Genomic DNA, 60948 nt, shown 5'->3' with positions numbered 1-60948 from the left:
AAAAAAAAATAAACAAAAATATTAATCTAAAAGCAGAAAATAAACAAGAAAAAGTTTTTTTTTTTTTTTTGGCAAAAAGATTTAGCACAACTGGAGATCAATCCTGATAAACAAGACCATCCAAACCCCAACAACACCATGGAGATAAATAATGCATATTATGAATGGACTAGTCCAATGATATTGTAACTTACCTAAGTCAAAAACATGTTAAGAATCTTTTGCAGTGTCTTCCAAGTGAATTCTTTGCATAACCACAGAAATACGAATACCCTTAATATCAGCAATTTTCCAACCTATAGCTTCCTTATGCACTTGAAGTATACTTATCAATTGGTGTTTCCAAAAGTCATCCAACTTTGGTGGTTCTACAATAGATGGGAGTGGGGGTGAAGAAAGTGGAAAAGGAACAACTTTTGGTTGCCAGCTATCAATACTTAAGAGAGGAATAGAATCCAACAATGCATTGACCTCCTCAATTGATTTTTCAGTATCCAAATTGCAATAAAAAAAGGGTTAAGCAAGCCTTTAGAGGATCCTCACAACTTAATTATATGAAAGTATCAAGGACTAAGCTCCCAATCATGTTAACCTCACAAATATCCTCATTGTGTAGTACTTGCTTACTTATGTCAAAGATATTAAGCTCAACAGTCATATTCCCAAAAGAGATCTTCATCACACCACTTCGACAATTAATCAAAGCATTGGATGTGGCTAAGAAAGGGCGACCCAAAATAACATGAATTTGTGTACTAGCATTTAGAGCAGGCTCAGTGTCTAACACAACAAAATCAACAGGAAAGTAGAATGCATCCACCTTAATTAGCACATCCTCAATAATACCTCTAGGGATTTTTACAGACCTATCAGCTAATTGAAGTGTCATGGTTGTGGGTTTCAACTCCCCCAAACCTAGCTGTAAATAACTTGAATATGGCATTAGGTTCACACTTGCCCCAAAATCTCGCAAAGCTCGCTCAATGAGACGGATCCCCAATCTTGCATGAAATTGTAAGGGATCCTGGGTCCTTACATTTCACTGGATGTTTATTCTGAATGATTGAACTGACTTGCTCAGTCAAAAATGCTTTTTTAGGGACATTTGTCTTTCTCTTCATTGTCACAAGATCTTTTAAAAACTTAGCATAAGCAGGAACTTGCTGAATTGCATCAAGAAATGGAATATTAATTTGCACTTGCTTAAAATCCTCTAAAATATCTCCAAATTGTGCACTTTTCTGAGGATTGATTAAACTTTGAGGGAATAGAGTTTTAGGAACAAACCTTTTATCAAGGGGAGAACTAAGATCCTGAATTAGAATTGAGGTTAAGTTGCCCTTCTTTTCTTTAAGATTATCCTGTGAATTGTGAACTCCTTTTTCCCATAACACAGTATTTTCATTATCCTCCACTTCTGGCATTTTCACTTGATTATCAACTTGCTTATCAAACCTAAGGGTAGTAATAGACTGAACAGATTCATATGCATGAGTAGAACTAGAAGAACCATTAATTGCATATTGCCCTTTTGGGTTAGGTATAGGTTAACTAGGAAACTTTCCTTTTTCCCTCTCTCCAACTTGGGTTGCTAACTGGCCAACTTGATTTTCCAACTTTTAAAAATAGCTTGAGTATTCAAATGGGTGGAATTTTTCATCTTGAATGGCTTGGCTAGTTGATTGCATGAAAGTTTTGAGAGACTCCTCAAAAGATGATTGTTGTCTTGGTAGTGCCATAAATTGAGGAGTTGATTGAGAAATGGGAGGAAATGCTTAGTAGGTGGATGAAATTGACTTTGTCGATGCACTTGTTGTCCACCTATATTTGTGGGGGAATGGTTCTGCCTCCAAGAGAAATTAGGATGATTTTGCCAATTTGGATTGTATGTCTCTGAAAATGGACTAGCAAGTGGCCTTCCATAATTATTCAGTGCATTTGCTTGCTCAGTATAGTATTCAAGGTAACCAACTATAGAAGGACACATTTGTGTTGTATGCATAGGACTTGCACAAATAGAGCATGTTTCACATTGAACTTGATTGACAGAATTCATCCCTCTACCTAAAGCTTCAACCTTACGAGTGAGATTGTCCAACCTAGCTTTTATGTCTAAATCTTCACTGACTTCATACAATCCTCTTTTCTTAATTGCAGGGGCAGATCTCTCTCTACGATTAGAAAAATCACATTGTTGTGAGCTTTCTGATAAATTCTCAAGAAATTTGTATGCCTCATCATCCATAAGACTCAAAAATCCATCACCATTCATGGACTCAATCATGTTACGATTTGTCTGAGTCAAACTATTATAAAAATATTGTACTAGTCTCCATGTTTCAAAACCATGATGAGGACACTTTAAGATCAAGTCCTTAAATCTCTCCCAACTCTCATAAAATTTCTCTTGTTCATCTTGATAAAAATCTGCAATTTCTCTCCTCAAAGCATTGGTCTTGGCCATTGGGAAAAAATTAGAGAGGAATTTTATGACCAACAGTTCCCATGAAGTGATAGATCCAGGTGACAAAGAATTAAGCCATGCTTTTGCCTTATCCTTCAAGGAAAAAGGGAATAAACGCAAGCGAACAGAGTCATCAGAGAAATTTTGGAACTTACAAGTAGCACAAATCTCAAGAAAATCTTTCACATGCATATAAGGATCTTCTCTATCCAATCCATGAAAAGTAGGAAGAAGATGGATTATCTGTGGTTTCAACTCAAAATATGCAGTAGTGGTTACAGGCAATACTATGCAAGATGGAGGGTTGGTGGTTATGGGTGAGAACAACTCCCTAAAAGTTTTTGAATCATCTCCTATTTCTCCCATTGCCGATGAATAATCAAAACTAACAAGGTGATTTTCTTTATCAAGTATCCAAGTTCTCATACACCAAGCACAAAGAAATTTTTTTTTTTGTTTTATTTAAAAAAAATAAATTTTAACTACAACTAGTAGAAGGAAAAATTCAATTAAGACCTAATTTATTTTCCTAACCAAGTCCTCGGCAACGACGCCAAAAACTTCTTGTGAAATTTTAAAATACTCGCAAGTGTACGAACCGTACTGAAGTATAGTTTGACAAGAACGAGGTCGAACTCACAAGGACTTGAATGAACATAGGAAATTAATTAAACCTTAACCAAATTAATCCTAATCTAGTTTAATAAAAATTGGTTTTTCTAAGATTAAATAAACTAAGCAAATAATAAAATTAAGCAAATAGTTAAACTAAGTAAAATATATAAAGCAATAAAAAGATGTAAACAATCAAGAGAAAAGAATTAAGGTTTTGGAATCCACCTTATAAGTCATATCAGTATATATTTATGATCATTAATTTTTCCCAACCACTGCATGATAATCTAGAAATCAATCTTGCTATCATGGAAAATATCATCATTAAAACTTATGTTTAAAAATCTAAAGCATGTTGTTCTTCACTTCTTAAGTATAAAACCAAATCATCAATTGTATCCGTAGCCAAAAAAATCACAAGATATATCCAATTCTAAAAATCAAATCATAAATTGTATCCATTGACAGACAAATCACAAATGATATCCAATTTTATAATCAAAAATTAATAAACCAAACATTCAATTAATTAAGACAAATCCTAAATCATGAGAAAAATATGATTGAACTCATATCTAGAATCCCATCTTAGTCAATTGATATGAAGCAAAAACAATTCAAATCATTAAAGAACAACTATTGTGGGAAAAATCAAATCACATAAATATTACTAATAATCCTTAACAAGGTTTCATCCTTAACCCTAATTATAAATTTAGCTACTCATAGTAATTGAAAGAAAAAACAAAAATAAAATACCAAACATTAAACTAGAAAAATAATTAAAACTAACTGTCATGAAAGAAAACCAAAGAAGTAGTCGTAGCTCTCTATACATTTAGCCCTCAGCTCTAACACTAGCCTCCCCTCCTGAATTTTGCCCTAAAGAGCCTTTAAATAGGTCAAGGAATCCAATTACAAATTGAATTCCCGTTTAGAGAAAATTCCATATTTTTAGGCTTCACTTAACCGACTATTTTGGCCCATTTAACGTCAGAATTCGGGCTTTTGGTAACTACAAAGTTGTAGTCCTTTAAGTTAAATTTCCAGCCCAACTTGAATCATCTCGATTGGACATCTAAGCCAAAAGTTATGCCAAAAATACTAAATGATGAGCAAGCTGGAATCCTAATCCGAATTGGACTTGGATTTGGTGCAAATTTCTTTTGATTCCTTGCTCCAATTGGACTTAAATTTAATTGGGCTAGACTTCTCTTGAATTCATGCCTAGTTGGATGAAATTTGGCTTGATTTAATTGGCCTGGCCCCACTTTCCATGCAAAGCCTTTGTTAACTGCAACACAAAGATATCATATAATCAGTCACAAAATAACATAAAAGTAAGGCTAAATATATAGATATGTGAGTACTTTATTGTATATATTTCATGCACATCAGAGTTAATAACTAGAGCTATGATTCTCAGTTTGTGTGGTGGACAACATGTTGATTGGTCATATTTAGGCTCTTGTGGAGCTTCTGGAGGAGTGTTGTTGATGTGGGATACTTGGGTTATGGATAAAGTGAAGGAAGCAGTGGGATGATTTTCGATGTCTTATAAATTTAAAAGTGTGGTAGATCTTTTCGAATGGGCATTTACAGGAGTTCATGGTCCTAATTCAGTGAGGGGGTGGAGGTTATTATGGGATTTCATTTGGTTTGAGCAGTTGGTGGAGTGTTCCATGGTGTGTGGGAGGTGACTTTAATGTGGTAAGATTTCCTTCCAAACATGCTGGTTCTACTGTTTATACTGCTGCTATGCATGAGTTTTTTTATTTTATTTTAGAGAAAGGTCTGATTGATCTCCCTTTGGAAGGTGAAACTTTTACTTGGTCTAATTCTCGAGAAGTTAAGTCGAAGGCAAGGCTAGACAAATTCTTGTTTTTTGCAAATTGGGAGGATAAGTTTCCTACTGTTTGCCAACGTAGAATGTCTAGGCTTCTCTCAGATCATTTTGCGATTGTCATAGAAGGTGGATCCTTTCAACCTAGGGGCAGAAGACCTTTTAGTTTTGAAAACATGTGGCTTAAGGATGAAGGTTTTGTGGATACAGTGCGATGTTGGTGGGAATCTTATCATTTTCAAGGTACTTTGAGTTTTATTTTGGCAAAAAAATTAAAGATGTTGAAAACTGATTTGAAAAAATGGAATGTGGAGGTTTTTGGAAATGTTGAAGAACATGGTAAACAATTGTGGAAGGACCTTGGTGATTTAGAGAATATTGAAGAAAGTCGTGGTCTAATGGCGAAGGAAAGGTTGGAGTTGGATCGAATCCAAGGGAAGTTAGAAAAAAAACATCTTTACTGGAAGAAATTTGTTGGAGACAAGAATCTAGAGTTCTTTGTATTAGAGAAAGAGATAGGAATACTAAATTCTTCCACCGTTTAGCCAATTCTTACAGGAGATTTAACTCCATTGATATTCTTATGGTGGATGGAGTGTTGTCTTTAGATCCGGAGGATATAGCTGAGTGTATTTCTCATTTCTACAGGCAACTCTATTTTGAAAATGTGGCTTATAGACCCATCCTAGATGATGTGGAATTCTCTAGAATTTTAGAGGAAGATGATATTTGTATAGAGAGGCCATTTAATGAGGAGGAGGTGTTTAGGGTGATTAATGGTTTTAATGGTGATAAGGCTCCTGGCACAGATGGTTATTCCATGGCTTTCTTACAGTCTTGTTGGAGTATTTTGAAGAAAGAAGTTATGGAAGTGTTTAAAACTTTCATACTCAAGCTGTGTTTGAGAAGAGCCTTAATGCTTCTTTTCTTGCCTTTATTCCTAAAAAGGTAGATGTTATGGAGATTAAGGATTTTCGACTAATCAGCTTAGTTGGTGGGATATACAAGATTATTTCAAAGGTGTTAGCTAATCAGTTTCGAAGGGTAGCACATGGGCTTATTTCAGACTCACAAAGTGCATTTGTGAAAGGTAGACAAATCTTGGATTCAGTGTTAATTGCTTCTAAATGTATTGATAGTAGATTGAAGACTGGGATTCTAGGAGTTTTGTGTAAGTTAGATGTGGAGAAGGTGTATGATCATCTGAATTGGGGTTTTCTTATGTACATGTTGTAGCGTTGTGGACTTTTCGATAAGTGGAGAAAATGGATTTGGTATTGCATTTTTACTGTTAAATTTTCCATACTGATTAATGGGAGTCCTTCTAATTTTTATGGAAGCTCTAGGGGGATTAGGCAAGGGATCCTCTATTTCTATTGCTCTCAGATTTTGTTATGGAGGCTTTGAGTTGTATGTTGGATGTGGTTGCAGTTGTTGGACAATTTACGAGCTTCTCTGTAGGTTCTACTACTAGTGCTTCAATGATGGTGTCTCATCTCCTTTTTGCGGATGACACTCTTATTTTTTGTGATGCTGATCCTAATCAATTAGTTACTTTAAGGGAGATTCTGAATAGATTTGGGGAGGTTTTAGGGTTAAAAATTAATTTGGGAAAATCAGAGTTGGTTCCAGTTGGAGAGATACATAATCTGGATGTGCTGATGGGGTTGTTGGGTTGTAGGCACTCTTCTCTTCCTTTGAAATATTTGGGATTTCCTTTAGGCGCCAAATTCAAGGAGGTATCATTATGGAATCCTATTTTAAAGAAGATGGAATGAAGACTAGCAGGTTGGAAAATGCTTTATTTCTCTAAGGGCGGTAGGGTCACTCATATCTAAAGTACCATATCCTCCTTACCTACTTATTTCCTTACCATTCTTCCTATACCTAGGAAGGTTGCTAATCGTATGGAGAAACTACAAAGAGATTTTCTTTGGAGTGGTATTAATGGTGATTCTAAATTTCACTTGGTGAAATGGGCTAAGGTTTGCAAGCCAATGCAGGTTGAGGGGCTAGGTATTAAACGATTGAGAAGTTTTAACACTGCTTTGTTGGGCAAGTGGTTATTGAGGTATGGTTTAGAGGTAGATGTGCTACGGAGGAGGGTCATAGAGGTGAAATATGGGAATGTTTGGGGTGGGTGGTGCACAAAAAAGGTGACTAGTTCCTTATGGTGTTAATCTATGGAGGTTTATTAAAAGTGGCTAGTTGAATTTCTCTAAATTGTTAAGGTATGATGTGGGTGATGGTACTAGAGTGAAGTTTTGGAAACACGTGTGGTGTGGGGATTGTTCCTTCAAAGAAGCTTTTCCAAAACTTTATGGTTTTAGCAGGGCAAGGGATTTTTCAGTGGTGGAGGTTATGGGTTGGTCTGGTGGGTAGCTACATTGGAATTTTCATTTCATCGATCTCCACAAGATTGGGAGGAAGAATCTTTTGATCGGTTCATGAAAATTATTTATTCTTCAAAAGTGCAGGGGGTTGGCCTTGATAAGGTTTATTGGAAGTTAGCTAAGACTGAAGGGTTTGAGGTTAGTAGTTTTTATCTTTCTTTCTACCCTCCCCTCTCTTTCCCTAGGAGGTTGGTGTGGCAATCGAAGGTTCCTCCAAGGGTGGCTTTCTCTTCATGGTCAGCTTCTTTCAGTAAGATTCTTACAACTGATAACCTTCGTAAACGGTGTATTGTTGTCATTGATTGGTGTTACATGTGTAAGAGGTTTGGAGAGTCGGTGGATCATCTTTTGCTTCATTGTCCTTTAGCTTGTGAGTTGCGGTCATTGGTGTTTTGTTTGTTTGGGCTGCATTAGGTTATGCCACTTAAGGTTATTGAGGTGTTTAAAGCTTGGCAAGGTAAATTTGGGCGGCATCACAATATAGATCTTTGGAGACTTGTGCCGCACTATTTGATGTGGTGTATATGAAGGGAAAGAAATGCTCGCTCTTTTGAGGGATGTGAATGGTCCTTGCTAGAGAGTAAGTCCTTTTTCTTACACACTCCTTATTTGGTGTATGGCCCTGTCACATTTTTCTTGTTTTTCTCTTCCTCTGTTACTTGATCATTGTAATTTTGGTTCTTGATTTTTGCTCCCATAGTACATCTCCAATGTACTTGGGTTGGCTATTTTTTTCTTAATAAAATTTTTCATTATCTATAAAAATAAAAATAAAAATAAAAAACAAAAAACAAAAAAGTGTAAGCTCTCTTTGCCCCATTACATAAAAAGAGTATATACTAAATATGCTGATACGGTCCAAAAGGAATGTACTTGTTTTGATGAGGATTCCTGTTGTAGGAGATGTTTGCCAGTGCCAAATGGATCTCAAATGCGCACAAATGTTTCAAATAGATCTTTTTGCCAGTGTATATATTCATCCAATTGATAGCTTGCCTAACATACCAAAAAGATATTTGCTGACATTATCGGTTTGGGAAAATTCCTTTAAAGGTACATACTATAAGTTCTTTTGCTAAGAAAAAAACTTAAAAGTTATAACAAGAAACATTGCCGAATATATAGTAATTGATAATTCAAGTCAACTTCTTGAAAGATAAGAAAAATTTGTTGTTTCTTTCAAGAAATAACATACTTGGAATGAGACTCATAGAATAATAATTCTCAGCCTTGTTATAGTTTTTAATGAGATTTTTTCAGAGGTTTGGTCCATGGAGTGGCCTAAGCCTTAGTCCATTGTGAATCCTGTGCGCAAAATAGAAAAAATTGTTGTTTGGAAATTAGGTTTTGGTGTGTTGTTTTAAGAGAGAACTGTACTGCTGCATCTTGTATTTTTTCCCTATGAATAGAAATTACTGGAACTACGCGGATGTAGGCAAATTACAAAACTACGTAAATATTGTCTTGTGTAATTATTTTATTTGGCACATATTTTTTTCTTTCTATTTCGTGATTATTCCCTACAATGTGGTATACATGCAATCCTTGTGATATACGCAGATGTAGGCAAATTACAAAACTACGTAAATATTGTCTTGTGTAATTATTTTATTTGGCACATATTTTTTTCTATCTATTTCGTGAATATTCCCTACAATGTGGTATACATGCAATCCTTGTGATATATGTTGTTGGGATGTACAAAGTTAACTGGTTGTTACGTGCTAACATGAATTTTGTCTTGCATATATTGTTGAAGGCATTTGCGGCTAGTAAGTACTTGTAAATGTAAAATCCCTTTTTGGTTTGCTATCCACCCTCAGCCTCAGTATCACGAGGCAACATATCCAATTCCAACTGACTTTAACTACCACACCATAATCATAATGGCATAAAGATCTTTTAGTTCACTTCCAAATCCCCCTTATCCACGGCTTAATCTCTGAATAACCTCTTTCCAAGGTAAGTATAACAGTCACACACAAAATCGTTTTATTTATTTATTTATTTTTACTACCTACAATCTAAAACTCTGTATGGGAGTGGTTTAAGTTTTTTCACTTTTTAAAAACCTTTCAATTCAAACCATGCACTCATTTAGTGATACTGTGTGATTGTTTCAACTATGTATCTATTATCTATGGCCATTATTTCATTCCAAAATATGCGGTGTATCTTTTTTTTTTTTTTATTATTACAATCATTTTCCATTTACGAATACCTCTAATGGGTTTTATGATTTGAATTGAAATGTTTTTTAAAGTACAAAATTTCATTTAAATTTTCCTAACGTGTATGATTTAATTTGAAAACACCCATAAATTCTTAACGAGATTGATTCCTTTTTTAAATATATATATATATATATATTTTAACTCCAATTTTAATTCTTTACTCAAGGATTAGGATTTCATTCTCAAATCAAAAGTTAGTATCTTACTTCCTTTCGTGAGTATGGACTAAGAGTTTTTTTTTTTTTTTTGCCTTCAATATCCATAAGAGACATTATCCCTAAATAAAGATGTTTCAAAATAATTGCTCTTTACCATAACAAGAGTTATCTTGATAACTTTTGAGGTTGAAGGTGATAACGAATAACTTAGAGTGGAGATTTTTTATAATTAAATATCAATTAAATAATATTTATTTAATTTTATATATTATTATTTAAAATACTTTCTTATTGCTTTTTAAGATGTAAAATTTTTTTATGTTTAGGTCTTATTAGCACTTCATTTTCAATAATATAGCTGATCTACTTAATCTTCTTGTGACATAATTGATTTTAAATAGGGTTTTAGCAATTTTAATGTTAAAAAAAAAAAAAAAAAAACTTTATACAAAAACAAGTGTAATAAGTATTGTTCCAAGTCAAGGACTCCACCTAGTGAGTCTTTCTTGTATGATGAGGACTACCACCATAAGCGTAGAAATAGGAACTCATCTTCCAAAGGCTTGGGAAATGATATGATGAGCAGAGTGCTCAACCAAATCTCCAAATAACCTTTCACACGCAGAATTGAGGGAGGGAGACTTCCTAAGCGATTCACTCTGTCCACTTTCACCATGTACAATGAACGAATAGACCATGTGGAGCATGTGAGCCACTTCAACTAGAGAATGGTTGTGCACTCCAAGAATGAAGTCTTGATGTGCAAGGTGTTCTCCTCCAGTTTCGGGCCCGTGGCCATGAGATGGTTTAATGGCTTAGGAGCAAGTTCCATTGATTCCTTTAAGGAATTCACTCGGGTGTTTGGATCTCGCTTTATTACGTGCAGTAGGGTTCCTTGACCCTTAGATTCCTTGTTGTCTATGTCCATGAGAGAGGGGGAGATCTTGAAAATGCACTCAAACAAATACGAGGAGATGTTCAATGAGATCGATGGGGACTTTGATGATGTGGCTATGAGAACTTTTAAGGTCGGCTTGCTTGTCGAGCAAGATTTGAGAAAGTCCTTGACCAAGAAGTCGGTAAAGAGTGTATTAACAAATACAAGCGGGTTAAAGAAGACCAGCAACAAGGGAAAGGAAAGGCTAAGGTTATCCCTTAGGACATGAGGGATTTTAGGTCAGACAAATACAATAATAACAGACCATAAAGGGATTTTGTTAGGAAATCTGGGTTTACGGCTTCTCAGGTGGTTAACACGGTGTTCCGAGAATTTGTACATCAAGTTTTGGAGAAGATCAAGAATGAGTCTTACTTCAAATGGCCAAACAAGATGGGAGGAGACCTTATGAGATGTAACCAAAGTCTTCATTGCTAGTACCATCAGAAACGAGGACATACCACCGAGGACTGTAGAACTTTGTTGAATCATCTAGAGCAACTAGTCAGAGATGAAAGGTTAAAATAGTTTCTGTACCGACCCAATGGGCAAGGGGACCAAGCAGGGTCAGGGGCTCAAGGGAATGCTTCCTCAAGGCCCCCTTTTGGCACAATTAATGTCATCTTTGCTACTCTTGGGAGGACTGGTTCTCATCCTTCGAGGGTGATGTTTGTGAATCGGCCACCTACTGAGGATTCTAATTCTAAGCCAAAGAGGGCTAGAGTGGAGATCCGACTGGTGCTGAGTTTTTCAAATGAGGACAAAGTTGGAACCATATAACCTCATGATGATACTTTAGTAGTCACCCTCAGGATAGGAGGGTATGATGTGAATAAGGTGTTGGTGGAGCAGGGCAGTGGTGCAGAGATTATGTATCCTGGCTTGTACAAATGGCTAAACTTGAAACCTGAAGATTTGATAACCTATGATTCACCTTTGGTAAGCTTTGATAGGAAAGTTGTCATTCCAAGGGGTTAGATTAGATTGCCCATGCAAGCAAGTTCAGAGGTAGTGGAGGTAGATTTCATTATGGTGGATGTTTATTCCCTCCACACTGCTATTGTGGCAAGGCCCTGAGTCCATGCCCTAGGGGCCGTTTCTTCAACTCTGCATTTAAAGGTGAAATATCCTTCAAGGGACCAGATTGAAGAGCTAGTTGAGAGTCAATTCATGGCTCGGCAGTGCCCAGTGGTTGCGATTGTGCATCAGCCTGAAGCTGAGTCATCGGCCTCTGTTGAGGGGGGCTCATAGCAATCAAGGATTTCGGTCCTATCTACAGACACAGTGTCGGAAGAGGCAAAATGTGAGAGGTTGGAGGAAATTATTATAGATGGTGATTCAGAGAAGTTTTTTTTCAGGTCAGAGCTCAGTTGCCCCCTCAGGAGAAGGAAGAGCTATTAGCATTTCTAAGGAAGAATATTGATGTGTTCATATGGAATACTTATGAAGCTCTTGGGGTGGATTCAGACTTCATTTGCCATTATTTGAATGTCAACCAAGCTGTCCTCCCTAAAAAGCAACCACCTCGGTGCTCATCTAAAGAGCATTCTAATACTGTTAAAGAGGAAATGAATAAGCTTAAGCAAGCTGGGGCTATTAAGGAAGTGTTCTACCCTAAGTGGTTAGTCAATACAGTGGTAGTGAAGAAGAAGAATGGGAAGTGGTGGATATGTGTAGACTTCACAGATCTGAATAAAGCTTGCCCCAAAGACCCTTTTTCCATGCCTCGAATAGACCAGCTGATGGATGCCACTATGAGTCATCTTCGGATGAGTTTCTTGGATGCCTTTCAAGGATACCATCAAATACCTTTAACTTTGGACGATCAGGAGAAGATAACTTTTGTTACCCTTATTGGGAATTACCACTACAAGATAATGCCTTTTGGTCTAAAGAATGTAGGGTCTACTTATCAGAGGATGATGACTAGGATATTTGAACCACAGCTAGGGAAAAAAATTAAGATTTATATAGATGACATGGTGGTTAAGAGTAAGTGGGAATCCGAGCATGTTAACGCTCTCAGGAATATCTTTGAGATCTTGAGGAGACACAAGCTACGACTTAATGCTTCTAAGTGCTTTTTTGGTGTCGAATTTGGGAAGTTCTTGGGGTACATGGTTACACACTACAGAATTGAATTCAACCCTAACCAAATTAAAGTAATTAATAATTTACAGCCACCTCGGAATCCCAAAGAGGTCCAAAAGTTAACAGGGATGATTGTTGCTTTAAACCGATTCATTTCTCGGTCAGCAGACAGGTGTAGACCTTTCTTCTAATTGTTGAACAAGTAGAAGGGATTTGAATGAACCGAGGACTATTTCTTAGCCTTCCAACAATTGAAGGAATACCTATCTTGGCCACCCATTATATCCAAACCTGAGGTGGATGAGGTTTTGTTTACTTACAGTGCTGTGGCTTCCCATGTGGTGAGCCTGGTACTTGTACAGGTTAATAGTAGTGTGCAGAGGCCAGTTTATTATGTGAGCAAGTCACTACATGAGGCCAAGGTGCGATACCTGCCGTTGGAAAAAGCCATTTTAGTAGTAGTGCATGCTACACGTAAGCTCTCCTACTATTTCCAATCCTATACAATTGTTGTCTTAACCCAACTTTTGCTTAAATCACTTATTTGGAGTGCTAATTACACTGGAAGGATTGCCAAGTGGGGTACGATCTTAGGGGCTTTCGATATCAAGTACATGCCTCGCACCTCTATCAAGGGTCAAGTTCTCACGGATTTGGTGGCTGAGTTCGCTGAATCCCAAACATGGATGGAAAATCAATTGGTGTGGTCTCCTTGCAAGAACCTTTATCCTGGAAGGTATACNTTTGGTGGCCGAATATGCAAAGGGAGTACAAGAGTATGTGAAAAAGTGTGACCAATGCTAGAGATTTGCTCCAAACATTCATCAACTAGGGGGTGTCCTTAATTCGCTATCCAGCCCTTGGCCTTTTACTTAATGGGGTTTAGATATTGTAAGGCCTTTTCCTAAGGTAGTAAGGAATAAGAGATGGTTGCTGGTCGGCACAGATTACTTCATTAAGTGGGTTGAAGCTGAACAACTGGTGAATATCAGGGACACGGATGCAAAGAGATTTGTTTGAAAAAATATTTTCATGCGGTTTAGAATCCCTTATACACTTATCTCGGATAATGGTCTTCAGTTTAATAGCAAGGCCTTCAGAAGGTATTGCTGTGACTTGGGCATTACGAATAGATATTCCACCTCAGCTTATCCACAGGAAAATGGACAGGCCGAGACTGTTAATAAGGTCATAGTGAGTAGACTCAAGAAGAGGCTGGATGATGCGAAGGAAAAATGGGTGGAAGACTTGCCACACATCCTTTGGACATATTGGACTACACCTCATAGGTCTACTGAGGAGACACCTTTTTTAATGACTTATAGGGCTGAGGTCGTAATTCCTTTGGAGACTAGATTCCCAACACTGTGAACGAGTTCTTTCACTCCGAGCAACAATGATGGGTTGTTAGAGAAGAGCTTAGACTTAATTGAAGAACGAAGAGAGAATGTCATGGTCCAATTGACATATTATCAACATAAGCTCAAGCAAGGGTATGATGCCAATATGAAGTTAAGGCTGCCAGCGTCTGGAGACTTGGTGTTAAGAAAGGTTTTAGGAACTGCGAAGAACCCAGCACGGGGAAATTTAAGCCCAACTAAGAAGGGTCATATTGCATCACTTCGGTGGCTGGAATAGGTGCATATTATCTTGAAGATTTAGATGAAAATGGTGTACCGTGCCCCTAGAATGTAAATAACCTACGAGTGTATTATTATTAATGAAAGTCTTTTCTGCCACATTTTCGTTTATTATAATATGCGTTATTCTTCTCATTTTTCTAAGTATCAAATAGAACCTTGGTGATACCTGGGTCCTTGGACCACATACCTTAGGTAAGTTGATATTGTAAGGCATTTTTCTAAGTATCAAACAGAACCTTGGTCATGCCTGGATCCTCGGACCACATACCTTAGGTAAGTTGATATTGTAAGGCATTTTTCTAAGTATCAAACAGAACCTTGGTCATGCCTGGTTCCTCGGACCACATACCTTGGGTAAATTGATATTTAAAATCATTTTTCTAAGTGTTAAATAAACCTTAGTTATGCTAGGTCCCTCGGACCATATACTTTGGGTAAATTAATAATTCATGTCATTTTCCTAAGTGTTATATAGAACCTTAGTTATGCTGAGTTCCTTGAACCACATACTTTGGGTAAATTAATACTTCATATCAATTTTTTAAGTATCAAACAGAACCTAGGTCATGCCTGGCTCCTTGGACCACATACCTTGGGAAAATTGATATTTGTAATCATTTTTCTAAGTATCAAATAGAACCTAGGTCATGCCTGGCTCCTCGGACCACATACCTTGGTAAATTGATATTTGTAATCATTTTTCTAAGTATCAAACAGAACTTAGGTCATGCCTAATTCCTCAGACCACATACCTTGGGTAAATTGATATTTGTAATCATTTTTCTAAGTATCAAACAGAACCTAGGTCATGCCTAGCTCCTCGGACCATATACCTTGGGTAAATTGATATTTGTAATCTTTTTTCTAAGTATCAAATAGAACCTAGTTCATGCCTGGTTCTTTGAACCATATTCCTTGGGTAAATTGATATTTGTAATCATTTTTCTAAGTATCAAACAGAACCTAGGTCATGCCTGGCTCCTTGGACCACATACCTTGGGTAAATTGATATTTTAAATCATTTTTCTAAGTATTTAACAGAACCTTAGTTATGCTTGGTTCATCGGGCCATCTACTTTGGATAAATTGACATTTTAAATGGTTTCTCCAAGTGTTAAATGGAACCATGGTCATATCTGGTCCTCGAACCACATGCCATGGGCAAATTCGTACTTCTTGTTATTTATCTAAGAATCAAGTAGAACCAGTCATGCTAAGTAGCAAAGATCTTCATGGTAGTAACTTGAACAAATGTACATTCATGAGCACCACTTAAAGCATTTAAAAGTATATCTATGATTTGTTTAAGAACTGATTATCATCTCTAATGTCTTAGACTTAGTGATAGACTGAGAATTAGATGGAGCTAGACATGAATAGATGCTCTATCATTGCATATGTTCTTGAGATTAAGGTTATGCTTTGTTGAGATTGTGGGCTTGGTAGGTTTAACCCATACTGTTGTTAATCATGTCGGATGTGGTGACTGTGCCACCACTTATGCAGGTAACCAAGTGGAGTTATATATCATTATCATAATTAGTTAATTGTTAAATAGAACAGAAACTATGTTAGAATCAGTATAGATATCACAACTATGAAAGAAAAACTAATAATTATCATTAATTTGAGCCTTAGAAAAAGGCAGATTAGTTACAAAAGAGTAGCATAATTACAAATTTTGAAAATAGAAACAACAATTAAAAACAAAGAAAAACAACTCTAAACTATTTCTTTTTTATTACAATTTTTCCTTTGGTGGGGCCTTGGTAGATTGGGAGAGGGCTGCCTCTGAAGATCTTGAGTCTTTACTTTTGAGATCACCCTCGGTAGGCATTGGGAGAGTTACTAGAACTATCTCCATTGTAGAGGGCACCTTTTTCTCTTTAAGTGGATCTTGAGGAACAATTGGGGCTTGGTGGCATCATTGGCCACTCCCTTGTTAGCATAAGCTTCCTTTTCGGCAACCCCACGCTGTTGAGCCACCTAAGAATGGCTTTCAAAGAAAGGAGGGACCTTGGTTGGGCTGCCCTTCCCAAGTTCTACCACCTCGGAGGAGGTGTCAGCCTTGGAACTGGCCAAGCATGATGCGTGGATAGCAGGAGGGTAGTATACACTCTCTACTCTCCTAAGTGCAGAAAAGGCCTCAACCCCAGCCTAGTTAAGAGCCTCATTCCACACCTAGAGGCAGTAGTTTCTACATACCCCCGAGATCTCAGCCTTGAGGGCCTCCTCCAGCTTCTTCTTTAGGGCGGTGATTTATCTTTTGGAGGCGGCCAGCTGGTCCTCAGCTTGACAAAGTAGCACTTGCTGACCTTCAGCTTACCTCTCAGCGCTGTGGCAGCTTCAGCACTCTTTTTATCCCTTTCTACCAAAGTCGGTTTATTCTTTAGCTCATTTATTCTTTTTTCGGCCACATTGAAGGCCTCCATAGCCACATTATGCCTTCCTTCTTCTTTCATCTACCGATGGCAAAAATTTGTTATCTCCTCTGCCCGAAATGTGGCTTGAACGGCCTGCCGAGGAAAGAAACATGGTAAAAAAGTGGGAAGTAGTAAAGGGAAGAAAGTTGCAGCAAAAAAAAAAAAAAAAAAAAAAAAAAAAAAGAGAGAGAGAGAGAGAGAGAGAGAGAGAGAGAGAAAGGGCCAATTGAAGGATTTACCATCGCAAGGTCCCTCTTCAGGCTAAGGAAGACCTCATACCTCCTCATAGACCTTAGATCGGCCATGTCCTCAGGGAGCAAGAATGTCTGCTCCATTGCGTTGGCCACATAGCTGCCCTTCCCTTATTGGCAGGCCTTGATAGAGGCATTGGCAGGTAAGGGAGCTCCATCTAGCATTGGAGTGGGGGTCGAGGTTAGAAGTCCGACTTGAGAATCACTTCTCTTATCAACCCCCGTCTACCCCACTTTGGCTTGTTTGGCCCATCTCTGAGGCTCGACTTCCTGAGAGGGGTGGCTTTTTCCTATCTCCACCACCTTTTTGCCTTTCTGCTATCCTTTTATGGTTGGCGGGATCAGATCGAAATGGCTGGGTGGGTAGGGGTGGGAAGCCTGGTTTGGGCTACCTTCTTTAGTGCGTTCCCCTAAGGTTGGGACTTTAGCAGCTCTTGGAGAGTTGATCTCGACTTGCATTGTATCCCCATGTCTTCTAGTAGAGGTGAGTCTCCTTGGGCCTAGCTTGCTTGTGTGGGAAAAGGGTGGCTGAAGTCACGAAATGGAGTTTCAGGAGATGAAGGTTAGTTGAAGACTTCAAACTCATCCTCAAAGTCAGACACTTCAACTACTTTTTCCTCTTTTTCTTCTTTTTCTTTTCTCTCTTCTTCTTTCTCTTCCTTGATAGCAGGATGGGAAGAGGTGGCCCTTCTGGTTATATACTGAAGTGGCGAGGTTAGTACACCTTCTGGAAACAAGGTCGATGGTAAGGAAACTGAGGACAGCAACACTTATTTGGTGAGGGCGAGGGTCATTTGCTTTAATTACGCACTTCGATGCCTGGAAGGTTTTGGAGATGAGGGTGTAGCCGAGGATTAAGTGTGCCACTCTTAGCTGGCAGTCATTATGAACGAACACCTTAGCCTTCAATATCTTGTCTAAGCTCGACTGGTTGACAAGATTGAAATGTGGAACAGTAACATTTTTATCTGCAAAACCATTAGGAAAAACAAGAAACATCGTCCAAAAAAAAAGGGTGCAAGTTAAAGAAAAACTCATATACAAACACAAACAAAAGGAAAGGAGAAGGGGTGACTTTGAAATAGTCAACCTAGACCTAAAGCCCCACTTGGTGTCCCTTCTCTCGTCGGGTAGGAGAGGCCATCATGCCACTCCCCTGAAACGATCAAGAAATCCTTGTTTAGGTCTTTGTTGGAATTAGGGAGGCATTGGATGAGCCTAACCTCGGGGTACTTAGATTTTAGGTAATACCCCTGCCCCTTTAGGTGGTGAAGGTTATAAATCCAATTGACATCGTGATGGCTAAGCCCTAAACCCATTTTCTCATTTAGGGCGTTTACACTCCCTAGAATCCTAAACATGTTTAGGGCACACTGGGTGGGAGCTAATTTATGAGCCCGAAGATAGTCTTTAGTTACGGTGCCCATGGGAATTCTCATCCCACCCTCTATAAAGGCAATCATTGGGATTACCACTTCTCCCTGTTGCCTTTTCTCGTGCCATTCCCCTTCCTTGCAATACCTAATGAACTCTCCTGGTAGAATCCTATACTGAGCTCTAAAGCTTTCTATTACTTCCTCAGAGTCTACCAGATAGGCAAATCTACTCATACTTGAAGGAGGGTTGAAGGTACTAAGAAGATAAGGAGAAAATAGGGAGGCCGAGGAGAAAAGAACATGTAGAAAAGAAAAACTTAAAGAAAAGTAAATGGAAAGGTTTATAAAGACTTACACGGAGAAGAAAACTATCCTTGGACTAGCTCTTAGTATGTGTGAGGGCACGAGTAAAGTGAATAGGTGTGCAAGTTCAGTGCATGAGTGCAAAAGTTAGGTGAATGAAGTGTTTGGGGTAGTATTTATATCAAAGAGAGAGTGACAAGCGGGAAAATTCCCACCCGAGTTCCAATAAAATCCTCAGCTGTTGGATCCGCATCGCGCTGTAGAACATGGGGAACATAGAGTCGCAAGAATTTAATGAAGGTGTGTCTCGGATGCTGAAACATCAGGAGCATGTGTTGGGCAATTAAAAAGATACCTGTGTAGACAAGGATGAGGTGTGACAAGGTACGGGGTCACTATAGTGACATAAAAATCCTCCTTTCTTCCCGAGGAGCCAGAGAGGAGAATTTTAAGAGGCTATTGTAGGGGCGTTAGGCCCAACAATATGCATCTGTATATATATTGAGCCGGGGCCTAATCCAAGGACATGAAGTAATCCGAGAAGGGGTGAACATTATTAGGGGAGTCCGTGTTAGTAAGTGAAGAGGTTAGTTTTGGTTATAAGGGTTCATGAGGATGGTCCGAGGACGAATGCCTCCTCGGCTGATCAAAGTCGAGGTCCTAAGGGGTGGTCTACCACTTGGGGCAACGTTCCAAGAGAGCCTATTGATACATATATGCATCATAGAAGCATAGGATAGAGGGAAATCCTAAAATATCTAAATAGAAAGCTTCTACCACCGCATTGAATGCTCTGCACCTAACCAACTAGCCACATTTATGTGGAGGTGATACCTGAACAATAATTTTTAGCCTTATTGCTACTACCAGGGACTTCAAGAAGGTGCTAATGGGACAAGGATAAACACTAGCAATTTACCTTACATGTGGAGCGTAGGGATGAAAGAAGGAAGGTAGTATAAAACAGAAAGAAAACCCTGAAGGAAGGGGATCGGAGAATTGAAAAAAAAAACACTGTAGCAATAAGAACTGCATTTGTAACCAACTTCAAGTAATATACACAATAACTAAACTCCTCAGACTATGCCGAGGACGATTTTTTTAGATAAAACCAGTCTTCTTTTTACTTTATTGTGATTTTGATCTATTATAACTGCAACACAACTCGTTAGAGCCTAGTTTTCGAACCCACTCTTTACAAATTCATTGTATTGAGCTCTATGGGCCTAAATCCTTTTATCATTTGGGCTTAGGACTCAAATTGCGTCCTTACACTAATCATATTATAATATTTATATTATTGATAGTATTTTTTTTGTAAAAATATTTCAAATTATAAATGTATGCTAGAAATATCAATTTTGGATATCAAAAGCATAAAGAAAAAAAAGATAAAAATAGAAAAATAAACCTCAAATAGGATCTTTTGATAAATTGTTTGTTACTATATATAATAATATATATATATATATATATTCAATTTTAATTGTAATAATATTCAAACATGAAGTAAAAAAAATTGTTAATCATATAAAAAGACTATTTTTTTTTTCTTTCTAAATGCATGTATCACTTATATAATCCATTGTTTATAACTACCATCCTCCTCATCGTCAGAAGAGAAGTTAGAATTGGAGGGAGTTCGCCTTCGCCGTTCGTGGCGCAACTTCCTCTTCAAATTATCAATCTCCAGTTGCATGGCTCTAGTATTCTCCTCATGACGCAATTTGAGTCTTAAGCCTAAATAATTGAAGGATTTAGTCCCAAAGAGCCCAATACAATGAATTTGTAGAGAGTAGGTTCGAAAACTAGGCTTTAATGAGTTAGGTTGCAGTTATAATAGATCCAGATCACAATAAAGTAAAAAGAATACTGGTTTTATCTAAAGAAAATCGTCCTCGGCACAGTCTGAGGAGTTCAGTTATTGTGTATATTACTTGAAATTGGTTACAAATACAGTTCTTATTGCTACAGTGTTTATTTTTCAATTCTCTGGTCCCCTTCCTTCAAGGTTTTCTTTTTGTTTTATACTACCTTCCTTCTTTCATCCTTACCCTCCACGTGTAGGATAAATTGCTAGTATTGATCCTTGTTCCATTAGTACCTTCTTGAAGTCCCTGGTAATAGCTGTAAGGCTGAAAATTACTGTCCAGGTATCACCTTCACATAAATGTGGCCAGTTGGTTAGGTGCAGAGCATTTAATGCATTGGTAACAGCTTTCTCTTTAGATATTTTAGGACTTCCCTCTATCTTATGCTTCTGTGATGCTTATCTGTTTCAATAGGCTCTCTTGGAACATTGCCCCGGGTGGTAGACCACCCCTTAGGACCTTGGCTTTGATCAGCCGAGGAGGCATTCGTCCTCGGACCATCCTCATGAACCCTTATAATCAAAACTAACCTCTTCACTTACTAACACGGACTCTCTTGATAATATTCACCTCTTCTCGGATTACTTCATGTCCTCGGATTGGGCCCCTGGCCTAATATATACACAGATGCATATTGCTGTGCCTAACGCCCCTACAATTAGAATAAAATAAAATTTTAAAATGCAAAATAATGTAATCAAATTTATTAAAGTATTATTGTAACTTCACTTAACAATACCAACAACCTTTAAGCCCAAAAAAAAAAAAAACAACCAATAACTTTTACCTATACAAGCAAAAATAGATTCAATACATATCCGAAAGAATTAATATCAACTAAATCAAGATTATTTTTATATATTTAATCAAAATATCATAGTTCTAGAAAGAAAAAAAAAATTATCATTAATAATGATTTAGGCTAAACACGCACTATATTTTATTTTATTTTTAAAAAATTTTTATGGAACAGTTTAGGTTTCAATCGGTGGAAGTAATTGAGACACATTTTTTAGAACTTTGTTGGAATGAGAGAGTGAGCTTGGAGTTGACTTTGTTCATAAGGTCAAGATACCTATGAATTTTGTTTGGTGTAGATGAGATTACAAGAAATTTTTTCTAACCATTTATTTTTTTATAAAAAAACTATAAGAAATTTTATAGTTAAATTGGTACCTATTATGGTTGTTAATTAATTAGAATAAAGATTTGAGCAAGTGTATATTGACAAGAAGACAAGAAAAATCTTATTGGAAGTGTTAGGCGATAGCTATATATATATATATGCATATTAAGATATGATTCAGGTTAAGTGTTGCTTTTTTTTTTTTTATATATATATCTTAAAATTCTGTAATTTATTTATTATTTCTTCATACGATAAAAATGTATTTTTTTAGTTAAACAGGTAATTTTATCCGATATATTATCTCATTCTTGAGGGCACCCACCCTTTCTCCACACGAACAGTGTAACATATCATAGACAGCTAACCACCGTGTTTATTATTGAGCAATCATTAGTCATTTCATGAAAACGGCCCCCGATCTCTCTGGGAAACTCTCAGCCTAACAATAGCCTCTCACTTTTCTCCTCTCATCTCGTCTCATATGTAATAAACTAATGGGAAGTGTACGAGTTAGTAATATTTTTATAATAAATTATAAGTAATTAGTTATTATTAGTTTAAATTTAAATTTATTATTGAGATTATTTTTTTACTCCAACAATAATAACAAATAATAACCTGTCATTTATAATTTATTATAAAAATACTGTGAAAATATTATGTATATATAAACTAATTGTCTTTCTTCCTTTTTTTTTTATTTTTTTTTATTTTTTATCTGTGAAAATATTATGTATATATAAACTAATTGTCTTTCTTCCTTTTTTTTTTATTTTTTTTTATTTTTTATTTTTTGCAGCTTAAAAAATTTAAATAAAAATTTCCCGTTCTTATATCGGAAAAGTACAACAGTATTTAACTTTTCACTAATTTTATAAATTTTTTTTAATTTAATAATAAAAAAAAAAGACAAGGATGTTTATTATAAGTAGAAAGAAAGAGAAGGTAGAAGAGAGAAAAGACAATTAAGAGAGAGAGAGAGGAGTTTGACTTGGCGTCTCATTCAAGCTTCTTTCTCTTTCCTTTTGCTGCTGCGGCAGCTGCTGCTGCTGCTATACAAAAATACAAAATACAAATACTATTATATTATTATTATTATACAGACTTTGTTTTCTTCTCTCTTTCTCTCTCTCTCTCTCTCTCTCTCAAACTCAAACAATGGGCTGTGCTGGATCCTCACAGGCCAAACCCGACGGTCAGCTCTCTCTCTCTCTCTCTTTGCCAACAGATTTGATTTCTTTCTTTCCTTTCCAACACTTTGCCTTTTTACGTTCTATTTGCTTACCGACAAACTCACTTCAAGGCAAACCCAAAACCAAATTTGTTTTTGGTTGTTGTAGCCTCTAAGTAAAATCTTCGATTTTGTATACAACTATTTATTTTTAATTTTCCCGATTCATATATTTCTTTAACTTGTGAATTGCTTGGCTCTGTACATTTTTGCGTTTATTTGTTTTTAAATTCAGTGGCTGATTGTGATTGTGAATTGAAATTATATGTTACATGTATATGCTTCAAGATTTTAGAAACCCAAAAAAAAAAAAAAAAAAAAAAAATTTAGATTGTTGGCATTGAAGGCTTTAAGAAGATGCTTCCATTCTATGACGTGAGAAGAGATACAAGTGGAATGCACGGTGCCACAAATTTTTAAACCTGATTATTTATTTTCGGGAGAGGTTTTTAATGAAATTGAATTTGAGTAGCATTACTCTTTAATTAGTTGGTGATGGGGTTTAGTTTTTCTGGATGTTATATTTGGTCGATGTTATTTGTTTTTATGTTTTTATTTATTTTTTGGGTATACTCCCCAAAGGTAGTTTTGTCAATGGTGCTAGATCAAAGCACAAGCTTCCCATGGAGGCATGTTGTATATATATATATATATATATATACTTTAGCTAATTGAAGTGCTCCATGCTTATACTTTAATGAGAATCAATAGCTGTTGTAACTGGTATCAATCATTGTGTGCTAATGACTCAGCAATATGATTTAATTTAACTATTTCAACATTATGATTCCAAGCTATCAATCCATTAACTCCAGTCATTAGAGCCCACAGTGATTTAAACCAGTTACTACAATTGGAATCCTTTTTTATTTATTTATGTTTTTTTGTACTTTGTTTGACTGGTCTTGCGCTTGGAGCTCTACTCATTGTAATTCTATTTTTGAGTTCCAGGACTCCCTTCATTGTCCTATATAATTTCCTTGTAATTCATTAGATACTTTGTGCTCGTCATTGTGAACATGAAGTATTCCTCTTTTTTGAATACTGAGAGATATTCTATTATAATATATTGGATTTCTTAATTAAAACAGGGACTGCAAAAAAGATCCGGAAGCCAAAACCTTGGAAGCATCCTCAACCAATAACCAAGACTCAGCTTATGCAGTTGCGAGATGAGTTTTGGGACACTGCTCCTCACTATGGTGGTAGAAAAGGTAGTGTTGCCTCAGAATTATATGATTACGAAGATTGTTTTTGAAAGCTTTTGGAACTATCTAAGGTTAGTGCCTAGTATAATATAAGTTCGAGAAAAAGAACAAAAGAAGACTAAAGTGATAATCTCTTGTCCAATATGCAAGCAACTTTTTGATGTTTTGTCATCTGTTGAAACCAATAGGGATCATAACCAAACAAAGAAATAATGGAACCCAACATAAAAGATCAATCTATATATATATATATATATATAAGACAGAATCACAAGATACTTTCCCATGTTAGGAAGTAGTGTTGTTTATTATGTAAAACATGTTATGACACTCTTACTACATGAAAATTTTTATAACCAGGTATTTCACTCTAGTTATCTCAAGAATTACTTGAGGGTCTTTGTTCATATTTGGCTTGATTCGTTGCTTTGCATTCCATTGATTGCCAAAAACTAAATTTGAAATACTGGGGTTCTGAGGGTCCTGTTTCCTAATAGGTGGTTTAAGATATTTTCATTGCTTGTCCTCAAAGTTTCTGGCCTTCTAGGACGTATTTCAAGAATAGTAACTAGTACTTTTATAAGGTTTCAATATCTAATATCTCTTGCACTAAGAATAGACATATCTTAAGGACTTGAAGCATTGGTTTGACATCTCATAGAAGGACCTGGTTGTCTTTAGGCAAAAGGGGAGTCAATAGTGTTTATAATCTATATAGAGGATGAAACAAAGAAAATGAAAAATTGATGGCCGAATGTACCACTAACAACCATATAATTTACGTTAGTCTCGTCATTCTTCATGATAAATACTGTAGTCTTATCATTGACTAGGAGGATATAAGAATGGAGATGAATTGACTAGTTTGATCAGCATGTTTCTATCAAATTAAAGAAGTCTGGGGAAGAAGCTTTGATCATGTGCAGTGTAGATCAATATATATGAAATTGAGGAGTGATATAGACATCTAGCAAAGAAAGAGGTATGATGTGATTCAGTCTGAAGGGGTTCCCTTGATGGCCACTGAGTTGGAAAACTTTAGGTCTTTTACTTTTGTTTTGGGAAAACAAGAGTTTCACATAAATAGTTGAGATAAGGCTCTGTTGAGTTATCAACATCATGCCATTATAATCACTTGCAATCTAATTTTTCCAGTAGTGATTATTATTGTCAAGAAATAAGAAATCAGATTGATCAGCTTTTGAAATGGTCTTTCTAACACCCTGCAGGCATGTTCACCTCTGAGTATTTTTATTTTTATTTTTTATTTTAGGGGGTGGCGGGGTGGGATTGATAATAGTAACTTATTGGCACTCTGTTTTCTAAAGAATGGAGCCTGTCATTTTGCAGTGATTGTTATAACAGAAATGAAATAATATCTGTTACAATGCCATGGGAAAAAACCTAAAGTTTTTCATGGAAATTCCCAGAATCAGGTTCTGAATTGATATATTTTCTCCTGGGTTTTGCAATAAATACATATATTAATTTAGATTGATTATGAAGGAGGAAGTACAAGGATATGGAGAAGGTCAAATTTGAGTGTGGGTTGTTAAAAGAAGGGCATGCTGGCTTATGATTTACAGAGGTACCACCTTGCATAGAGTAGAATGGTCTGAGAGTCTAGCTGACTCCAATATTTGATGGTAGGCTTTGTTATGATGAGTTAATTTATTCATTTTCCTTGATTGATTTAATGTGTACAATCCTTTGAAACAGGAAGGTGCACTCATAAACTTCAGTACTTGAAATAAGCCTCGTGCAGAAGTTATGGCACATTTTGCCAATTTTTATGTGCCAGCAATTGGAACTTTACATCAACAGTAGTCAATTTTGTTATTCAATGCAACACTGTAACATGGTTGTTTATATTGATAAGAAAAATATTTTTATCTTTTTTTTTTTTGATGATAAGAAAAGTCCATACCTTTTGGCTATTAACTACAAGTATCTTTTAGAGAAGATTATGAACTTTTGAAGAATTAAAAGTATGGCCATTTTGCTTTGATGTTATTACCATAGAAGTTAAAGAGAGGGAACTGGGAAGTAATGATTGTCAAGTTCTTGTGATTTTCTGTCAACCTTGCATGGTACCAAAAATACTTATTGTCTATATCCATCAATTTTTCGCATGTACATCTGTAATGTAATTATCATTTTGCTGGGCACTAGAGATTTGGGACGCACTGCGAGCTGCTGCTGAAGCTGACTTAAGCCTTGCACAAGCTATTGTGGACAGTGCGGGGGTCATAGTTCAAAGTGCTGATTTGACAATCTGCTATGATGAAAGAGGTACTTAATCTATGTTGTTTTCTTTTCTGATAATGACTCTTCACACCCCACCACCCCCCTCCTCCCCCCCTCTCTCTGAATGATTAAGTATCATTAACCAGTAGCAATGGTACAACAAAAGCTCATTTCAGTGGTCCAGACCAACTTCATCCTCTAAGAATCATAGGGGCAATGAACCAGGGAGGGTGTAGTTTTTATAGCATTGTATACAACTTTACAATCGCCTTCAAAAACTGCAGCATTTAAATTGAGAGAGGATGCAATCTCTTTTTCTGTGCTTGTTGAGATTGCAAGGTGGCAAGCTTTGGCTTTGGCCCAGGAAGGGTCAGCTGCAATTTCTTTTGTTGTGCTAATTTAATGATAGTGCCAGAAGAGTCCCTGCTGCACGCATCAGCTAGAGAGGAGTGGTCATTTCTTAAAGCAGCACCAAAGTTAAACTGATACCAATTTGAGGGAAGGGGCACCATGAGTTGGGTTTTGTGGGTTTCGGGTGATGGAGTTCCAAGCCCTTAGGTGGGTGGAATGGGTCATGGTGATTTTTTTGGCTAGCTGGATAGAAGTTGTAATATGTTCTTGTGGATTAAGTTATTCCTGGATCACTAGATTTGATCACAAAGCACTGAAGCAAATAAGGTAAACTTATACACCTCATTTTTGTCCAAACCAAGGTGGGAAATCTGGGAAAAGTATGTGGCTATCCAACAATGGGAGGATGTGAAGTTTAGGTTCCAAGGTGATAGGGACCAAATTTGGGGGGCAAGGAAGGCCACCACACCTGGGGCAAAGGAAATATTTAAGTTTCTCGTTTATCTTTATATTCTGTAGGATCTTCCAATTTGTCGAGGGGAAGATTTGGTGTTGAAGAGCCCATTCGAGTTGGGGTCACAATCCCTCTTATCCATCAAAGAGTTTGGTGAGAGTAGGATTATTTGAATGAGGGCCACTATGATTAGTTCAAATTATTCTTGTAGCTCTGTTAGATCCCACTGGAAGGAGACTGGATTTATTTGTACAGATTGGTTGTGCATTTACCTTTGATTAGGGCTTGAAGGAGTGAGAAAGTGGGACCCATGGTTCTTTCCAAATATTTATAGTGGAACCATTACTAACCATGAAGCAAGAGTCCTCAGAAAGGTGTTCTTGCTCTAAAATATCCCTTTCTAAGTGGTGGAGGAGTTCCTTTTTGGATTGGCCTAGAGGAGGGGTGAGTTCTTGAGATATTTCGTTTTGAACAAGTCTACCCAGATTTTGTCTGAAATTGAGAGGGTTGCCATTCTAATTTGGCCACGAAGGAAATATCAACATCTTTTGTTTTCCTCAATCCTAGGTCCCCTAGGGCTTTAGGCTTACAAAGATTTCCCCAATATATTAGATAGCAATGGTTCCTATTATTATTATTATACCCCTAGAAGAAATCCCTAAGGTTTTGTCAATATGGTCATGGTGGCTTTTTGAAAAAGGGTCTGTTATTGAGTATTCTGTCATAGAAAAAAGGACTGACTTGATGAGGGTAGCTCTGGCTGTTTGTAAGTGGACTTTTGCTAGCCTCCCTTCTATCCTGGATTTAATTTTTTAGACTATTCCTTCAAAAATGGAAGGGGAGTTCCTTTTAAGACAAAGTGACAGCCCTAAGTGAATGACATCAGGTTTGCCTTGTGTCAGGCCTAACAAATGGCAAAAGGAGGCTCTAACAAAAGGATCTGGCTCTCTTTGTTTTGGTTTAGCTACAAAATCTGCGCATTGATAAAATCTGAGGAAAATGTTGACACTCTTGGTCATATGATTGGAACCTTTATGGATTAGACATCTCTAGCAACCAACCTCTCAGTTGGAGCAAAGCCCTTAGGATCAAAGTAGACCTCGACCTCACACTCGCAGAATAGTTACATTGGGGCTTTTAGCTTGACAAAAATTGCCTCCCTTCTGGATCCAGTTTCAATATGAACAACTAAAAATCGTGTGCTTCAAATGTGGTCTTCTAGGTCCTCAAAAATGAATTGCACCTCAAACCACCCTTTGGATCACAAACTACCTCCATGGTGGCACTTTGGTTGAATTTCTAGACTTAAAAACTGAAAATCCATGTAGCTCCACCCAACTTCCTTTCCCTCACCCAAGAACTTGTTGGCGGTCTTCATCTGAGCCAAATCAGAGCAAGGTGTGGGTCCAATGTTGATGGTGGTGAGCCCATGAGACGGGTTACAAGCTATGGACAGAATTGCTCTCAACTTGTTTTTTTTTTTCAGGATTCTATCTGAAATGAGTCTTCTGACAAGGCTATATAAGGTGAGGTTTTGAGCTTGGGGATTGTTTGATGATAGATATACGGGTTTCATTGAGATTTGTGGTTGAATGGGGCTGATGGTTTGATTCGAAGATTTGATCTGATTGAAATGAGACGAGGATGAGGAATTTGGGTTTTGATCTAGTGATGAGTGGGTGTACACTGTCATTGGGGGGTTTAGGGGAAAGGCCACAAAAGTAGATGAGCTAGAGCTTTGAGGTTGGAGTCAAAGATAGGTGAGTGAAATCGAGTAAGTGGGCTGAGGGCAAGGGTTTATAGGAGGCCAGGTAGCTGAACTACAGGAAAACCACAGGAGGTGGGAGTACAATTACTTTCATTTTGAAATGCTATAATTTTCCCTTCTGATAATGACTTATTTCTAACAAAAATCCTCTTGGGCCATCTGGGGGAATATACTTTTCTACTAAATGGCAATTTGAGCCAAATAGTACCCCTGGGCAGAAGGATCAGTTCCTTCTTCTTTTTTGAGGAAAAGAAGGATCAGTTCCTTGTTCTAACATGGTGCGTCATTGATGATTCTCGTGTTGAGAGATAATTTCTGATTTTATTTAGAGAAGATTTTATGTTATTATATTTATTTCTCTTCTTATTAAGTCTAGCTATCCTGGCGTTGCAAAACTTATTATTGCAGGTGCAAAATATGAACTACCCAAATATGTTTTGAGTGAGCCGACCAACTTGATTCGAGAAAGTTAATACCAGTGAGGATACATAGCACCATTTGTGCACAAAGATTGAATGTAAATCATGTATATTATTCTCTTATTCTCTTTTAATCTTTCACAATCTTACTTTTAATTATGCCTTCCATTTGCATTCACTCTGGACTTCTCTTATCTTCTTGTAAGTTTCTTGGTTAATTGAATGGAAATGCAACTTGTTGGCTTTTGTTGGTGGGCGTTTTTGTGTTTGTGGTGGTCACATGTTAGCCGTTGAAGGTTTCGCCATGCTAACCTTGGATTTATTTATGGCAGTTAAGTTTGAAACTTGACACTAATACAGTCTCTCATTCAAAACTGTGCATGAGACTTTCATCTCGCACAGCTCCAAAGTTCTAAAAGAAAGAAGAACTCATCTTCTTTCCTTTTTTGATTACTTCCTCACATATGTATTTATTCTATTTCTAAAAGGATTACTAATTCTTAACTTTTCGAGGAATCCTTTGTTAGTGATTGTGAATGATTGATTTTTCTCAATCTTTTCAACTTTGGTTCCGGTGAGCAAGTTAGAAGATTGAGAAATAGGATCATTTGATTTGATTTGTTATCAATTGCCATGAGATGATCATCTTAGGGTGATCATTTTGTCAACAGTTGCACTTAAACCACAAGAGCAGGGGTGAAACTAGAACTTTAAGAATGAGAAGGCCATAATAACCATTATAAAATTTATCCAATTTAGGAATGTTGCATGAGATATATGAATAATTTTGGGGGATCCATATATTTTTCGAAGATCTTAGCTAAATTTAAGGGTAAATTTTCATTATTGGAAAGTTATGGACAAGAGAAATAAAGTCCAAATTCAAGAAATAAATGCGGACAATGAACCTCTATTGATATCCAACGGTAAAATGAAAAGTGGAATAGTACAGGTCTCTAGTAGGAAAATGCAAATGAAAACAGAATAAACAATGTCAATTTGTAAGAGATCAATATATCATGCATTTAGCAATGAAGGTATTTGGTCATTCTAAGGTTACACGAGTTTGACCTTTTTTTTTTTTTTTTTTTTTCATTGGATATTTTTGGGGGACTTAACAACCGTACTTGTGTTGCATTTTGCTCTTTTCTTTATTTCATTCTTCTCCCAAGTTCTTTCTTCACAAGGTTAGGGCTTGATAGTTTCAATTAGTGAACCTCAGACTTTGTAAATTTAAGAAAATTTTGTATTATTTAGCTTTTATTTTTAATTTTTTTTTGTTTATTTTTTTTTCTTATTTGTATTTAAAAGAAAATGAAATTAGTAATATTGTTCTAGTAACGTTGTTTGTATTTTTTGAAAATACATGTGGATGAAAAATATGTGAAAATACATATAATATTGTTTAAACACTGAAAACTGTTGTTTAAATAACAGTAAAAACGGCCCTATATTTTCAAGTTTCTTCTATACTTATGAGTTATGATCCTTAATTATACTTTTGAGGATCAAATTATCCGGTATAATCCATTTTGTTACATATAATAAATGAAAAGTAAAGAAAAACATACTCTTTATCTGGTATATATATATATATATAAAAAAAAAAAAAAAAAAAAACGTAAATGCACTTTTGGTCTTTACATTTTCGGTCAATTTTTATTTGAATTCATACTTTTTTATTTTACTGCTTTTAGTTCTTAAGTTGAAAAATGAGTTTCATTTTGGTCTTTACTATCATCTCACTAACGAAAATTGCTGATGTGGCAAACGGAGTGCTGGCATAATTAATGCTGACTTGGCCATTCAAATAATATTAAAAAAAATTATTTGGTATTTAAAATATGCCACTTTAGCATTTTAATTTAAAACTTTATAAACAAAGAATTTCTAATTTATCAATTTTAATTTGAATTGAAAAAAAAAATTACTTTTGAATTTTAAAGATTGAGATTTTTTTGAGTAACTTCCTCAAACAAAATCTCCAAGCTCTCTCTCTCTCTCTCTCTCTCTCTCTCTCTCTCTCTCTGAAAATCTCAAGCACTCTCTCCAAGCTATTTCTCTCTGCAAAAGTCTCCAAACTCAAGGTGAAGGTCGAGGTGATTAAAGGTGGGTTTCGGGTGGAGGAGGAAGTCGCGGTTCTCGCAGGTGATGTGCTTTTAGCCTTTGCTTTTGAGCACATAGCGGTGTCTACGGTGGGTGTGCCGCCGACGAGGGATATCAGAGCCGTCAAAGAGCTTGCGAGGTCAATTAGGACAGAAGGACTTGTTGCAGGCCAAGTGGTTGATATATGTTCTGAGGGACTTTCTGATGTGGGTTTGGAACCCCTTGAGTTTATCCATTTACACAAAACGGCAGCGTTGCTTGAAGCTACTGTGGTTTTAGGAGCAATTCTAGGAGGTGGGTCTCACAAAGAGGTTGAAAAAGATCAGCTAGATGGGTTTGATCCAAAGAAGGTTGTGTCGTTGATTGCTTTAGCTAATTACATTGCTAATCGGCAAACTAGTCTCATTATATATATAACAATTGTTGTTTAGGTGAAATGGATAGTTCTGTTTGACAAAAGGTTGGAAGATTTTGCTGTAGCAGATGAGCTTGTATCAAATCTTGGAATATTCTTCTACATGGATGAATCAATTATATTAAAAAAGCGGTGGAGATGAAGAGTGGCTTGGTGGGTTTGGGTTTGGTTTGAATTTGGGATTTGGCTTATTTGGTTGAGTAAGAGAAAACAAAAGATTAACCACTAGAGATGAAGAAAACAAAAAAGACTAAAGATTCAGACTTTTTTTTTGTGTGTTTGTTGTTGGTATGCCTGAGAGATTGAGCTGGGTTTGTTAGCATTTGTGGGTATTTTGTTCATGATGTATTGTGTTTTGTGTTCGATTTTCTGGGTTTGTACTCTTGTTCTTGATGAAGAGGACATTAGATCTAAATTCATGTGTTGATGATTTTTAATTCTGTTTTTTCTTTTTTGTTAAAATTGATAAATTAATTTGTAAAATTCTAACTTGACATGGCATTTATAAATTGGCAAATAATTTTTTTATTATTATTTTAGTGGCCGAGTTAGCATTTATTGTGTCAATACTGTATTTCGTTTGACACATCAGCAATGTCTGTTAAGTAAGTAACAGTAAGGATGAACGCGTTTTTCATTTTAGGGACTAAAAGTGATAAAATAGGAAAGTAAAGACCAAAATAGAAATTGACCCAAAATGTAGAGACAAGTGCATTTTCGCCCCCCCAACCCCCCCCCCCAAAAAAAAAAAAAAAAAAAAAAAAAAAAAAAAACAGATGTAACAATAAGAAACATACTCTTTGTAAAACCATCATTACATTGACATTTCCCAAAGAATTAGAGTAGGTACCTTATGGATAAACGTAAGAGGAACGCAAATACATTGATTCCCTCCTTAGCAAAGCACAGGGTGCTCTAGCAACAAACCTTTTGTCCAAAATCCCTTAAATCCTCCAACCAAAAGAAACCCAGACTAAATTGCTCAAGAGAACCTAATAATTACATGAAGACTAGCATTTAAAGACCCATCAATTTATATAGTTCTCTATTCACATTGGCACTTCGCTTAAGTATCCAATACGTCTCCTTAAACCCTCTTGAAGAATGAAAGAATGTTGCCTTGCTTAGGATCTTTCAAGCTCCCTGCTTTCTTATTTCCTGCTTTACCTGTTGGATTGGATGGAGCCGTGGTTCCTGTTGTTGGTGACTTCTTAGCTGCAGGAGGCCTGGATTCATAAACCCAAACATTTAGAGCCTAATCAATCAGAGCTATATTTCAGCTAAAAAGATAGTATTTACAGGGAGAATCTAGCATACACAAAGCAAAAAATCAGTCTTTCAATTTTTTGCTCTGATTTTCCTGTAGTATTTCAAGATGTCATCATAGATAGTATTTCAAGATGTCAATTTTTTACTTTAATTTTCCTATAGTATTTAAAGGCATTACACACTAAGCACACTAATGCCTCAACTAGTGCTTACAAATTGACCATAGGTTGGAAGAAATAACTACATATACTCGCAAGCATCTGACTTATGCTCCTTGCACCTCCCCCACAATTTTTATGCGACAGCAAGAAGTTTGATTTTCCTATATTATTTGTAAGGCCCATACTGCCTAAATTGCAATAATGACTACAGGTAACCTCCATTAGAAATGACCCAAGCAATTTGGCACCATTTGCACATTCCACAAAATTCTCAGCACAAGGTAGATTTGGCCCCAAAGATACAGGTGTGCATCTTTAAGGCAGTGATTTGTAGTCCCAGTAATCAAACTATGTACATTATTTAAAATGAATGAAAAGTGGACCAAGAGATGGACAATTTTCTTTTGCTATATTTATCATAGAACAAGTTTATCATCAAACCAACATGACATTTATCAATGAAACCTGTACAAACATGCAAGATATGTGGAAGTGTATTTTTTATTAAACATAGATGGAAAAGATGAAGCACATAAGTAACCTGCTAGCTGTATTGCTCAATGCAAAGTTGTCAGTTTTCTTTGTCATACTACTGTCGGCTTTCTTTGCTTCTGTCTCTTCACCCTCCCAGATTACCTCAGTTACTGGAGCAAGATATAAACATATAATTATAAATAAAGGAATAGTATAACTTTTTTTTTTTTAACTAACAAAATTGGCTATACATATGGTTTGTTTAACATAGAGCATTTATAGAAATTATATGCAGAAACATAGTTATGTGACCAATATTTTAGTAATCCTATAGAATATAACCTTCCACCTTATTGAGTGGTTTTAAGAATATTGAACTTAAAAGAGCCAAAACAAAATAATATCAAACAGTTATAATAAGAACAATTCTCCACTGCTAAACAAATTGGGTGCGATTATTGTACCAAGATGGATTACCTAGGAAGAGCAGATACAAGTATTTGTTTTACATATCCATTAAAATGTGAAAGCTGTCTTGACTTCATTAAATGGATTAGGTAGTGAATTCCCAAAAAAGAAACTATGACTACCACAGCAGATAATATATACAAACAGGTCTCCTTTGAACCTGAAGCATCTAAGAATGTGTTTACCTTCTCTTCCCCGCTCATCGATCCGTGTCTTCAACACCTTTTTTCTTTTAGGGGAATTTGGAGCAGCAATTTTCAGATTATCCTTCTTAGTTACATCACTTTCAGGAATACAGTTTTGAACTTTCTCTTTTGAGGAAGTTCCAGTGTTTGTGCCTTACTGATAACCGAAGAATCCTCTCTCAGAGGTTGGTTAGATTCTTTGTCAGTAACTATCTCTTCCTTAACCTCAAGTTCATCTTCTATTTGCTTGTCCAAGTTCAAATTGGATTTCTCTGAAACCAAAACTTTTGTACTTTGTTTCTGATCTTGAGATGATTGAACTTTTGGAATATCTGGTGATGCTAAACTGACTGCATCTTCATATTCATCTTCGTCTGAGAAATCAAAAACAACCCTCCTTTTTCTACCACTCTCACCATTGGAGGCTCTCTTAAAATTGACATCTTGACCATCATCATCACTGCTGCCACCCTCTACAGCTTCACGAGCACATATTTGAGCCTCCGCACTGGCTATTAAAATGCAGAAGGAAGAAAATAGTTAGTAGGTAAAAGAAAAATGTGAGCTAAGAAAATAATATTAAATGTAGAACAGTAGTTTGCATTATGCAATTCATCTCAGGAAAAATCTGTCAATACTAACTTCTTTATTGTCAAACAGACTTCAAATTTTAACAGCATAGTATAATCTGAATGGAAACCAACCAGTTGGATTTGGAAGGACATTATTATTTTCCACAGGGACTACTGGCTTTGACTTTGCAGATGCACGACCCCAAATATTGGCCAATGAACCCCCAGTGCCAGAAGAGCTTTTACCATTCTGGACTTTCTTTTTTCCAGCAGTCATGGGAGGAACTTTTTCTTTATCTGAAGGAGGCTTGGTACTCTGACTGTGAACCCCTGTGCCATCAGATTCACTTTTGACATCTTGTACCACATTGAGAGTCTGCAGAACAACTTTTGGGCTAGATTCCTGCACTTTATTTTGCTGAGGTGGTGGAACCACATTATTCTGATGCATAGTATTGCTTTTGGATTGCCCTTGGCCTCCAGCAGTTTTGGGCATTGGATTTGCAATGCTAACAGGTGTTCCCTCCATATTGCGCTTGACAAAGGAATTGGAAATCCCACAAAACCTGAAGAAGGATAGCAGTGAGCATCAAGGAAGAACAAGCACATGTAAACTCATGCATGTGGCCCATGACTGGAAAGACTAAAATTACTACTCACCAAAGAGACATCGACCACTATTACTTTTATCAACCTTTTCTTTTAATTCTTTCTAACATAAATAATTCAGAAACAATGTCCAAAAAGACTACATGAAGTGTGAAGTAATATTAGTGAAAGGGCTTATTGATTTTAACTCTTACAGGATTTTCTATGTTTTAGGTGGTTAGGGGCTAGTGATATAGCTCAAAATTCAAGAAAAATTGGGGAAAACAAGTGGAACAAAAAAGACAGGATATAACCCAAGAATCAACACTTAGGGTGGCTTGAAATCAACACCAAACAGGAAAACCTATGAATCAACACTTAGCCATCAAAAAGTTTCCAACTTAAAATTCTATTCATCAAATCAACGTCTCCAGAATGTTTTCTCAGGGGGGTAGGGCCTTTATATAGGCTCCCAAATTGTATCAAATAAGGAAAGAATTAAATGACACTCAAATCCCATAAAATCCTCAAATTCAAATGGTATCATGTACTAATATAGCTTAACATCAAATTAATAACAAATTTGGTCCAATGAAAGCAATCACTAGGGATAACATCAACTCTCCCAGAGGGGGAAACTTAACCCCATCCAGTGTAGCTCCCCATGGCACAGGTAGTGCTCAAGCAAATTAGGGTAAAACTGTTACAACTCAATTTTGGATCCAAGTGCAATCTGAGTCTGGTTGTCCCTTTCAAAGAATTAGAAAGGTTGAACTCCTATGTTCCTAGTGGAAACAATCTGCTTATCCACAATAGCATCAATTGTTCTTTATGTGCTAAGATAAATGTTTTGTGATGTTGGATTAGTCATAGGGTTTTAATGGGATCATGGGAAAGCTCATCAAAAACTTTTCTGGGATGGCTGTTAGACAGTGATAGATCCTCAATATTAAAGGCAAAGCAAACTCCATAATTAGATGAAAAGTCAATAATATCCGAACTTGGTCCAACCCATTTCAAACACTTTGAACGGTCCAACATTATAGACTTGCAGATGCCTAATGGATTCGTAAGGAAGCAATTCAGGCCTAATTGGACCATGACATAATCCACTAAAAATTCCTTATAACATGACTAAACCTGAATTTTATGCTGACTATCAATTGCTTGAAATTTCTTACTAACCTCATGATGCAATTCATGAATATGATTTAGGGATGTCCATGGTTCGGGTTGGATTGGGTTTGGGGTGGACCCACACCCAACCCAATTGGATGGGGTGAACGGAAAATGGACTTGCAGCTGAACAAATATTTGGGTCAGAGCCAGTGGCTCAGGCCATTGGTTGAGTGGGTCAGATTCATTAGGTGATTTCGGGTTTGAAGGAAAAGCAAAACATAGAAAGAGAGATGAATCAAACAAAAATCAAACCTTACAACCACGAAAATCCACAAATTTTAATCTCCAGCAACCCAACACAGTTCTACAAGTATCATGCCACATGAAAAAAGCCAAAAAACAGAAAATCTAAACAAATCTGCTTAAATTTTTTGTATTGCTCACCAGATCTACCCAAAACTTAAATCACACAACCTAAAAATCTACCTAGAGCTCGAAATCTTCTAGATATTGGCATCATTGAAGTGGTTCTGGACTGAGAGTGACAAAGACATCCCCATCATGGTGAGAAATTTATAGAGAGAGAGAGAGAGAGAGATATGATATTTGAGATTTTGAGAGTTATATAATCTTTTAGATACAAGAGAGTAATCTGATCCAATAGATCAGTTTGAGTGAGATAGAATAGTCTAAAATCAAATCAAAAATTATATATTGTTGATAAGATTATATTTTCCACTTATGAGAGCATGGCATGTACAAATAACTAGTAAGCCTTTTCCTCATTTTAACGGTTGGGTTGGTTTCATCAGGTAAGAAATCACCCCACTGTCAACCGAACCGAAAAATCAAAATTTTAAATCCTAAGACCTGTAACCGACTGTCCTATCCATTTGGAGTTGACCGCTGGGCTTCAGTTCAGGTGGGTCCAATCAGCTTGGTAAGGTCATCTGACCAATTGGACAACCCCAAAATATGATGTGCATATGTCTCTATTGACTCATATACATAATCGAAAAATTTATCAATAAAAAGTACTCTATGTTTGTGATGATGAACAAGTAGTGCTAGAAGCAATTACAAGCAAATCAAATAGAAATACTAGAAGAATGTTGAAAATCAGAATTGGAAGTACATTGCGTAAAACCCCAAACTTGAGACCAATCAAACAAATTCCGAATTAGGAAGGACTTCAAATGATCTATAGGTCTCTCAACATCCTCAAAGGTGTGACTGTTTCCCACCAAACTAACCACATCACACATGCTGGTACCAAATTCCAAACATTAGAAGAATGTTTCCCCAACCAATTCTGCCATCCAAACAAAAGAGAGGTGGCCTTTTCCAACAAAGCCATTGAATCCATGTTGGTTCTTAATGGGGATGGGTAGGAATTGTAGTGGAATGTATGAGAATTGTAGGGGAAATAACTTAATTCGAGGTAGTCACCCTCCATAGAGAAAATATAGAGAGAGAGAGAGAGAGAGAGAGAGAGAGAGAGAGGAGATGCACTAAGAAATGAATTGGTTTATTCTTCAATATCTAATGTGAATTACAATCGTGTATTTATAGGAGACTAGCTCTAATCTCATTGGCCCACATTACTTAAGATAATTGGCTAGTTAAATCAACATGTGCTCTAAGAATTATTCCATGTTTTAAATGAGTTACATGTGCCCAAATCCTAACTAACTCATCCTAATCTCAACTAACTAACTACCTAATTAAAGGGATTACAACAATTATTATCATATTCCTAACAATCCCAAACATCCAAAAAACTTCACTCAAAGCATGAGTAGTCAATGAAGCAAAAGATGACCCACTGCAGTGATAGTGGGAGAAGATTTAAACTAGGGTTGGTTAAAAAGAACTCATGCCTGTAGCCCAAGTGATGGGATAGTTGTTTGAAATTTTTGTGGGAGGGAATTGAAATTTTTGCTTGTTTCTCTCTCAAGTTCTTCCTTGCGCTCTTCATCTATGTCATGGATTTCAGTATTGTTAGACTCATAGACTAGTTATTCTATATCTTCCTCATCACTCCTGTTTTCATCCATCAATGATGAGGCCTTTAATGGGACACTTGGCAGCAATGTGACAAAGCCTTGACATTTAAAGCACTTGACTCAAGAGTTCAGATATTGAGGGTTCACTAGGAATCCCATGTCCCTTTTCATCTTTACAAATTAACAAAATATAGGGGTTAGGGTTGGACTGAAGTGGAACTACTGCAGTTTACTCCTTGAAGATTGAGGGTTACTTGATGTTTTACAAATCTTGGGATTGCCTCAAAACTGGTACATGGTGACCATTCCATAATTCTAGAGAAGAGTTTAAGCCTGGTCTAGGGAGGACTAACTATTTCATGAGGTTCTGTTTATAGATGAATCTGGTAAGGTTTGATGGAGTTTGAGTTGGTTTGGTGTTTGATATGAACTATTTGTTGGTTGGGTTCATGGCTAGCATAAAATCAAATCAACAACAATTTCAGACCAATGAAATGAGTCACCAGTGTCAGCATCAGCTAATCTTTACCTCATAAAATCAAAATTAAAATTTGATGCACCATGTAAAAGGACACTCTCCGTCTCTAGCACTCCCTCTTTGTCTTAAAAAGAAAAGAAAAGAAAAGAAAAATAGTTGTCTGGTTGGCTATGACGACTTGCATAATTTAGCATAATTTATCACTTCTCAACTTTAAACTTTAGTCTAATTTTATTTATTTTTATTGATTTTGAACTTCATTATTGTTATTTAAATTTTATTGCAGATTTAAAGAAAATGAAGATTTATTCAAATAAAAGAAACGTTTTGGGCTGAAAAGAGAATATTGGGCTGAAGAGAGGAATGTTTTGGGCTGAAGAAGCAATGTGTTGGGCTGAAAAAAAAGGGCAACACGTGAAAGAAAAAGAAGGGAGGCACGCTGAACTAAAAGGAGGGGGAGGCGCTGAAACAGAAAAGAGGAGAGGGACACTGAACTGAAAGAGAAAGAAGGGAGGAAAAAAACGCAAAAACCTGAAACAGAAAAAGGGCTGAAGCAGAAAGTGTGGGCGCCGAAACTGGAAGAAAAAAAGCTGAAACAGAAAAGAAAGAGAGGGCTGAAGCAGAAAAGATGCTGAAGCTGACGCAGAAAGAAAGGGAAGGCTAAAGCAGATTTTTGTGTTCATTTTTTCCTTCAAATCTTCTCAGAAACATTATGGTGAATTCGTTTCTGTTGAGTTTAACTTTAGCATGAACTAAATTTTCTTTATTCTAGGAAAACGATGTAATCTAGTTCCGAACTAAGCTTACTTTTCTATGTTAATTTGAATTAATTCTCTTCATGTTTGTCTGATTTATTCTGAGCTTATTGCTTCTAATTAACTGGCCATTAATTAGATGATTTTAATCTTGTGATTCGTTGTTGAAAGAGGGAATTATAGGATAGATCTTGAATATTTCGGCACTTATGTAGTATTAAAATCGTTGGTCTTAATGCTGTCTTGCTTTATTAAATTGCATATTCTTATGTAAAAATGATGAACAGAAATGTTTCCAATTGACTATCGAAAGAGGCTTTTGGTTCAATTTGGAGATTGCTAACAAACAGAGAGAATTAAATTCAATTAGCTAGATGAGTAAAGCATAGTGAGGGATTAGGTGAAATCGATTTCCTAGAAGTTTTCTTCCCATTAATTTGATCTTCGAACAACATTTTTTTTCCTCTGCATATTTTCTTTAAATTGATTTTATTTTAAATTCTAATTACAAAAACCTTAGTGACTTCTCTAGATAAAATCGAGATTAGCATAATTTTGGTATTTGTCAAAAGTAAGTTACCAATCCTGAGGACGATACTCTTCTCATCACTTTACTATAAAACTATAATACCGTGCACTTGCAGTTTTAACTATAATACCGTGCACTTGCAGTTTTGCACTGATCAGGCTAGAGACTAAATAGCTACAGTAACCAGCCAAATCTAAAACGATAGCAAAGTCTACAGATAAAAACTAGAAAGACCTTTGGCATATTACGATATGAAGAATGAATGGCAAGGCACACACAAGCTTCACACGCACACTAACTAACCTGTTATCTCTGAAGCAATTGTCAACCTTAAATGACTGCTTAAAGAGCTCTTCAGCTTGTACAAACTCGGGATTCCAAAGTGCAGCTGGATCCTTTGGAACAGAAGCTTGCACACTATAAACCTGAACTGAGCAATTGCCATCAAACTCTTGTTTAGCTTCTGCACAAAATTGAAGAGAAGAGAATATTAGTTTCTCACGACTTTTTTGAGTTGGCAAAAGCAAGGTGCTGCAGCACATGGGACTCAATTAGTTAGTTAGTTAGTTTTTTTTTTTTTTTTTTTTTTTTTTTTTTTTTTTTTTAATATGATGCTGGTATCTAATGGGTGAGCATGCCCTGTATTAAATCTATTAGCAAGAAATCGTGAAGTTTGTTGGGAGGGTAACTAAGCAATTTGCACAAATCATTCTTAAAAGAGTAAAAAATAGGGTGTAGAAGATTATTATTATTATTATTACCTGAAAGTTTAGGAGAGGAAACAAGGGTTATATGGTAATTAGAGGAATCATTCTTCAACCATCCAGACAATGTATATACCACTTCCAGTTCCAATCCCGACCCATCACCGCTTCCGCTTCCGCTTCCTCCGTGTTTTTCAACGAATTCCCAAAGCAACCTATAAATCATAAATCAACTTGCCTTTCTTTTCATTGCATTGAATACAATAATAATAATAATAATAAACACAAACACAAACACAAATTACCTCTTAGCAGCATTTGATGAGAGCAAATAATTGCGACTGAGCCATTTGTAAGAAACCACTTGGAGGGTGTCGGAGACAAGGGTTTGGATCTCGTCTAGCAAGCCTAGGGGGGTTTCGATTTCTGCCATCACCAACCAACGCCGCCACAATTCAAACTTCTCCTCTTCTACTTGTTCTCAAGGGTTTGGGAATTTTTTCCTTTCTTTTTTGGACGGAAACCAAACCAAACCAAACCAGAGGAATAATAAATAACCTCTATGCTATGGCTATCTATGTATGTATATTTATATTTATATTTATTTTACTCTCTCGGGGTCAGGGGTTTTACTTTTACTGTGTTATTTTCTTATTACTTTCCCTCCCCAATTCCGAGCCCCACTTGTTTTCCCGCCATTTCTTTTGTGTCTTTGGACTTTATATATCTAGTTTCTACTCTAGTCTCTCCATTCCTCCCAAAAAAAAAAAAAGAGAAAAAAGTAGAACGAAATAGTGGTTGTCCCGCGCAGGTTTTTCCCGTCTCGCAAAGGTGATAGGGCAGGGATGAAGCAAGATTTTAGTCTCGCACCACGAGACAGGGCGAGACGGGGATGAGTTTAGACTTTTTAGCCCCGCTTTGCATTGCTAAGGGTTATAATTATAAATTTTTCATACCCTAAATCCCAACTATTTAAACAAACATATCAATATTAACTTATTTTATTTTACTTAATGTGGTTCTCTACCTTTATTTTGTTATGTGTTATATTATAAGATTTTTTTTTTTTTTTTTTAATGATTGTCTTGTTAAACACTTGGATATATTATTCAATTTTTTCTAAAAAATTGATTTGATTTGATGGGATAAATTTAGTTGTAATTTCAAGTATATTTATATTAATGAAATAGGTTTCATTAAAAAAATTGTACTAGTTATAGGGCAAATTAACAAAAAATAGAGTTTTACAAGGTAAAGTGGGGCTTCACGGGGCCCCAAAGAGCAGGGATGGGGTGAGAAAGTTTTCCCCGTCATGTGGGGCAGGGACGAAGATCCTATCTTTCAACCCCGCCCCACTTCATTGCCATCCCTAGTCTCAAGACTCAACATAATTCTTTTCATTAAGCCATTTGTCTCAGCTAATTTATTTTATTTTAATTTTTAATACCTAAACCCCACCTCAAAGCCCATGAATAACCCCCAAGCCCTCATGGCAAAGGGAAAGGTACTACTTCACCCAACATTGGTGGTAGTAGCTGTTGATATCTATTTCGCGACAGATTCTGATTCAATCGAGCCTGACCTCATTGTGGGCATAATTCATTTGTATATTATATATTATTCTTTTAAACATAGCCCAAGCTCATGTTACATACTGGGGAAATTGAGGAGGTGTAGTTTGGAGGGTATAAATCAATTTCTTTAGAACCTTTTGCATGAGCCCAGCTTATGCATGCTACCAAGTGGGCAAGGGACACTGGTAGCATCTTAGGTTCATGGAAGAGGTCCTGTACCCGAAATTTTCACCCCAAAAGAGCTTTTATTCTTTGGCTGACTGTGGCCCAACTTTTATGCACTACACTTTTTTTGTCTAAACACACATAGCTGACCTTAAGTGGCTGGCCTTGTCTACTACAACAACCAAATTAATGCCGCCTCCAAGGATCTGCCATGTCTATGAAATATCAACCCATTAATTTAGACCACTTCATTTCTCAAATTATGCAAAAAATAAGCCAACTCTCTTACTTGATTAAGCAAATCTGACCCATAACCTCTTGGAATGATACCTTGGGGTTCAAAAATTTTTTTATTGGCCAAAATCCAGTCACGTAGAGCACCTCAAACTCAATACAAAATGCCCCAATTAGATTCAAAAAGAAGGAATCACGTTTTACCCTTGGAGCTAAAACTTTAGAGAAAAAGTCCATTCAGTCAACAATGATTCTCACAATTCCAAAGTTAGGGGGTGAAAATATGGGTACAGGGGAACCGTCCATCTCTTCCTCACAACCTCTCTCAATTTCATCTTCTTGTTGATTGTAGGTCGAAGTTTCAAACCCGTTATGTTTTTATGCATTTTTAGCATTTTTGTTATTGACATTTTGATTTCTCTATTGTTAAAACATCATTAGCCTCTATTCACTAAATATTGGAATTTTGGGCTTGACACTCTCCACAAATAATAGCTTCTAAATAACCTAAGGAAATTTGGGCCATTCTTGCATTTTTTGCCCTTGTTGCAAAAATGTCCCTAGCCAAACTTTTAATTGGGTCACTTTTCTATTCATTTAGTCTTTTAACTCAAATAAAAAAAAAAAAAATCAATAAAGGTTTTAATGATTTGTCTGCTTATTCATTTTCTATTATATAAAAGAGCAAACAGGTGAAGTTACAATATTTTTGGTTTGTTCAATTTGCATTATTTCACTGGCCACTTTCTTTTTTTTTTGGGGAGGGGGGTAAATGTCACTCATTGGACTTGCTTTTTAATTTTTAATTTTTTATATACAGATAATAATAATAATAATAATAATAATAATAATAATAATAATAATAAAATATTAACACAACAAATTTAGGTGTTAATTTCCTATAGATCAAAATAAATAAATATATATATATATATATTATATTAGAACTAACTACAACTAAAAAAATGAAGAAAAAAGTGTTACATTCACAACATTTTTTACAACACTTTCATATCAAATCATAGATGGTAAATTGTTATTGGTTATAATTTAAACATACTAATGAAATTACTTTTTTGCCTACCAATAACAACTTGTAACAACCTACTACTTATGATTTGTTGTGAAAGTATTGTTGACATAACATTTCTCTTGTGAAAATTTTAAGATATATTGTTGTCGTCACAATATTTTCACAACTACTGAGGTGTCAATTCTTTCCAAGTCAAAATAAAATATAATAAAATTATAAAGGTATTATAAAAATGTTGCGCCATTTTGTTGTGCTTCTAGAAATTATTTTTTGGTTTAGTCAACTTTGTTGAGCAAAAATTTACTATTTCACATATAGTTTTCTTGGGTTGACTTTTTGTATTTTTTTTTTCTTTACACATCATTTTAAGTAAAAACACATAGAAACACATTTAGGAAAAAAAAAAAAACTTGGGAGTGTTGCTTATTGTTGGAAGATGATGACATTCGTTATTAATTTTAGAAGTTTTAATGAGTGAATATATTGCCTTTAGCAAATAGGTACTAAGAAACTATTGAAGTAAAATAGATATTCATATGTTAAATAGTTACCCTAACTTTGTGTGTGATTAAAATTCTTATACGAATGAGATTAACTTTGTATGACAAAATTTTTTTATGCAATTAGTTTCATACTTCTAAAAATAGAAATTTTATCTTAATTTTCTCATTTAAGAGGTAGCGCGGGCCTTGCATGTGCCACCCAAACTAGTATTTTTAAATAAATGAATAAAATTATGTATTGGAGGGGGGGGGGGGAATCTTTTTTCATTACATGTTGTGATTTAAAAAAAATACTTAAAAAATAAATTCATAAAATGAAAATTAAGTTTTGTTATTTTTAATGGATTATCAAGCAAGGTATAATATGTTTTGAACCTATGAGATATACATAAAGGTATAATTCTTCTAACTGACTTGATGATAATATATTTCTTAGTTTTTATTAGATTTCATATCATAGCTTGAAATATATTAACTATTTTTTTCTCTCTGTCTCTCTCTTGTTAGTCACAGAACCCTTGAAATGTTACAACTTCACATAGGAGTGTTGCTTCATTGTTATTTATTTCATTATACATCATATGAAAAAATAAATTATATATGGTGGAAATGCACTTTTCATCCCTATGTTTTGCCATGATTCTCATTTTGGTTCCTACATTTTATTTTTACCACATTTAGTCCCTAGTTAGAAAAAATGCCATCCATTTTAGTCTTTTTTGTTAGTGCCCTAACGGCAAAATCTTAGGTGACAGACGAAACTATTAAAATAGTAATAAAAAATTTTATTTTGGCATTAAAAATGTCACTTCAGCATCTAAATTAAAAAAAATTGATTTACACAAAACAGCAATATGAGCAACCTCTAAAACGTGGCTAGGGTTTGCCTTATATACCTAGGGCAAAAACATAAAACCCTAAACGTTTTAGGAGTTAGGGCTGAGTTGAAATTCTGCAGAAAAAACGCATCTAACCCGATTTTCGATTGATCAAGCCTAAGCTTCAATCGATCGAACCAGGCCGAGAAGCACTATTAAATCCTGCATCAGCTTGTTCCAACTTTATGTAAATAATACAACTTTGAGCACGTCTAAACAAGACTAAATAACCTGTTTTGATCATGGTTTGCCAACAATACAAATTAGAGTTCTAAATACATAAATTCCTAAATCTTTAGAATCTAACAAACTCCCCATTTGGCGATCCGTGACAAAACACAAACTAAAGCTCAAAGTTTACAAATAAAACAGCCCTTTACATAACAAATCTAATCCTAACTACTATCCATCAGTTGCAAGTGTAGACAGTAGCTCAATTGAATCAACCTGTTTTTCCTGAAATACTCAACAAACACATAAACGCATGTGTGGAAAATACAAGTAAACAAAATAAATTCTTGATTTCACCAAAACACAAAATAGAGACATATATCAAATGAATAACTCACAAAACATAAGTCAATAAGTAGTGAAACAAGAAACAAACTAAATGTATCTCCCCTTAACATGAATAGCCCAAAAAAAAAATATTTAGAGCCAAAAGAATGTAAAAACAAGATGCAGCTCCTAGATACAATCTAATCACCACAGGCTCCTCAGAAAGAAACAAAAACTCCCCCTATTAACAAAAACTCTACAAGCTAATCTGAAAGCTTCTTCCCCTTTTTGTGACGGAATGTCAAAGGGTAATCACAATCCATCATCAAAAGGAGATGGTGAAGGAGATCGTCTGAAATGTGCCAACTCAGCACGCAAAGCACGAACCTCATCGAGCAAGTCCATGAAAATCTGTCCATGAGCCGCTTGAACGGTTAAGACATGATCCAACATACGTCAAATGCCAGAATCATTCGAAGTAGTCAGTGGAGGAACATCAGCATCAGCAGCAGCAGTAGCACCAGATGCCTCAGCCTGTGCATCACTTGTAAAAGAGGAAGGAGGGGGGTGCAACTCCAGAAGACTGAACACGAGGAGGCCTCAAATGTGCAGCCCTCAGACAAAGAAAAGAGGCACCAATGGGACTAGTAACATGAATGGGCTCAAACGCGGGGAAACCATCTAAACTTAAAAACAACAAAATCCTATAAATGAAGATAGGATAGACAAGAGCGTGACCAACAGCACTACTCCTATGAATCTTGTTCAAATAACGAAGAAATAGATGAGGAAAAGAAATAGAAGCACCAGAAACAAGGGTATACAGAAACACACATCTCTCAATAAGGACGGTGTGGAGATAAGAGATAGGCCACAAAGAATGACACGTTATCCTAAGAAAGAGATAGGTAGTCACAGGAAGCTTAGCGGACGTGATCCGAGGATCAGAACCCCACTGGATAGAAGACCCAGTGATGTATGACATGACGTCATCTAAGGGTGTAGACTCCTCATAAGGATGGTCAGGCTGCCTAACGACCAGGACCCCAAGAGCCTCAGCCACTACCCTAGGGGTAATGGTGTACTCAACACCTCGTATCCAACTCCTAACAAGGGTGTTGGAATCATAGACGTGACAAGAGAGATTCGAATAGAACTCTCTAATGAAGGTGGTCGAAGGTGGATGATCTATCTCCAACAAGGACAACCAACGTCGACTCTCATAGTTAGCCCTAATGGCTGGATCAACCTCATCTAGGATAACAGAACGCTCAACCCATATTTTCCTTTTACTGTTCAACTTATCAAAGGCTTCTTTGCATTTTGCATCCTTAAACAACTCACTCCTAGAGGGAGACTCAGAAGGAGAGGAGGGAGTCCTATGGGCTCTAGTTTTCGTAGGCATGGACAGACAGCAAAACCAAAAAAAAAAAAAAAAAAACCAAGGGCAGACTACAAGTTAGCACAAAACAGATATAGATAAAAAATCTATATGATGCATGAACAAATTAAATGTCATGATGCATGCTCTAATGCAGTGAAACAAGGTTCAATTGAGGTTTAAATTCACAAAATTAGCTTGAGCATAGAGTCTCTAACAAAAAAAAAAAAACCCAAAAAATTAAAAAACTACTTGAATGTTTTGAAATAAATTGACGAATTGATCATCACACAAGTTTGAAAACAGATTAGAATGATCAATTACATCAAAACAACAAGCTAATTTCATCAATTTTAATCCAATTGAACAAAATCCCCAATTCGGATTCAATACAAGCCCTAGAAATTTTAATTTTTCACAAAACCCCAAATTGATCAAATTAACCATCATAAATCATGAATATATCCATATAGCAACAAAACCCATCGATCAATTTCACAAAATAAGGCTTGATTAAACAAAAAACCCAATTTATGCATAGTACGAAAATTTACCCAAATACCATGACATAATGCATGAAAAAGTGAAAAACAATGCAAAAGAAAGGGTAATATGGACATACCGACTTATGGAGAGAGAAACCTTGCAAGAAATTAGGAAGAAAATGACAAAAAATTTGTTGTGGAGCCTTGCCAAGTCAGAGAGAGAGAAAAGGTTTTGAAAAGTTTTTGAAAAAGTGGTTTGAACAAGTCAAATTTGAATTTTTAAAAAACTTGATTCACGATATTCGATTGATCGAAAAACAGTTTCGATCAATCGAAACAGATAGAGGCTTACATAAATTTTTAATCGCAATTTTGATTGATCGAAAAACAAACTCGATCGATCGAAATTGTAAAAAAAATGAGTTTTTGAAAAACACCAGAATTTTGATGCAACTCTCCTCAAAGCATAGAAAAAATGAGTATGACATGCATGAGTGTGAGATGAATTTTTTTTCAAAATTCCAAGATTTAAACCCAATTCTCCCAAAAATTTAGATTTCAAACAAACTTCCTTTTTAATTCTCATGCAACAAATCAGTTGTGCATAAAACTCAAGGTATTTTTCAAACTTGGTTGGTCAGACCAAAAACACACACACTAATATGTACAATGTTTAGCAAAGAGTAATTTGTGTAGTGTGTGCAACTAGCAAAAGCTTGAGATACATGTGAAGTGATATGTGAATAGAAATCAACCACAAAGTCTACAAAAACTATCATATAGAATTTAAAAGAGACTATCACTTAAAGAGTTACATCATATAACTCCCACATCTCTTAAAATATAAGCTTGCAATCATGTAAGTTTCTTAAATTTTGCCTCATATTGTACACACAGATTTTAGTTGTTTAGAAACTTATTAAAAGCCGAGATAATATACACACCAATTTTAATTATGTGATTTGGCATCAAGCCTAATAGTACACATCAATTTTAAGCATTAAACAATTAAACTGAGGCTACACCTTATGTTCTTTTTGTGCATGTGCTACACTTTCTTGAGCACAGAATCTTACGATATGCACTAAGATGTTCATGATTGGCTAGTGAATAGTGGTGAGATGGTTATTTATGCATTTCTTAAAAGGATCAAGTCCGACAGTCAAATAACATGTGACTTCAAGATTAAGATAAAGTGATAAATACCATAAACATCTTTCCCACACAACATGCACTACAAAACTTCAACTAGTCAAGTGTGATAAATAAGCTCATCAAAGTTAAACAAGGTACAAAGATATGTTATGTGAAAATAAATTGACCAACCTTGTTTTCAAAAACCAAGAGAGAGAATGCAAAACACAATTTGTTTCCTTTTCCTTTTAAGAAAAAAATCATAGAATGAAATGCTTGAATGTTATGCAATGCAAATCCTAGAAACAATAAGGTAAAAAGAAACCAAAGAACAAAGGTCACAAAAAATAAAGCAATGAAGCACAAGGACCATGTCAGAAAGACTCAATTAAATCCTGCCTTTTGCATCCAAAACCTTTTAGATGCACTACGAGCATTGGAGTTCTTATTCACATTAGAGTGATTTCCAACTCCAGGATTATAATAAAGGTTTAGAGTCTTTACCAATTCACTAATGAGTGCCATAGGATCTTGTACTTGAGGCACATGTACTTTTGGCTTATTTACTCGCTTAGCTGCTTGCAGCTTATAACAATTTGGAAGAATGTGTGTAGACTTTCCACAAAAATGACAAACCCAAACAGGCTTACCATGCATCTTGTCCTTAGAAAGGGTAGACTCCTTAGTTTTAGACTCTTTCCTATCAACCCTAATCTTCCTAGGAGGTGTGGCCTCTACAGGTTTAACAGTCTCACTTACAACCTCACTCACAGGGGGTTCAGTGGAAAAAGAAGGAATAAAGTTTGTGGAATTTGGTGCAGACACAGAGATGCTTTCAACAAAACCTAATCTAGATTTGTCAGAAGGAGCCTTTTAAACACTCAGCATTTGATCAAGTTTAGAACTAGCAGATTTAGCAACAGATAAATCATGTTCCAAAATTTTAACTTTATAAAGTAAGAGCTTATTCTCATATTTTACATTGTTCAAAAGATCATTAGCATCAAACAATTTAACAATCAAAATTTTCTTTTCAAGCTTAAGAGATGCAATTTTCTTTAAGCCTAATTCAACATGTAGGGCATCTTTTGCAGTAACTTTGCAAAGTTTATTGTAAGGTTCTTAAAGATCTGCATCTTCAGAGAGTTCCCAATCAGAAGGGTTTTCTTTAATTGTAAAGTTTATTGTAGACTTCTTGAAGATCTGCATCCTCATAGAGTTCCCCATCAGAAGGGTTCTCTTCAACATATACACTTTCATTGACTACAGCAGTAGCAGTGAAAACAATGAAATTTCCATCCTCGTCACATCCAAACTCATCATCAGAAACTTCATTATCACTAAGGGTTACAGTTATAGCCTTCCCCTTAGACCTCAAGTATGTGGGACATTTAGATTTTATGTGACCATACCCCTGACATCCAAAACACTGAGTACCTATGGAGTTGTTTGAAGATTGACCAACTTTCTATCTAGGTTTTTCAAAGTTATTAACTTTAGTGGGATCATTCTTCCTAAAGTTTCTAGGTTCAACAGTGTTTGTGCCTCTTGCCTTTCTGTTACTATTCTTAAGAAAGTTTCTAAAGTTTTTGGCAAGGTAAGCAATTTTTGTAGTAGAGAGCTCATCATCAAATCCACCAACATCAACATCATCAACAGACTTAAGAGCCATTGATTTGGATTTGTTAGTTTTAGGTATGTTTAACTCATAGGACTGAAGAGATTCTATAAGTTCATCAACAGGGATGGAGTTCACATCCTTACTCTCAGTGATGACAATCACTTTGGGTCTAAAGTCCTCAGTCAAAGATCTAAGAATCTTCCTAACAATTTTAGGTTGATCATAAATTTCACCCAGATTAAATGCAGAATTAACAATATCATTCAACTTAGCATAGAATTCATTAAAAGATTCATCATCAGTCATCCTAATGCTTTCAAATCTAGATGTTAACTACTGCAACTTATTAATTTTAACTTCCTTAGTGCCTTTATGCACAGTCTGGAGGATTTTTCAAGCAGTATGAGCAACCTCAACATTAGAGATTCTCTTAAATTCCTCCATAGAAACAATGTTAAAGATGTCATTCATAGTTTTGCTATTGAACCCAGCTGCTTCTTTTTGATAAGTTTGCCATTCACTCACAAGAGTAGTGGGCTTCTCCCATCTGTATTCAATGGAGTTCCAGACTCTCTTATCAATTGATTTCAGGAATGCTTTCATTCTTACTTTTCAATAGGCATAATTATTCCCATCAAAGTGAGGAGGAACAACCAGAGAGTGTCCGTGTTCCATGACAACAAGGGTCAAGGATCAGTTCAAAAATCAAAAGATTTACAGACAAAGAGCTACCCGCTCTGATACCACTTGTACAGTTTTTAGACCCCTTAACCTAACCAGATTAACCTAGTTAATTAGCAAAGTGATTAACTTAGTCAAATTATGCCAATCTAGGTTATCACAATCAAACAATCATATTAAGAATATAAAGTAACGGAAAAGTAAATAACATAATAATACGATAACTCAAGAAACCACATGGTAAAAACTTAGGGAGGATTTGACCTAACTATCCTCAAGGTAAACTTGAATCCACTATCTTGAAAGAATCGAAGTTCATATAATAAGACTTACAAGCCCCCACACTCGACTTCTTATTGCTGTCCACCAGTAGAACTTACTAACACGACCACGTACAAGCTCTGAAACCATGGACTCTTTCTTTCTTGGATTCTCTAGCAAGTACAAGCACCCACGCTTGTTTTTCTTTAAGCTTCAATGGTAGCAACTGAGTTGATCATCAAGGTGTAGATAACATCTCCTCCTTGAAAACCTAAGCTTTGTGTAAAGGAAAGCTCTTCTAGATCTCACAAGAGATTTACACAAAATAGCAATATGAGCAACCTCTAAAACATGGCTAGGGTTTGCCTTATATACCTAGGGCAAAAACATAAAACCCTAAACGTTTTAGGAGTTAGGGCTGAGTTGAAATTTTGCAGAAAAAATGCATCTGACCCGATTTTCGATTGATCGAGCCTAAGCTTTGATCGATCAAACCAAGCCGAGAAGCACAATTAAATCCTGCATCAACTTGTTCCAACTTTACATAAATAATACAACTTTGAGTACATCTAAACAAGACTAAATAACCTGTTTTGATCATGGTTTGCCAACAATACAAATTAGTGTTCTAAATACATAAATTCCTAAATCTTTAAAACCTAACACACATTGTGAGAGATCGCAAAATTAGGTGCTCTCAAAAAAGAGATTTGGGTGCTTTTAAGGGCATCTCTTTTTTTGGGTAAGTGGTGTAGAGTTGCTACTTATTTTTTATACAAAAAAATAAGAAAAAATAAATACAAATTACATGATCAAAATATTTTGAATGTCATTAATTGAAGAAAGAAAAGTACAACTTTGGTAAATTAACCTTACAAGGCTTTAGGTTCTAGTTACAATTTACCAAAATTAAAAGACAAAACACTAATCTGCCTATCCAAAAATCCTAAGCTTGGGGGCTAGATTACGGAATGGGAAGGTCTTAGGCGCCCATTCTGCCCAGATAGAGTTTGGTCTTCTAGACTCTAATTGTAACATCCCATCAGTGTTTTTTTTTTTTTTTTTTTTTTTTTTAATGTAAGGTCATATTTTTTATGGTTCCCACGTGCCCCCCACCTAACCCCACTACCCACCACTCATTTTTCACTCATCTTTTCATTCCTTTGGCCATCTCACTCCCTCACTTCTCTTTTCTTTCTTTTTCTTCTTTTTCATTTTCGGTAGAACACTCTCTTCACTCCTTCAAACTCTCCATCGGCACTTCCATACCACCACCATCACCATTTCCACCATCATTTTTCCGGCAAGATCACCGAAAAATTCTTGGGAACCCATAAACACCTTCACATCCTTTTTTTGAGGTAAACATTTCTCATCTTTTTGGTGGGTTTTGCACTTTTGCTTGAGGTTATTTTTATCTAAGTTTTAATAATGATACCCATGTGATTTATGAGCATTGGAAGTGATATTTATTTGTTTTTATATATGGGTTTTGTATTGGTGGAATTATTTGATGAGTGGGTATATATTTTGTGCTATTGATGACTACTTAAGGTTTATGTATAGTAGAAAAATTTAGGAGTTTTAAGTTATAACATGTGATGGTTGGTAAATTTAATTTTTCCATTGCCATTGGGTTTATTTGGAATTAGTTGAAGTTCTAAATTTTTTTTCTTGGAGGATATTTTGATTTTGCTTTCATGGGTCTCTTAATGATGTAGTGTAAATTTTATGGAAGCTAGTCATAATGTTGGAGATGATATTAAATGGGTTAACTCTATAAATTGGAGTTTATGCCTTGTGAATCAATTTGTTGAGAAACAATGGAAGTGGAATATATTATTATTGATGAGGTTAAATACTAGGCTTGCCTAATTAAGTGATTATTTGGCAATTCCTAAATTGCGGCTAAATGCAATTTCAAGCTCTATACTTATTGTGATAGGTTTACTTGATATTGTTTAGATTCTAACTAATCTCGTTAGAGTTTGGAGAATTAGGATTTTGTGGTTGCGAGGTAAGTAGCTTTTTAATGCGATTTTTGGAAAATAACAATGTTTTATAAATGTTGTTTGTGGGTTTAACACATTTTGGAAAATTATATATATGGATATATGTTTTTTTAAAAGTATTGTGTTGTGACCATTTTATATATTATTATATATGAAAAGTGCATCATATTTGGTATTGCTTTTGGGGAAATGCATGAATTGTTGATATGGAAAAATGAGCATCTTTTATTTAATCTTTGATAAGAAAATCATTGATTTTAGGGTATACTGAAAATCTAAAGATGCTTATATTGTCTTGCATTATTTGGGAAATTGATAGAAAATTTTTGACAAGAATGAAGTTGAAAACCTTACAAACTTTGTAGAAGTTAGATTATTTAAGGTTTTCTGAAACTACCTGGATATGAACTATGTGTTTCAAAGTAATGTAACCTATGAGTTTAAGCGGTTTTAACACCATGCCATGTGTGATTTTCCCAGTGATCACTCGATTTGGTTTCTGTAGTCTTTGTGACAATGGAATCAAATCCAAGTCAATGCTCTTTCACTTTGGATGACACGTTCTTCCCTGCTGTCCATGGGGGGAAGAGATTCCTTGATTGTGTGTGGGTGAGGTTACTGCCTATGGGACCAAGAGACCATGTGCAAGAGAGGTCCTATTTGACGCGCTCTCTCTGCTGCCCATGGGGGGCGAGAAAAACCTTGAGGGTATGGGTGAGGCTACTGTCCATGGAGCCAAGAGTCTGCATACCAGAGAGGACAATATCATACCAGTTGTGAATGGGTGGATCCCCTAACCAGTCTATGTGGTAGTATGGTATATTTGTGATAAATTACTATATGTTAGATTTTATGGCTTTAGAAATTATATTGTTAGTGCTCACAGATTATAGTATATGGTTTCAAGGTATTTACTTTGAGAATCTTGTATTTCATTATTAAATCATTCTTGTCATATTATTATTATTGAAGATGAAACTTGCATTTCCCTCACCCCCATTAAATATGCTACTTACTGGGCTCTGTCTCATCCCATTATTTTATAACATTTTCAGAGTAGGCAACAATCTTTTGAGACAGCTTTTTGGTGGCTAATAGTAGTTAGACTAACTACTGATGGAGGCTGAACTTTTGTAATGGGTATATTAGATGGTATATCTTAGAATAGGCTTGACTCATTCTTTTGTATATTAAAGTGGTTGTGGCGTTATTTCCACTGATGGGACAAGCTGATGATATGTAATTAATTATTTAGACCTCTATTTTTTTGTGACCAATGGTCCTTGTAATTATTGCTTAAAGCTCTGACTAACTTTGAGAGTATATTCAATGGAATTATTATGATAATTCTTGATGTTGGTACTTGATATGATTTTTGTGGATTAAATTGTCAAAAAGGAAAAAAAATCTACAGGTTCTCTGAGATGTCTTTTTCATGCTTTGGACCCTTTAGGGTTTGGGGTGTGACACTAATAACCAATATACCATTTTTTGCATGATGTTGAATGATATGTTGAACACACATGTAGGGATATTAGGCCTGGAAGTTCATTATACATGTGTACATTGGGCCTATGGCCCAAGCCGAGGATAAGGCCTAGTCCGAGGAGAAAGAATCTCTGTCATTAGAAACCATGTTAGCAAATAAAAGAGTTAGTTTTGGCCATAAAAGCTTAGCGAGACAAGCCGAGGATAAATGTCTCCTCGGCTGACTATAGTCGAGGTTAGGATAAATGGCTTACTAAGATGAGAACCTCCCAGGAAGTTCTGTCGGTATGAATAGACGTTGTAGAGACATTAGACCGAGAGAAGGCTTCAGATATCTTAGGAAGAAAGCTGTCATCACCGCATTTAATGTTTTGCAACTACCTTCCTGGTTGTATTAATGTAGAGAAGATCCTTGAACAGTGCAAAGTTGGCTGCCCCAAGGCCTATACAACCAGAGATGGTGTCTAATGGGACAAGCACTCAAGTGGTAACGCAGGTGATCAACAAGCGTAAGATCAAGATGCTTTAGAAGGAAGTATATAAGGAAAGAGGTCCTTCATGAAAAAGGGGATCAGAAATCATAAGGAAAAACACCATAGTATTTAGAAACTAAACTTGTAACCCAATTTAAGAATAATAAACAAGAACAGTGCACCTCGGATCTTGCCGAGGACCAATTTTCTTCAATATAATCCCATTTCTTTTCATTCTCCTATCATTTGAATCTATTCCAATGTTTGTTTGATCAACTATAGCACATTTTTCCAACCTATTCTTTATAAATTTATTGTTTTGGGCTTTTTGGGCTTAAGTCCCTCCACGTAGTGGGCTACTAGCTCAAATCTGGTTCTCACAACACATAACAGACACTTGACAGAAAATAATTTAAGTAAATTTACCTTATGAATGTTGTTCTCTTTTAAAGAAAATTCAGATTTGTTTTGAAAATTAAAAAAAAAAAAAAAAAAAAAAAGACTTGGATTGTAAAAAAATCATATTTTTAAGTAAATTTACCTTATGAATGTTGTTCTCTTTTAAAGAAAATTCAGATTTGTTTTGAAAATTAAAAAAAAAAAAAAAAAAAAAAAGACTTGGATTGTAAAAAAATCATATATGTTTTTATGAAGGGTTAAAAGAAAGATTTGGTTTGTAAAAAAATCAGATCTATTTTTATGAATGGTTAAAAGAAAGTTTGTAAAAAAATCAGAGTTGATTTTATGAAGGGTTGAAAGAAAGATTCGGTTTGTAAAAAAAATTAGATCTGTTTTTAGAGGTTAAAAGAAGGACTTTATCAAGAAAAATCAGATCTGTTGTTTGTAAAAAAAAAAAAAAAAAAGATTTTAAAAAGAATCAGATTTGTTTTGTGTAAAGTATAAAAATGATTTTTGGGTTGTTGAAAAACTAGATTTGTTGTTGAAAACAAATAAAAAGGACTTTTAAAGGAAGATTCACATTCATGAGACAAAGTTATTATGCGTCACACGAAAAGCTTTAACCTAACTTTCAATCCCTTCTTTTGAATTTCAAAATCTATAATTTTATGACAAAGAAAACTTTTTTTCAAAAAAATAGATCTGTATTTAATGAAAATACATATTAGTTTTGTATTTAGAGAAAAAAAAATCAAATTTGTATTTAATGAAAATACTAATTAGTTTTAGGTTTAGAGAAAAAATCAGATTTGAAAATACAGATCAGTTTTAAGTTTAGACAAAAAATCAAATCTGAAAATACAAATCAATTTTGTGTTTTCATAAAATTTTTGATAATCATTACAGATTTTGAAGTCAAAGAGAAAGAATTGAAATAAACAACCATCTACAGCATCTAATCATGGCAATTATATATTATGAACAAGTTATAATCAATATATGTTAATCATACTCATGCATCAAACACAAAACATGCTAATTAACGGAAAAAAGAAAGAAACAAGGAATACCTCTTGCATGAGCGTGCTCTTCTAATGAATGAATATTTTAGAAATCAAATAAGTTTGTTCACCTCTTTGAGGTCTAAAATACCTTACTTACAGAAAAGAAGTTTCTAAAGAAAAAGCTTCGAGAATGCCTTTAACATGGGGAATTGAAAATTTAGAAGAGAATAGCCAGAAAGAGGGGGTCAAAAAGTGTGAAAAAGTGTTTTGAATTTTGAGAGGCATCCTCTATTTATAAAGGCTGGGATGTTCGAAAAATTAGCTAAATGATCAGAATACAAACTAGGACTTGTACTTATCTCTAAAAAAATCATAAAAGGTAAGGTTTATCTCAATCCAGAAGCCCTCACGCTGGGTCCTACATTTGTGCCAATCGACACTTGAAAACTGTTGATTGGCACTCCAAAAGTGCCGAATGGGCCTCTTGGGTGCTAGACCTACGTTTGAGTTTCGGTCCACTTTGGACTCATTTTTTGAGGTTTTTTGAGCTGAGATTTGCACTTAGATGTGTTTTTAATCCATATTCTAAAAATTAAACTCATTTTTTTTTTTTTATAATTCAAGTATTTTCAGCAATGATTATCTTGTAGATAAATACTTTAAAAAGTCTTGATTATCCAAAATTTTGTTGTTATCTGATTAACCTCTCTATTCCCATGCATGCAAGCCTATTTTTGACACTAACTAACAACCAATCACAAAATTATTTAATTAATTTTAATTGTCTAACCAATCAGAATTAATTTAAATTAATCATGCATGGTTGGTTCCACCCAAACAACATGCATGTAAACTGAGCAAACTTGATCATGTGATATCTTTTAATCTGACGGTCCGATTTGGAAATCCAGCATATTGTTTCGACTGTTAAAATCTCAAGATCATTTTTATGATATGCAATGAATGAATTAATGCGTGTAATGCAATCATGAACTTTGGATATATGAATGGCCATTCTAGTAATCTTTCTTGATTAAATTATGGTTGCAAAATCGAGTGTCTACAGAATGCCCCTCATTGACAGAGCAAGCAAAGCGAATGTCAATGTAAAATAAATACATTGATTTTAGTAGCCATGATTTAATTGAGGTTGATTTTTAATAGATTGCCTAGCCTTAGAACCTAAAACTTTGGGACAAAAACTAGTGCCTTACTATTTTGAAAAATGAAAATTATGAATTCTTGACCTAATTGATAACTGATAAACTTGAAAAGAATCTTGAAATCTGAGGTGACCGAGAGGCTTCTCTATCTCAGTCTGAATGTGGGGGGTTGATCAAGGGGCTTCTCTACCTCGGAACTTGGGACGATTGAGAGACTTCTCTATCTCAATCTTGAATTGTGATGACCAAGGAGTTTTTCTACCTCAATCTTGATGAAAGGTAACCAAGGGGCTTCTCTACCTCAGAATTTGAATTGTGTAGACCAAAGGGCTTCTCTACCTCGATCTTTCATGAAAGGCAACCAAGGGGCTTCTCTACCTCAGAGCCTGAATTGTGGCGATCAAGGGGCTTCTTTACCTCGATCTATGATGAAAGGTAACCAAAGGGCTTCTTTACCTCGGAACCTAGATTGTGGCGACCAAGGGGCTTCTCTACCTTAGAACCTAGATTGTGGCGACCAAGGGGCTTCTCTACCTTGATCTTTGATGAAAGGTAACCAAGGGGCTTCTCTACCTCAAAATCTGGATTGTGGCGACCAAGGAGTTTCTCTACCTCGATTTTTTATGAAAGGTTACCAAGGGCCTTCTCTACCTCAGAACCTGGGATTTTTCCTGCAAAAGATTAAAATTTTGAATTAGACTTTTTAATGGTGAGTGCTTTTGTTGTTCCATTGTTTTAACCTGTGTGATCTTCATTTGTTCTTTCTTGATTTGAATTTTTTCATTTTTGACCAAGAAAACTCTGATTAATTTTTGTAGTCCTTTGAAAAAGATTTTAACTTTGAAATTTGAGACTTGGAATTTAAAACTTGAGACTTAGGATTTGGAATTTGAAACTTGGAATTCGAAACTTGAAACATAGAATTGAGAGTTTGAAACTTGGAATTTGGAATTGAAAGTTTGAAACTTGGAATTGAAAATTTTTCCTCAATCCTTCGTGATTTTTCCTTTTCTTAAAAAGATTTTTTTTTTTAAATTTTTTTGGAAGTTGACTGAGTCAACTCAGTCAAACCTGAGTTGACTCAGCAACTTAGGTGGTTAAAACAAGGTGGGCTGAATTTTGGCCCCCATTCTTGTCTTTTCTTCTTCTTCTTCTTCTTCTTTTGCTTTTCTCTTATTCTTTTTTCCTTCTCCCTCCATTGTCACTATTCACTCTTCCCTTCCACTTGCATTTTCTCCTTCACTTTCTTCTCTAAAAAATCACTTTCTTAAGCTTCTCAACCTTCCTTCACTCATCTCCCTCAATATCTTTTCAGATCCTTGTGTTCTTGGCCATTTTTACTACACACCCATTTTGTGAAACCCATTTCTAAACTTCCTTTTTTTTTTTTTTTTTTTTTTTTTTTTTTTTTTTTTTTTTTTTTTTTTTTTTTTTTAAACCTTTGAAAACTGCAACGCAGTAGCATAGATAAAAAAAGAGAGACGGTGACAAAATGAAGGTGAGTTTATTTATTTATATTTTTATATTTTTCAAATATATTTTTTAATAGAATTTTTTTTTTTTTTTTAAGTTTGTAATCAATTTATTGATTTAGGGCTGTTATTAATTATTTTCACGTGTTTGCAAAGTTAGGATTTGATATGTGACTTTGAGGGGGTGATATGAATATGATAGTTTGATTTTGAATAATCCCACGTTTGAAACTTTGTGAATACTTGCTTTTTTTCTTTAATATAGGGTTGTGATGTTAGGGCCGGGAAGACTCTTAAACAGTTATCACACTATGTCTCATTATCATACATTTACGTATGGATGGCTTGTGTTTATATTCTTATTTTTTTACTTTGTATTTCTGTGATTCTGTTTGGTTCAGTAACATACTTGATTTTCAGATAATGTTAGTAGTTATAACATAAAATCGTTTACGTTTTGAGTCCGAAGGTATTTGTTTTTCTAATTTGGTTTGGCTTCTGTGATGTTGTTGGAATGAATTCAATACTTTACTCGTTGATTGGTCTAACTTTCATTTAGAAAACTCTATGATTGCTTGTTGATTTTGTGTTTGTTTGTTTGTTTGTTTAGTTTTATTTTTATTTTTTTATGTGACATAAATAGTCAGCAATTGCGATAGCCACAGAACCTAATGCTATCATGCAATAATCACAAAACGTGTAAAGAAATCGTTCAGGATTATTGTTGCTAGTATTGGTGTGGCATGATTTCTAGATCTTTTCACTATTTAACCAAAAAAAAAAAACCAGAATTACAAATAGCAATTTTGGAGAATACCCACAAGTTTCTAGTGTTTCTAAGAAAGATGAAAGATAAGAAGTTGAGAAGAAGTTACCAAATGAATATAAACCATTATTTATACCCAAATGATTATCACTCTTCAACAGACACCTTTTCATTTAATATGCACATTTTCGGTTAATAGACACATTTTCATTTAATAAACACTTTTTCATTCAATAGGTACATTTTCAATCAAGAGACACATTTTCATTCAACAGGCACATTTTCGGTTAACATGCACCTTTTCGTTCAAAATGCATAATTGTTCGGCGTTTCTAAATGTATACGTGGTATTAATTTATGTAGTCATGTGGTGTAGTAAGGAGTGGTCAACAAAAAGTCAAACGTTTCAGCTATTAGTTATTATATTATATAAATATAGACAAATTGTTAACCTGTGCGAGGCACGAAAAAAGCTATTGAAAGCA

General features: G+C 35.4%; 4 protein-coding genes and 1 non-coding gene across 5 annotated transcripts; 3 read left to right on the top strand and 2 right to left on the bottom strand.

Moving 5' to 3' along the window:
- Positions 1–210: 210 nt before the first annotated feature.
- Positions 211–2830, bottom strand: LOC112024125 (uncharacterized). The gene is made up of 4 exons (XM_065773913.1): positions 1811–2830; positions 1074–1472; positions 620–919; positions 211–471 (listed from the first exon to the last, which is right to left on the bottom strand). The coding sequence occupies exons 1-4, from the start codon at positions 2828–2830 to the stop codon at positions 211–213; spliced, it is 1980 nt and encodes a 659-aa protein (XP_065629985.1).
- Positions 2343–2451, top strand: LOC112026066 (small nucleolar RNA R71). The gene has a single exon (XR_002884324.1). It is a non-coding gene; the product is annotated as a small nucleolar RNA R71 (small nucleolar RNA).
- Positions 2831–10657: 7827 nt separating the features above from the next.
- LOC136067703 (uncharacterized) lies at positions 10658–14106 on the top strand. The gene is made up of 5 exons (XM_065773912.1): positions 10658–10854; positions 11457–11583; positions 12003–12806; positions 13098–13471; positions 13869–14106. The coding sequence occupies exons 1-5, from the start codon at positions 10658–10660 to the stop codon at positions 14104–14106; spliced, it is 1740 nt and encodes a 579-aa protein (XP_065629984.1).
- Positions 14107–22690: 8584 nt separating this feature from the next.
- Positions 22691–29655, top strand: LOC112023216 (uncharacterized). The gene is made up of 4 exons (XM_024055867.2): positions 22691–22926; positions 24054–24176; positions 26343–26462; positions 29399–29655. Exons 1-4 carry the CDS (start codon positions 22890–22892, stop codon positions 29461–29463), a joined length of 345 nt encoding a protein of 114 aa, XP_023911635.1. The 5' UTR covers positions 22691–22889; the 3' UTR covers positions 29464–29655.
- Positions 29656–32709: 3054 nt separating this feature from the next.
- LOC112021016 (uncharacterized) lies at positions 32710–41835 on the bottom strand. The gene is given in 8 exon segments (XM_024053613.2): positions 32710–33156; positions 33902–34004; positions 34488–34640; positions 34643–34999; positions 35192–35625; positions 40838–40997; positions 41296–41453; positions 41544–41835. Coding segments are annotated over 8 exon segments (1632 nt in total). The 5' UTR covers positions 41672–41835; the 3' UTR covers positions 32710–33017.
- Between the last annotated feature and the right edge of the window lie 19113 nt (positions 41836–60948).

The sequence above is a fragment of the Quercus suber genome, unplaced genomic scaffold (assembly GCF_002906115.3).
Source record: "Quercus suber isolate HL8 unplaced genomic scaffold, Cork oak 2.0 scaffold_82, whole genome shotgun sequence".
Taxonomy (NCBI): domain Eukaryota; kingdom Viridiplantae; phylum Streptophyta; class Magnoliopsida; order Fagales; family Fagaceae; genus Quercus; species Quercus suber.
This window is presented reverse-complemented; position numbering and strand designations above follow the sequence as displayed.

Bases quoted from the DNA above. Each gene is read 5' to 3' on its own strand.
- LOC112024125 (XM_065773913.1), bottom strand. From the start codon at position 2,830: ATGGGAGAAATAGGAGATGATTCAAAAACTTTTAGGGAGTTGTTCTCA. The intron at 920-1,073 runs GTCAGTTCAATC...AGTTATTTACAG, and splicing joins AAGCATTTTTGACTGAGCAA to CTAGGTTTGGGGGAGTTGAA. The intron at 472-619 runs GTACTACACAAT...TCAATTGAGGAG, and splicing joins TCTTTGACATAAGTAAGCAA to GTCAATGCATTGTTGGATTC.
- LOC136067703 (XM_065773912.1), top strand. From the start codon at position 10,658: ATGCACTCAAACAAATACGAGGAGATGTTCAATGAGATCGATGGGGAC. The intron at 10,855-11,456 runs GTTATCCCTTAG...AGTCACCCTCAG, and splicing joins AAGGGAAAGGAAAGGCTAAG to GATAGGAGGGTATGATGTGA. The intron at 12,807-13,097 runs GTAATTAATAAT...GTACTTGTACAG, and splicing joins TCAACCCTAACCAAATTAAA to GTTAATAGTAGTGTGCAGAG.
- LOC112023216 (XM_024055867.2), top strand. From the start codon at position 22,890: ATGGGCTGTGCTGGATCCTCACAGGCCAAACCCGACG. The intron at 24,177-26,342 runs GTAGTGTTGCCT...GCTGGGCACTAG, and splicing joins TCACTATGGTGGTAGAAAAG to AGATTTGGGACGCACTGCGA. The intron at 26,463-29,398 runs GTACTTAATCTA...TTATTATTGCAG, and splicing joins AATCTGCTATGATGAAAGAG to GTGCAAAATATGAACTACCC.